Genomic DNA, 59,555 nt, shown 5'->3' on the forward strand with positions numbered 1-59,555 from the left:
CTGCTGTCACGCAGTCCCTGCTCAGGGAATAAACTTCTGGAACGTGAGACCACACAGGCTGGCAGATCCCTAGCTTATCCATAATGGTATTTGAGTGTCGCCACTTTAACTCTGCTCAGGGTCCTCATCTATGTCCTCCTTTGAGCTTCCATGTTCTTGCTTCCAATATCTGACCTTCTTCCACCTCATCTCCTGACAGCAGAGTATGACTCCATTTCCAAATGCTGTAAAATGCTATCTTCCTCACTCAGCCCTCTGTCATGTTAGTGCCACGGCTGACCCAGGTTTAGGTGAATGTCAGGTGTTGCAAAAAGCTTGACTATGAGATGGTAAAAATTATGATTTAATGTTCAGACATGTCTTTGTTTTATTCCGTTGTTTCAGGTTGTGAAACTCATCTAGTTAAAAGACATTTGAACCAGAAATTACATTAATAAAACCCCCGATGTCTGTTTTTTTAATCATTATACTTAAATAACTTAAAGAATTTTAAATCCCAAAACATTTTTATTTTGGGATTTCAGGAGAATATACTTACAGCCTATGAAATGTACATTTTTTTATAAAAAAAACAAAAAACAAAAAACAAAAAAAACAATAAACGGAATACATTTTGTTCAGGTGCCGTGAAAATAAGCTGGCTTTCAGTAAGCGGCCTCTCCTCCTGTTGAATGACTAATTTTTCCACCGCCCTTTATTACGAACCCAGTGATCTCCGCTAGGTTTCCTGGAAAAACAAAGAGGAAGCTCTTAAATTGGTTTCCTTTATTCTCTATCCATTTCTTGGAAGTTTCCGTATCCAACATATCCATGACGCCGCTCTGTGTGCGGAGCCCTGAAACGCTTAAAAGCAGCTCACTGCTGCTCTCCTCTCACTTCACTTCGCTGCAGTCGGAGCTCGTCTGGACTTTGGGAACAGTACTGTTATTTTGACTGCATTTTCCAGCTGCAAACATGGCTCAGATCAACATCTGCCTCAAACGCATCTTCACCGTCTTCAACATATTCTTCATGGTGAGTAAAACAGAAATAACCATATTTTTTTACATTTAAATGAAACCGAAGCTTAGAAGAGTAAAATAAAGCAACATAAACACAACATGTTTGTTCTTACTTTCAGAGTTTGTTGTTGCGCTCGTCCACATGTGTGGCTGTGCAGTCATTTCATGTCCTGGTTGTGTTTAAAGGATCCAGCAGCTCTAACCAGACTGTGTTTGTTCAGGTTGTTGGTGGAGTGGCCATCGTCCTCGCTCTGTGGTGCCAGTTCTTCACGAACATTCGAGGAGGACACAACGTGAGGACACATTCAAACATAAATGTAACACATGGGGACAAACAGACAAAGCCCTCTAACCTTTTCATTACACTTCTGTCCACAGCTGGAGGGTCGCACCACCAAACTCTTCATTCTCTTCATTGTGGGCTGCATCACGGTGATGATTACCGTGTTGGGAGCCTACGGAGCCCACAAGGAGAGCAAAGTGGCCTTGATCATGGTGAGTACATTTACCACTCATTAAATTTAAGAAAAGAAATGATTCAATATGAATGAATGAATGAAGCCGTTTAGTTCAGAATGCTGTAAAAGTTATGATTCCATCACTCAGATTTCTACTAAACGCCACAGGTTAAAGATATTAGATAAAAAGTATCCCTGCATGTCTCTGCAGTCCCTGGTGTACACGGTCATTGGATGTTGGCTGATGTTAATAACTGGAATCCAAGCCGCCATCATACGTCCTCAGGTAAAGGCCAGGATGTGCTGCTGTGGAGTCGAATCATTTAACATGAAGACAGACTTATAAACATGCTTTTTTTTTACATTATTATAATCATCAACACATATAAACACTTTTTTTTTTTCATTACCTGAACCCTTAAGATGCTTTTTAAAAGTTTTACTATGTAAATCTAATCAATGTAAACATAATGTCTATATTTGCAGCTCAGAGGCATCGGAGTGGAGACATTCAGCGAGTTTGTGCCTCTGGACAAATCCTCGACATACGTGAGGAACATGACCGAGGACATTCAGAAACAGGTAAGATATTGCATTAAATGTTTAACCAAAAGCTGCAGTCATGGAAAAAAGAAAGTATCCACTGTTTAAAAAAAATGCAATGTGGTCCTTAGCGGGTTTTATAATCACTTAAAAATAACCTCAGATGAGATGTCAAACAAGACATATTACACCATATGGTGCCATTATTTATATAAGAACTAAGTCAAAGTGTATAAAAGTAAACTAAGTCCTTATTGTTTCAAATGCACTTGATTAGTTAATCATTAATAAGTGTGAGCACCTCTATAAAAGCAGAAGCTTTGGCAGTTTGTTGGTCAGGTGTGAGTTAACATAATACCACAGTCACTGAGTGGACCATGAACTCCTCTGTGTTCTTCTGTCTCATCCTCCTGGAGATGAGTAACCCTCCTCTTTCTGTCTTCTCCTGCTGCTGTTTGTAGTTTCACTGCTGTGGTCTGTTCAGCTACAACGACTGGGAGAACATCCCCGACTCCTGTGTGTGCAGCCAGGAGGAGGAGAAGGAGGGCAAGTGTCAGACTGTCAAAAACAACGTGAGTATCGACGCACCCGCTCGCTTCACTTCTGTTCAGTGTGTCACAGTTTGTAACGTCTTTATTTCTGTAACTTTTCCAGACTTTCATGCTGCAGAGAAAGTCCGTCTACACTAAGGTGAGTGACCCAGCACCACTTTGAAAAAGCTTAAATCATTCATCAGTTTATATCAGAACCTGACAGTTTTTATTTTTCCTTCTATTTTCAGACCTGCTTTCCCACCATCATGGACTACATCCAGTTTGATTACAACATCATACTTGTGGTCAGCTTCACTGTGGCTATTCTAGCTGTGAGTATTATTCAAGGATTCAATAGTGTAAATGTCCACTCTATATTGTACAATCTGCATTCTCTGTCAGGGCAGGTAACAGCCTCTGCTGCCAATCAAATGCAGGGCTGATCATCAGAAAGTGTGAGCACCTCTAAAAGCAGTTTACTGTTTTGGGACAATCAGGTGTGTTTAAACACAAGGAAATGATTTTACTAGGAGTGGACTGAAGTTCAAAAATCCCACAAACTACAGTCAAATTCTACAGATGCCTGTTAACAACTTAAATAATAAAGTTCATGACTTTACAATTTGAGAAAGACGATACTTTGGGACTAAAATGGAAATTTCTGGTCATAATGGAAAGCGTCACATTGGAAAAAACCTTATATTAACCATCAGCATGTTGGTGAAGGGGGTGGTGATTCAGGCACCCAACATTCAAAAAGTCCATATATAGAATAATATTGTGGGTAAATATGTGCCAACAAAGTCTGAATTCTCAATGTTCAAAGTTAGAAAGGTCTGGTATCTATTGCAGAACAAAAATTAAATTACTCAAATCTTCAGTCAAAAAAACAAAACATCTTCTAGGTAAACATGTAGCAGCTCATTAGTTACTAATATTGGTTCACTTTAAAAACAGAAACTCGAAGACAACCGGATGTTTAACTCAACTTCCTGTGTTCTCCTACAGCTACTCGGCATGATTCTGTCCTCCATTATGATCCACCAGCTGTATTACCCCAACAGACCCACCATCATGATCTCCATGATGCCACCAAAATACAAGGAGCTGCACAACGCCCCAGCGTGTTAGTCAAAATACAATGCACTGCCTGTTGTTAGCCCTCAGTCATAAAAGGCTGATCGGGTATTGTCCTAACCCTGCTGGGCGGGCAGACGGTGTGGACACTCAAGTTTGTGAATGCCATAACTCGAGAACGATAGTGGCGCAGGAACTTCTAAGTGATACCACAGGTGTATCTACTAAAAGTCCCTAAAATGATTAAAAAAAGCAACGCCACAAGTGACAGTGATGACATCACTATAATTTGATTTGGTTACATGCAATGTTGGAACTTGCAAACCTGGAATCAAATTAGTACTGCTGATCCAGGAACAATGTCAACATCACAATTTCAGATCGTTCATTATTGTAACTGATTCTGTTGTCATGGTAACATTGGATAAAAGAACAGCCACATTCCCTTGTTACGTCACGTGACGCTTGCTAGTAGCTCAGAGAATTTTAAGCTTGTAGTTTGAAAACTGAGCGCTGTGCTGATGCAGCTGCTTGTAAAAATGTTTATAAAGGAAACTATTTTTGTATTTTTTTGTATGTTTGGAGTCTTCTTTGTGCCATATTTAATCCTTCTGCTGCAAACTGTAAATGTAAATGTCTTACAGGATTAAAAGATGACAAAAGAAAATCTGTGTTGGTCTAAAATCTTGTTCTGTTTCACTGATGTTTGTTTAAAAAAGGAAGTTGTTGTAGTCTTAGTAATTGGTTTGTAAAGAAAGGTCACGGCAGCACTCAGTGAGAGGCATCCTCAGTCTGTCGTGTTTTAATTGAAAAATTGGAGTGTAACAATCTAAACCATTAACCATGTAAAAATGCTAAGCTAACTTGTCTTGTGTGGGGCTCTTCCGGGAATTTTTGTGTTTACGGGGCACAAAGTGCTGGCCGGGGCCCCCTGGTTGTGTGTATAGATAGTGCAGCCCACCTGCACTGAAAACAGAAATTCAGTGTGAAATTTCAAGTATGTACAGTAATTTATCTATATAAAATACAAAGAAATATTTACTCACTTTATATCAAAGCTAAATTAAAACTGGTAAAAGAACGTGATATTACTCTGACCTAAATTTACTACTCTTCTATTGACGTTTGTGTCCCCATGACAGGCGGGTGACACACGCCTTAAAACTTTGCATGTGATGGCTAGGATTAGCAATTTATAGCCACCAGCCTGGGTATGGGTTTATGCCCCGCCCATGCATAAACACAAACCCCGCCTACTTTTTCCACAGTGGAGGATTTAATTCAATTTAATTTTAAACAGTTCTATTACATAATAGTTTTTGATGCATAGCATAAACTGTTTGTCTTGATAGGCTGAAATAAATTAGGCTACCTCCCATCCTGCGGATGTACTCTGAATGTCTTGATGTGATTTAGACTATCACGTCTCTTCTCTGTCTTCTCTGCGTGTTTATATTTTACACTACACATAAATTATTTAAACGGCTCAACTCTGAAGAATATTTTCTACCTGTTCCCTCAGTCACGGCGTCTTCATACTTATCGGGATCAGCAATGTCAGATGAAGGTACCTTCTGCTCTGATGCTACAGTTATTCCAGTTATCCATATTACACAGAGCATACAGGATCCTTAAAATTATGTTTATTATCCTCTTAAAATGGTAGATATCTGTGATTCATCGGGCATCTACTGGGCTCTACAAAATAAACTATGCTAATGTTACGTATGGCCCAAAACGGCCTCCGTACAAGAAGGTGTTAAGCTCTAATAATGACCAGTAAGAAACCACCACACTCACACTGCACGGGGTACACAAGATTTATTTTTTTTCCCTCCGAGTCAAACTACTGGGTCAAGGCCCAACTCCGGGCTGGAATCCAAGGCCCAAAGCCACCGCAGTCAGGGTTGCCAGCCTGTTTACAGACAGGGAAAAGGTGGTCACTCGGAAGAACAAGCAGCCAAAAACATATCTTCCTCAGAAAGGCTTTCCACCCACATTTTCAGGCCTGGCGTTGTTCAAGGATGGGTCTCCACACCAGATCCTGGGGCTTCCACTCTCAAGCTGAAACTTCTCTAAATCTTGGCCAGTTTCCTTTCCATGGACACAGAGAGCCTCCAATCCAGTGTTTTTATCCCAGCAGATCCACACGAATCCTAATTAAAACAAGTCCTCCCTCCAGCATCACCAGATTATTTTAAAAGCAAAACCAAGCGAGGTTAAAATGTGCACTCTTCATCCTGGAGTCTCCAAGGCTTCCCTGCTGCAACAGTGTCCTACTAACAAAACAACAACCTCCCCCCTTCCTACTTCCTCTCCCCTTTATAGAGAAGGGCTCCAATCCTTCCCAATCAGCTGCTCCCTGTACTCAACTCCAAATAGCTGGCAGCTGGACTAGAGTAGAATCTCCACTCCCACATGGGTGTGGCCCACACCTCACACAAGACACTAAAAACACTAAAGCATGCCATTAATATTAAAAAAAAAAATCAAAAGTAATGCCAATCCAAAAGTTTAGTGGAGGATTCTCTCCATTCGTTTCCACCACGCTATACTCTGCAACACTAATATCCTCAGTTAGATGAATTGGTTTTACATCAAACATTGTGCTAGTCTGAGAGCAGCGATGTGAAACATAAGACCGAGGGCCAAAATTGGGTCAGGTTACCAACTATGCCGTGTGTGCACAGGAGTGTTGGTTTGCAAATCTGCTCAGATGAAATGATCTTTGATTAGACAATTGTCAAGGATGGTTGAAGGACGACCCAAATGCATAATTTTCTGAATGGAAAAAGTGTGTTTATTTACAATGAAAAGAAACTATGAAGCAGTGCCAACAATCCACAGTGCGTGGATTCCCAGTCCCCGTGCTGTGATTCTTCTCCTTGATACGTGGTGATGTTTTGTCCTCCTTGGTGCATGTGTACAACAGTGTGCTGCTCCCTCCACACGTTTCCGCAATCCACCTGGAAACAAGAGATGCCACAGTGAGTACAGCCCCATCCACCGACCGACAAAAACGCTTCTATTCCAACAGGAAACAACTGAAAACACAGCCATCTGAGCTGAAGCAGTAACTGTGTTAGTGTAATGATCCCACACCAACTACCACTTCACTTCTCTTAAGTAGGACTCCTTGATTAGGCAGATCAGCAACAGGTGAGTGATTATCCTCAGGTGTGTCTGACTCAAAGGCAGGTGACTCTCCAGGCCTGGTGTGGCAGCAAAACTCACACACCACATCACACACACACACACACACACACACACACACACACACACACACACACACACACACACACACACACACACACACACACACACACTCAAACACGTGCACAGGGAAACGCGGGACCAATAGCAGATCACACCAACAAACAGCCATAAGTGATCCAGAAAGACCAGTAAACTAATAATTTTCCTTAAACCCAAAAATGACACATGAGCTCTGGGTCCTAGGACCCCTGACAATAATCTACAGATAATTAATTTTTTTGTATTTGTGCGTGCTCAAAGACGGGACATTACAGGAATACTTGAATTTTTTCCATGTTTAACGAGGCAATAATGACACATTTTTTCGGGTATTTTTTCCCAAATTACAGATTTTCTGTAAAACAGTGACGTGGGACTCATTGGAGGGTAGTGTTTGCATTGCTTTGCTCTGTCTGACAGCTCGTTCACACTCGGAGGATTAAAAGTGCTCTGTGGACGCTCAAAGTCTTTGTGGGTTGAATTATTCCACAATGAAAACTGATTAGGAATCAATAAAAGAATCAAGTGTGATGTGGACACAAAAACTACAAAGACACAAAAAACTACAAAACCTACTTCATAAAACAAAAAGTATTATTTAGTAAGAAGTAACTATAAAAGTAATAAGGGGGAAGTTAAAGTCGATGTAATCTGTATTTGAGTGCAGTACTCATACTGCATTACATTTGAAATCACTGCAGAAATGTGATGATATAACATAAAAAGTATGTAACCTGCATTGCTGTGTATAAGTATAATACTCCTATAATATATCTCATTATTTAAAGAACTCTGAGTACATTGTGTGCAGATGCAGTAAAAATTAATTTGAGCTGTAGAGGAATAAACTGACTTTCAGTAAGTTGTCTCTCCTCCTGTTGACGACAGATTCTCATGAAACTGAAAGGAATCGTGTCTCCACATCTGGATTGTTTTAAACGGGGCATAACACCGCCCTCTCCTCCACTCTTCCCAGCCTGAGAACAGCTTCCCTCCCTGCTCACAGCAACAACTGTTTCCGCTGGATTTACTGGAAGGAGGGAGACCCTGTGTTGAACCTCCCCTTCCTAATCAAGCATTCCACAGAAGTTTCCACCTCTAACATACTGGACGTCCCGCCCAGCGGAGCCCTGAAATCCTTAAAAGCAGCTCACTCTGCTCTCACTTCGCTGCAGTCGGAGCTCGTCTAGACTTTGGGAACAGTACTGTTATTTTAACTGCATTTTCCAGCTGCAAACATGGCTCAGATCAACATCTGCCTCAAACGCATCTTCACCGTCTTCAACATATTCTTCATGGTGAGTAAAGAGATTATTCAGCAAATGATGATCGCAGACTTTAATCCAGAATCTCAGTAAAGACTTCAACCAGTCAGCAGGCAGACTCAGCAGTCAAAAACAACCACATTTGCCTCCTTTTTTACATTTAAATGAAACCAAAGCTTAGAATAGTAAAATAAAGCAACATAAATTCAACATGTTTGTTCTTACTTTCAGAGTTTGTTGTTGTGCAGTCATGTCATGTCCTGGTTGTGTTTAAAGGATGCAGCAGCTCTAACCAGACTGTTTGTGTTTGTTCAGATTGTTGGTGGAGTGGTCATCCTCCTCGCTCTGTGGTGCCAGTTCTTCATGAGCATTCGAGGAGGACACAACGTGAGGACACATTCAAACATAAATGTAACACATGGGGACAAACAGACAAAGCCCACTAACCTTTTCATGACACTTCTGTCTACAGCTTGAGGGTCGCACCACCCAACTCTTTATTCTCCACATTGTTGGTGTCATCACCATGATGATCGCTGTGCTGGGAGCCTACGGAGCCCACAAGGAGAGCAAAGTGGCCCTGATCATGGTGAGCACAAAGATCTGCACAACCTCAGAATGAAAGTTTAGTCATTTAGCTGCCAGCAATCTCAGTGACTTAATAAAGAAAAAAACAATCTGCTGAAAAGAAATCGTTCATCAACCTAAATGAAGCCATTTAGCTCCGAATGCTCTAAAATGAGCTGCTGTGAAAAATACTTAGAGGACTCTATCAGTGTTAGCACTGTCCAACTGACCAGCACTGTCTTGTTTTTCTTCCTTAGAAAACCATAATAATGATGATGTAACAGTGTTGCTTCAGTTATGTGTTTCTGAAATGTCACTTTGAAGCCTCAACATGTTTGTGAAACTGGTCAGGGTAAAGTAATTTCTCTAATCCCCCAGGTTAAAGATATCAGATTAAAAGTCTTTGTTTACCTCTCTGCAGTTCCTAGTGTTCATGTTCACTGGATGTCTGCTGATGCTGATGACTGGAATCCCTGCTGCCAGCTCTTATCCTCAGGTAAGGACAGGACGCTTTGGAGTCAAGTACATAAAAGTATTTGATTTGATTTAACTAGAAATGTTTTTAAAATATGTACTTTAAAGTCAACTCAGTTAATACAGACACTTTTTCATTACCTTGAAATGCCAAATGTTTTTTTTTTAAATGATGATCTATCTAGATTAAAATTTTTATCCTGTAAATTTATGATATAAAATATTTCATGTTTGCAGGTCAAAGGCAGAATGGAGGAGACATTCCGCAAGTTTGTTCCTCTGGACAAATCTCGAAAGGATGTGAGGAACATGGCTGAGGACATTCAGAAACAGGTAAGATTATCTAACCTCCTCAGGGTGGTCTCTGTATTTATTTCAAATGTCTTATTTTTTTCTATTTTCATTTTTTAGATGTTATTTTTTCAAATAGTGAATTTAGGGCCCTTGAGTGTTGGCTACATTCCTCAGCTACAGTGATGGGAAAATGAAAGTACACCTTTAAAGTCGAACGTTTTGCGTATCAGGACATAATACCCGTAATCTGCCCCTAAGCAGGTCTTAATATTAGGTAATAAATAACCTCAGATGAACTATGAAACATGACATATTACATTGTGCCATCATTTATTTAACAAATCTATGTTAGAGTGTCTGACAATAAACTTAACTCTTACTGCTTGCATGGGGAATAAAGAGTTAATGACAGTACAATTATAAAAAGATTGAACAAGTGCCTTTAGTTAGGAGGAGTTGCCAGGAAGATCTGGTCAACTTACAGTCCATGAGTCGACATTGAACCCCTCTGTATACCAAAGTATTCTAGAGTCTAATGTGAGGCTGTCTGTCCATGTATGTACGCGTATGATCAGAACAATGATCCCAAGCACAGCAGCTTGTCTACAACAGAATGGCTGAAAAAGCAAAGAGCCATGGTGCTGAAATGGTGTTGTGGGACCTCCAGAGAGCTGTGTCCACAACCACCAATGAACTTGTTAATGAAGTTAACCAGAACAGTTGACCAAAATTCCTCCACAGCGATGTGAGAGACATATAGGAAAAGACTGCAACAAGTAATGTTTGCCAGTTATTGCTGCATGATACTAAACGGTGGGTGTTCTTAGTTTTTCACACAGCACTCCAGCATTTAAATGTAATTTTTATAAATGAAGACCCTGTGTTAGATTGCATTTTAAGCCCTGATATGTAAAACCTTGGAACTGATAGAAGACGTGTTTTCTTTTTCCCATCACTGCACTTCTGTGTGTCACTTACAGTTAATGTTTAGGAGCAAGCAAGCTTTCAGAATAAGAGTGAGTAAACTGTCCACAAGTAATCTGATTACATTATCATTCTCTCTAATTTGTTGTTGTTAAGTAATTTGATCACTTTTTCAAAAATTTTCAAAAGGGGGAAAAAGAAACCCTCACACACGTTTTAATGTCTATTTCCAGCTGATGATCCTCCTGGAGATGAGTAACCCTCCTCTTTCTTTCTTCTCCTGCTGCTGTTTGTAGTTTCACTGCTGTGGTCTGTTCAGCTACAAAGACTGGGAGAACATCCCCGACTCCTGTGTGTGCAGCCAGGAGGAGGAGAAGGAGGGCAAGTGTCAGACTCTCAGAAAAAATGTAAGCATCAGCGCACCCGCTCACTTCACTTCTGTTCAGTGTGTCACAGTTTGTAACGTCTTTATTTTTGCAGCTTTACCAGATTTTAACACGGCAGAAGAAGTCCGTCTACAGTAAGGTGAGCGACTCAGCACCACTTTGAAAAAGCTTAAATCATTTGTTTGTCCATGACAGAAACTAACAGTTTTCATTTTTCCTTCTATTTTCAGACCTGCTTTCCCACCATCATGGACCACATCCAGTTTACTAACAAAATCAACATTGGGGTCAGCTTCACTCTGGCTATTCTAGCTGTGAGTATTATCACTTATTCAAGGATTCAGTAGCACAAATGTCTAATCTACAACTTAAAATCTGGATTCTCTCCTTTTAGTCACTGTTAGTCACTATTTATTATTCACATCTAAAATTAGGGTTATAACTTTTTGTTGACCGTGAGGTCCTTAAATCCTGTGCCACAGTGGTGAGAAATTCAGCTTTTTTACCCTCAGGCAGAGATGTTTTTGTGGTCAGATATTGGGAGTCAAATGTGTTGTAAAGCTATTTAATGCAGCATGGTGAAAAACTAAGAAGACCCTTACTTGCTTGAATAGGGCAGATAGCAGCCAGGACCTGCTAATCGAATGCATCTGATTAAATGATCATCAGGAAGTGTGGGTACCTCTACAGAAGCAGAAATTTGTCAGGTATACTCGTGTGTACACCAAAGTATTCCAGAGTCCAATACAAGGCATCTGTCCACCACCTAAATCTGGCCCAAAGCAATGTGAGGGAAGGATAAAGCCATACTATGGATATATATTGTTTTCAGCAAAGTTTGATTCCCCCACCTTTGACATGCTGAAAAATGACAGCATCTGTTTCTGAACAAAAAGGAAACTAGTACAAAATTTAATTCCAAAAAGTAAAAAAAGAATTTAATAACATTAAAATTTGTTAACTTGCAGAACACCTGATGCCTAACTCATCTTCCTGTGTTCCCCAACAGCTCCTTGGTGGGATTCTTTCCTCCATCATGGTCTACCAGCTGTATCGCTCCAACAGCCACACCATGATGATCCTCATGAGACCACCAAAATACAACGAGATGTGCAAGCCTCCACCATACTAGTCATGATGATGGAGTTTTTTTCTTTTGCTAGCTTGTGCACAGATTTCTGGAGCCCTGTTGAGTCTGTTTTCTTGAATTTGAAAATGACATATTTGGTTGAGGTTCATGTCCATTGTGCCTTATGTCTTCATGATGAAGTTGTCTAAATTGAGATCATCAGTTTCAAGCGACTTGAAAAACAATACTTAATAATCTTAAATTGAAATGGAAATGTCAAAAAATTTGACCGGACTCTTTTACGTTCAACCTCTATCAGAAATCCTTATTTTCATCACATTAACAATGAGAAAATGTCTAAAAAGGAAAAATAACTAAATCTAGAGATTTCCTAAGCTGAACAGAGGTGATGTCTTACAACACCAGCTATTAGCCACCTACTATTCAGTCTTGAGACCCTTCCCAGGCAAATTATTGCTCACTGATACCTTTGACTCATGTGACCTGTTATGTTTCTAGAATGCAGTGTTACTGTTACTAATTCTGTTTGCTATGGTAACATTTGATGAAATTAAAAGCCACATTCCTTTGCTACCTCATGTGAAGTTTCTTAATAATACAAAGACAGTGAAGTTATATTTTGAAAACTGAGAACTGTGTTGATGCTGCTACTTGTAAAAATGTTTATAAAGGGAAATATTTTTGTATATTTTTTTTGTATTTTTAGTGTCATCTTTGTGTCATGTTTGATTCTTCTGATGTAAACTGTAAATCTAAAGGTTTTACAGGATTAAATGGTGACAAAAGAAAGTCTGTGTCTGTGTGAAATCTTATTCTGTTGCACAAAAAAAGGAACTTATTCTCATTGCATTTTTATTGACTGTTACTACTACTACTACTACAAATAATACATTTTATTTGAAAGCGCCTTTCAGAACACTCAAGGACACTGTATATGGTAGAATAATAAAAGCAACATAAAAGCAAGCAGTTTACACAATCATAAAAGCACAAGACACAAAACAAATTTAAAATAGCAGAGTGGAGAGGTTATGTGGGATAAGCTATTTTGAACAAGTGAGTTTTGAGTTGGGACTTAAAGAGAGAGAAGGAAGAGGTATTTCTTGAGTGAGTCGAGGAGCAGAGCAGCTGAAAGCCCTGCTCCTCATGGTGGCAAGACGGGGGGAGGGGACAGAGAGAGAAAGGGAAGAAGAAGATCTAAGACACCGAGATGGGATGGTGATCCGAACCAGATCAGAGAAATATGGAGGGGAGAGATGATGAATAGCCTTAAATGTGTACAAGAGTATTTTGAAATTGATACGATATTTGACCAGGAGCCAATGAAGCTGCTGCAGGACAGGAGTGATGCGGTGGATAGAAGGGGTCCTGGTGATGATACGGGCAGCAGAGTTCTGGACGCGTTGGAGCTTGTGGATGGATTTTTGAATAAGACCAAAAAGAAGTGAATTACAATAATCAATCCGGGAAGTAACAAGGCTGTGGACAAGAACGGCAGCGGCATGTGGGGTGAGAAAAGGACGGAGACGATTAATGTTGTGCAATTGAAAATATGCAGACCGAGTAACATTATTAATGTGTGAATTGAAAGATAGAGTACTGTCAAGGATGACACCCAAGCTTTTCACAGAGGAAGAAACGAAGACCGGCGAGTCATTGATAGTAACAGAGAAACTGGTGGTTCTGGATAATGCTGATTATTTAGACAAAGGTTATAGTAGAACTTGGTGAGCTGAGAAGCCTGCAGTCTGAGAGTGAACTGCTCTGTTAGCATAATATGTTATGTGAGGTGATTCTTCAACATCACGCTGAGACACAATGCTTTAAATTTTAGCAATATTGTGCAAATTAATGTGTTTAATAAGTGCGCTGAGCAACATATGCTGGTAAACAACAGATCTACAATTTCTCACAGTGTTATTGGGCCCATCTAATTGCCATCTATAGTAAATATCTGGTTAGACATTCTGTTTCCAAGCTTTTTATGACTGAGTACAATAAACCTCAATTTTTGTCTGAATTTAAAAGTCAGCAGTTAAAAGTGATCCAGGTTTTTTGTGACAAGCTTTTAGTTTAATCTGCAGAATTCTATAATCTGGCTTCATAGATAAATACAGCATGGTGTCATCTGCATAGCAATCAAAATTTATGCAGTTTTTTTCTAATTATATTGCATAAGGGATGCACGTATGCTATAAAATGTGTTGATCCTAGCACCGAACCCTGTGGAACTCCAAAGCTGAGTTGATGAGTCTACTGTCAGAGGCCATAAGAACATTAATAATAACCTTCACTAATGCTGTTTCTGTGGCGCGAGGAACTCTGTAAATAAAAGTAAACTTAGAAATTGGTCTATAATTAGCTAAGACAACTAGGTCAATTAATGATTTAATTACGGCCACTTTAAAGCTTGTGATGCGTAGCCTGTTCCTAAAGAGAGATTAATCAGATTTTAAATTGAATTCTTGTGGCAAAATTTTTTTGAACAGTCTTGTAGGAATGTGGTCTAAGAGGCACATTGATGGTTTAAAGGAAGAAATCAGTGAAGGTAACTTAGAAAGATCTATAGAAGTGAAAAAGGGATGATTCTGATGGTTCTGATAAGGAATACTTGACTCAGAACAGATCTTTTACTCCTCAGCCTCCCTAAAAAGAAACCTGGGGTTCTTCCTTTTTTCCTCAAATAGTGACAAATAATAAGATGTAGAGTAGCAAATTATTTTTCCAGACCAAAGACCTAAATGAGTACAATGCCATAATCCTCTGAGGATACAACCCACTAGCAACGCTAGTTAGGTGCAGTGAGCCGTGACTCCTGCAGCTGCAGCTCTCCTCTGTTAAATCTTCCACTTGATAAAATGGCTAGGTCATATGGGGGACTAAAAGAGCCACGTGCATTCTAAATGTCAGAAATAAATCTTTATTTTTTGAATACATTTACTTATTTTTCTTTTTTGTATTTTAAAAAAGATTTTGAAAAACAGTTTTTTAATTTTGAATTTGAAATGTGAATCCACACATTGAGAAATCATTTCACTCGTAATTTATTATTCATTTAATTGATAATGAAAACTGTATTTATAAATCGATATTTCAAAATGAATTATTAATCCATGAATACATACTTTGAATTGAAAATGAATTTAACAAAAAAAGAAAAAGTATTCAACTGTCAATAAAAACCTCATTTAAAAAAAAGAAAACAAAAACAAAAAACCCCCTCCTTCTTTCTTCTCCTGCTGCTGTTTGTAGTTTCACTGTTGTGGTCTGTTCAGCTACAAAGACTGGGAGAACATCCCCGACTTCTGTGTGTGCAGCCAGGAGGAGGAGAAGGAGGGCAAGTGTCAGACTGTTGGAAACAACGTAGCAACCATTCTCTCATCTACAGAAATATTCTGCCTCGCATGATATATGGGTATGCATTGGGTCCTCATCATTTTCAGCAGAAGCCTGACCCGGTGGAGACAGTCATAAGACTTACTGCCTGTTTTCTTTTCATTTTTGACATCTTCAGCAGTGTCGCTCATGTGAATATTGGCTGAGTTGGCAAAAAACTGGTTCCTGGACATGATAGTGGCAGAAAAGGGAACTTGGAAAACTGTTTTTGTCCTCCAAAAGTCTAAACACTTTGGGGAAGCGCATCACAGCCATGTACAGTAGCAGTCCAAGATATTTCTGCATCTTGTTAGGAATAAAAGAAATATTTTTAATGTGTATCTGCTCATTATATTGTTTTATGTACTTTAATAATGAAGGCTTGTAGAGCAAGGCCACCTTTGACTCACAAATAAGTGCTCAGCCAGACTGAAAAACAGGAAGTTTTAGTGCACAGGCCTATTAATAGATAAAGACACAGAAAAGAGGAACTTTCCATATAAGCAGTGTTCGAGCCTGTATGACGTGTAAAGTACCAAAATAACACCTGTATGAGACACAGCTTATGATTCTGATGTTAGAGCTCTTGCAACTGGCGTTTGAGCTGTGCAGGGGTCTCTCTCTTCCGGAAGATGATTGAATAAAAAGAAATATAACTGTTTTAACACACTATGAGTCGGTTTTCTCTGTTCTGTCATGGGGAAAAAGGATCGGGGTTCAATAATCTCTACTGGCGTCTTCTTACATTAACCTATTTGTGGCTCAAAATGTGGAAATTTATCAAGAGGAAGAACAACTTATTTGGTCTGCAGGGGGTTTTAAATCATGTTCTTCTTCTTTCTCCTCCCCTCCTTTATGTCCACATTGTACAATATGACATCTACAGCATCCCATACAAGTCAAACCCTGTAGTTTCTCCCCCTGAGTAACCTTTTGCATACTTCATTTAGAGCTAAGTCAGCGGTTATAATCATTTCATCACAAGGGTTACATTTTCTTCTTCTCTACGTTTTACTTCAACATGATTTCTCATTAAGTCGGTCACACATGAATTTCATGACGCTTTACATTATTCCAAGTCTTTTTAACTCAGTTGCACAAAAATATGTTTTCAATCACAATATACTCAATATAGCCCTGTGAGTCTACACAGATGATCAGATTAAACTTACTTTATTATAATTAGTCATAGTCAATAATTACTTAATTATTATAGTATTAGTCATTATACAGGCAATAAAAAGTGAACCACAGGGGCCTTTTATATTCAACAACAGCTGTGCTTTGTCACAGTCTGCAGAGCATGCTGTGTGGAGTGTTTGAGCGTGATGCAGAGGCGGAAATGATTTCTGCTGCAAAATTCAGATGGTGTAGTCAGAATGTGACATAAACAACATGAAAAGATCCATCCTGCCTTGTATCAGTGGTTCACTGCTGCTGGCAATCGTGTGCAGGATATATTCTTGGCACACTTTGGGCTCCTCAGCACTAACTGAGTATCGTTTTAAACGGAATACTGTTTACCTAAGTTACGCAGTATTGCGTACTCTCCTCTCACATTTTCTTTCCTGGATTTCTCAGCAGCTTTTCAGCTTTCACATCTTCCCAGATCTCTTCATTCTAAAAAGGAGAAACGGCACTTTAGGGTCAACTCTAAAATGCTGTACGGACTACTGTACAAGAAGGGTTACAAAATGGTAAGACACAACTTTAGAAATACAATGAGAAGACTGAAATGATGTGAAAATGACTGCAAGACTCCAGAAGAGGAATGTACAACCGTAAGTATCTCTCTCACAGGTAAGTAGAAACACAAGCTCAAGGCTTGGCTTGTACTTGGGTCGCACTAACTTAATAAGACAACGATCCAGGGAGTACTCAAGAGTAGGGATGGGTATTGATAAGATTTTCACGATTCTGATTCTTTATCGATTCTCTTATCGATTCCTATTTTTAAAAAAGGAGAACACACAGGTCGATTAGCTTAGAACTTTGTTTTATATCTTCTCTTTGAACAAGATAGAAATTTAGGAGTAACATGGCCTTACAAACCCAACAGTGAGATCTTAAGAGATCCACAGCCTACGGCTCTTCAATGGGGTGTCACAGGGTCCCCAGGATAAAAATTGTAAATGTAAAATAATTAAATAAATATTCTTCTGTAGCAATAACAAAGTATAACATAAATTATTCTGTAGCAATTACACAAGAATATCCAGTAATGTCCCTGCCTACAATTAAACACATTCACTTACCGAAAATTGGGGGCATCTGCTGTGGCAAATGGGTGCAAGCCTTTGACCACAAACTTAGTCACTGCTCGGTGACATTCGTCTATCCTGGCCTGAAAGGAGACGCTAACGGTAGACTGCAGCGAGAACTGCCAGCCAGACTCTGTCTGTCTCTCTCATCATGGTCACCTAAATGCAGCGCATAGTAACGGCAGGTTTTGTAATAAGGCAGATCGCGCTAACATAATATGCGCTGTTAGTTGATTATTTACCTGCCGCATTAACGGGAGAGGACGTGCAAACGTTACCGCTGCTGCTGGGTTGAGATTCACGAGTCCGGAGCGGAATTAAAAACACGACATTCATTTAAGGTTATCGCGTGTTTTGTGAGCAAATGCTTTTGCATATTCGTAGTGTTTCCTCCTTTAAATGAAATATCTGCTTTGCAAGTATTGCAAGTTGCCCCGTTAAAAATTTGATGATGTGAGAGAAACTACTCAGGTCTCAAAAGTTAAACAAAATGCAAATAGTCAACAGGATTATTTTAAGTTTAAATTAGAGTAACATCTGAAAACATCAGGAACATCAGTGAGACTATTAATTTTGTTTTTGTGGTGCAACTCATCATATTTGTTTAATCCAGCATAAAAAAGTAAAAAAAGTAAGCGTGAGACTTTATGTATTTGTCCCAAATTAAAACTAAATGATTCCACTTTGCAGTAATACCACTTCCAGTTGATCATGGAATATAATAATAATAATAATAATAATATATTTGTAACTGTTATTTTATTAGATTAACACAAGAAGACTAAACAGTTTCATGAATTCTTCCTGTCCTGCAAATAACGTTTCTCCTTTAAACCCCACAAAGCATTCATTGTTGTTCCTCTGAGCTGCGTCACAGTAACTTAATCTCGTACCTCCCACATGTTTACTTCCAAGGAAAGTTGTCCCTCCTTCCCTCACTTTCTCTTTCCTGGCATTTCTCTGCTGCTCTTTAGCTTCCTACATATCTTTGTCCCGAAAAGGAAAAACAGCACTTTAGGCTGAACTGCAGTTGTTTTTAAACGTGCTGACTGCTGAACAGGAAAGGGTCGCAAAAGGGTAACATGCAACTTTACAACTTTAGAAATAAAATGAGAAGACAGAAAGGATTTAAAAATAACTGCAAGACGGCACAAAGTACAAAATCCAACACAAATCAAACCAACCACTCCAACATGTTGTAGGCATCAATTCCAAATTTTACATTCAGTGATCATTTTTTCATCTCACCAGTTTCTGTTTTTTTTCACAGCTGCAGATTCCAAAACAGTGACGTGGGACTCATTGGAGGGTAGTGTTTGCATTGCTTTGCTCTGTCTGACAGCTCGTTCACACTCGGAGGATTAAAAGTGCTCTGTGGACGCTCAAAGTCTTTGTGGGTTGAATTATTCCACAATGAAAACTGATTAGGAATCAATAAAAGAATCAAGTGTGATGTGGACAAAAAAACTACAAAACCTACTTCATAAAACAAAAAGTATTATTTAGTAAGAAGTAACTATAAAAGTAATAAGGGGGGAAGTTAAAGTCGATGTAATCTGTATTTGAGTGCAGTACTCATACTGCATTACATTTGAAATCACTGCAGAAATGTGATGATATAACATAAAAAGTATGTAACCTGCATTGCTGTGTATAAGTATAATACTCCTATAATATATCTCATTATTTAAAGAACTCTGAGTACATTGTGTGCAGATGCAGTAAAAATTAATTTGAGATGTAGAGGAATAAACTGACTTTCAGTAAGTTGTCTCTCCTCCTGCTGACGACAGATTCTCATGAAACTGAAAGGAATCGTGTCTCCACATCTGGATTGTTTTAAACGGGGCATAACACCGCCCTCTCCTCCACTCTTCCCAGCCTGAGAACAGCTTCCCTCCCTGCTCACAGCAACAACTATTTCCGCTGGATTTACTGGAAGGAGGGAGACCCTGTGTTGAACCTCCCCTTCCTAATCATTCCACAGAAGTTTCCACCTCTAACATACCGGACGTCCCGCCCAGCGGAGCCCTGAAATCCTTAAAAGCAGCTCACTGCTGCTCTCCTCTCACTTCACTTCGCTGCAGTCGGAGCTCGTCTGGACTTTGGGAACAGTACTGTTATTTTAACTGCATTTTCCAGCTGCAAACATGGCTCAGATCAACATCTGCCTCAAACGCATCTTCACCGTCTTCAACATATTCTTCATGGTGAGTAAAGAGATTATTCAGCAAATGATGATCGCAGACTTTAATCCAGAATCTCAGTAAAGACTTCAACCAGTCAGCAGGCAGACTCAGCAGTCAAAAACAACCACATTTGCCTCCTTTTTTACATTTAAATGAAACCGAAGCTTAGAAGAGTAAAATAAAGCAACATAAACACAACATGTTTGTTCTTACTTTCAGAGTTTGTTGTTGTGCTCGTCCACATGTGTGGCTGTGCAGTCATTCGATGTCCTGGTTGTGTTTAAAGGATCCAGCAGCTCTAACCAGACTGTTTCTGTTTGTTCAGGTTGTTGGTGCAGTGGTCATCCTCCTCGCTCTGTGGTGCCAGTTCTTCATGGACAATCGAGGAGGACACAACGTGAGGACACATTCAAACATAAATGTAACACATGGGAACAAACAGACAAAGCCCTCTAACCTTTTCATGACACTTCTGTCCACAGCTGGAGGGTCGCACCACCCAACTCTTCTTCTTCTACATGGTAGGCTGCATCATCTTGATGATCGCTGTGCTGGGAGCCTACGGAGCCCACAAGGAGAGCAAAGTGGCCCTGATCATGGTGAGTTCAGACTGTCATTGGTTTTGAGTTTTGGGGATGTTTTGGGTTTTTCTCATTTTTATTATCTTTGCATTACAGTAGGGTGCTCTGATTTTACAGGTCCTTACGTTCACTGTAGGTTAAGATGAGTTGTGTGTTTGAAGTCCAAAGTCGTCTTTTATGTTCTATATTCCTAGTGCCTCAGTGTTCGCTACTTCCTGTTTTATTTTGATGGTCTCCCATCTTGTGTGCTGTGTTTAGTTTTGCTTCCTCTTGTCTTGTTAGTCTCGTTCCGTTATGGGCTGTTTGTATTTCTTAATGAAGACCATCTGTGATGAATGTAACAGTCTTGCTTTGATGATGCAAATGTTCAAAAACTGAATGAATTTTCCTCTGCAGTTCCTGGTGTTTATGGTCATTGGATCCCTGCTGATGCTCATAATTGGAATCCCTGCTGCCATCATTCATCCTCAGGTAAAGGCAGGATGCTGGACGAAGTCACGTTAAGAGATTTATTTGATTTAAAAACTTTTAAAATATGCATTTTTAAAATAATCAACACATATAAATACAGTTACTTTGTCATTACGTTACCTTACCCATATTACCTTTCAAAACCATTAAAATGCTTTAATTTTTAAAATACAAATGTAACACATGCTATAAAAATATTTGTTTTTTGCAGCTCAAAGGCATCATGGAGAAGACTTTCAGTGGGTTTGTGCCTCTGGACAAATCTTCAGAGGATGTGAGGAACATGGCTGAGGGCATTCAGGAGAAGGTGAGATATTCTAACTCACTCGCTGCGATCTCTTAATCTATTTAAAATGAGTTTTTCTTTTTCTTTGGTTGTCGATACATACAAGTTACATTCATGGAAAAAAGATGCATTCAATCAGGGCATAAAACATTTAGCACTTGCAAACTGGTGATGATGTAAAATAACACCAGATGAGCTTTAAAACATGACATAGTACACTGTGCCATTATTTATATACAGATGATAGTTGGCAGCAAGTGAGCTTTCAGAATAAGAGCAAGCGAACTGTCCACAAGTAATTTGATCACTTTTTTCAAAAAAAAATTTTCAAAAGGGGGAAAAAGAAACCCTCACACACATTTTAATGTCTATTTCCAGCTGATGATCCTCCTGAAGATGAGTAACCCTCCTCTTTCTTTCTTCTCCTGCTGCTGTTTGTAGTTTCACTGCTGTGGTCTGTTCAGCTACAAAGACTGGGAGAACATCCCCGACTCCTGTGTGTGCAGCCAGGAGGAGAAGGAGGGCAAGTGCCAGACTGTCGAAAACAACGTGAGTATCGACACACCCGCTCGCTTCACTTCTGTTCAGTGTGTCACAGTTTGTAACGTCTTTATTTCTGTAACTTTTCCAGACTTTCATGCTGCAGAGAAAGTCCGTCTACACTAAGGTGAGTGACCCAGCACCACTTTGAAAAAGCTTAAATCATTCATCAGTTTATATCAGAACCTGACAGTTTTTTTTTTCTATTTTCAGACCTGCTTTCCCACCATCATGGACTACATCCAGTTTCATTACAACATCATACTTGTGATCAGCTTCACTCTGGCTGTTCTAGCTGTGAGTATTATCAATTATTCAAGGATTTGGTAGCATAAATGTCACATCTGCATTCTCTGCATTTAGTCCCTGCTATTATTTATATGACAATGAGAAAGTCATAGTATACATGTAATATATTTTTTCCACAAAGTTTGAATTCTCCATCTTCTCCATCAAATGTTCAAGAATTACATCATCTGTAGCTGAACAAAAAAGTAAACTAGAACTAAAATCTAAACTGTGTGAAAAATCATCTTGTAGGTAAATACGTAGCAGTTTGAGTCTAAGTTCATTATAATATTAGTTCACTATAAAAACAGAATCAGAATCAACATTTCTTAACCTGCAGATGTTTAACTCAACTTCCTGTGTTCCCCGACAGCTGCTTGGCATGATTCTGTCCTCCATCATGATCCACCAGCTGTATTACCCCAACAGACCCACCATCGTGGTCTCCATGATGCCACCAAAATATGAGGAACTGCACAACACCCTGGCATACTAGCCAAAGTACGATGCATTTTTTTTCTTTCATAGAGTCCTGTTTTTCGTTTTCTTGAATTTCAAATATTTGGTTGAGGTTGGTGTCTAAAGTGCCTCATGTCTCTATGATGAGGTTGACTCAAGCGAGATCAGCAGTTTCAAGCAGCATGAAAAATGTCACTGCTTTTATGATGCAAAGAAAGTGTTCGTTTTATGTAAACTTTACTGTGTTTGAGTTAAAAAAAAGTTTTTAAATTTAATCTCTAAAATAAAACATCTTTCACAGAATTTCCTGCGTTACATCTCTGAACAGAGGTCGTAGCTTCCACCAGCTATCAGCCATCTTGAGATCCCTGAGACCACTCACACCTGGACACGTGTAACCTGCTGTGTTTGTGGAAGACAGTGTTAATATTACTGATTCGATTTGTCATGCTAATGTTAAATGTACTTAAAAGAAAAGTCACATTCCTTTGCTACCTCATGTGAAGTTTGTTAGTAATACATTGAATTCACTGAAGTTATATTTTGAAAAACTGAGAACTGCTGATGCAGTTACTTGTAAAAATGTTTATAAAGGGAAATATTTTTGTACATCGTTGTATTTTTGGTGTTTTCTTTGTGTCATATTTGATTCTTCTGATGTAAACTTTAAATCTAAATGTTTTACAGGATTAAAAGGTGACAAAAAAAAATCTGTGTTGGTGTGAAATATTTTTCTGGTACCCCCCAAAAAGAACTTTTTCTCATTGTATTTTAACGGACTGTTAGTAGACAAAGGTTATAGTAGCATTTGGTGAGCTAGCCTGCAGTCTGAGAGCGAGCTGCTCTGTTGGCATAATATGTTGTGTGAGGTCTTTAAAATATAATCCTTCTCAAATTTGTATATGAACTCTGAATTTAATTGAACCACTGGAGAGACGCGAATATGAGCGAAATAATAAAAGAAATCTATGAACTGACTCTTCAACATCACACTGAGACATGATGTTTCAAATTTTAGTAATATTGCACAAATAAATGTGCTTAATAGTAGGGGTGGGTTTTAATAATACATTTTCAGATTCAAATCGATTTTAGCTTGAATAATGTGATATTGATTCATTAAATCCTGAATTGATTGTTAAATAAATGTATTTTGCCAGAAACGCTAGAACCTCAAGTCAAAGCTCATAAAACTATTTCAACAACCACCAAACAGCTAAAACAGCAAATGAAAGCAGGTAAACAGAAAACACAAAGCGGGGACCAACGCATCAGAATCAGTGAGATTTCGGCTTTCTCACCCGACGGCACGTACACGGACACGTCGTCGGGGCTGAAAGCCGACAGCTCACAGATTCTTCATTCTAAAAAGTAGAAACGGCACTTTAGGGTCAACTCTAAAATGCTGTATGGCAGGGGTGCCCAATCCCAGTCCTCGAGAGCTACTGTCCTGCAGCTTTTAGATGCATCCCTACTCCAACACAGCTGAATCATATAGTTGGATTACCAATTCGGCATGCCATCAAGTCTGGCAAAGGCCTGATAACGAGCCATTCATTTGATTCAGGTGTGCTGGAACAAGGACGCATCTAAAAGCTGCAGGGCAGTAGCTCTCGAGGACTGGGATTGGGCACCCCTGCTGTACGGACTACTGTACAAGAAGGTATGGAAGCCCGTTTCCGCCACTAAAAAAAAAAAACAAGTATCCATGACTCGAAATTTCGACTTATTAACTCAAAATTTGGAGAAACATAACTCGAAATTTCGAGTTACTTTTCTCATAATTTCGAGTTAGCTTTGCCAATTAGTAATCTACGTGAATGAGGTCACTTTCTTGTTACTCGGAAGCATATGGCGCAGAGTAACATGCTCTCAAAACTGGATCGCAACATACTGGCGCTTTCACGAGTACGTTTGCTGATAGTAACGCCATGTGATTCAGCTAATAACACAAGGATTTCATTATTTTTGAAGCCACCCTGAAAATACTGAGCAATCTGTGCATTCATGACTGGATGTAATACCGGTAGCTTAGCTGTAGCATTTGTACCTGAGGGCTACAGCTTCCGGGTAACAAGGAAATGACGTCATTCACGTAGATTACTGATTGGCAGTGCTAACTCTAAAATTTTGAGTTATTTACTCGAAATTTTGAGAAAAGTAAGTCGAAATTTCGAGTTAATCAGTCAAAATTTTGAGAAAATAACTTGAAATTTCGAGAAAATAACTAGAAATTTCAAGTTACGGATCCTTTTGTTTTTTCTAAGTGGCGGAAACGGGCTTCCATAAGAAGGGTTACAAAATGGTAAGACACAACTTTGAAATAAAACGAGAAGGCTGAAATGATGTGAAAATGACTGCTAGACTCCAGAAGAGGAACGTACAACTGTAAGTATCTCTCTCACAGGTAGTGATGTGACGTTCTGTATCGAGGCTTCAAAGCTTGTGTCGAGTAATGGAGGGGGCGTTTCCGCGATGCGCGTAACGAGGCTTGCTTCATTTATGGGAGGAGCTGAAAATGATGACGTCTGAAGCCTCGCTGCCCGCTGTACCACGTGACTGGTTCAGGAAGTGGTTCGAACTTTGCCGCGAGCTATGACAGCGATATAAACCCCTCAGACTTCATTCAAAATGTGGGTGTTTGATGGAGAGTTGCGGTTAGTGAGAGTTTGGAGAGAGTTTGGAGGTTTAGGAGAGTGAGGAGAGAAAGTCAGGAGAGAATGGAGCCAGCTAAGAAAAGGAGGATGTCCTCCCCTGTGTGGGAACATTTTGATCTTATTCCTCCCAACAAGGTATGTAAATTTCTACAGAAGATGTATTTTCATAATACTGATGGTGCAATACAATTTATGTTAAGCTGTCTTTACTTTTCTACAAGGTGAAGTGTTTGCTATGTGCCAGGGAGCTGGGATATAACAACAACACCTCATCCATGCTTAAGCACTACAGAGCTTTGCATGAGAATAAGGGGAACACCGATTGTGGAGCAAGACCAGGTGAGACATCACATGCCATAATAATATAGCATGCCGTAATGTTACTAAATGATATAACAATATTATACAACTGTAATAAATTACGTGTGTGATATTTATATTTGTGCTTTGTTTTTATTGTCTTTCCTCAGGAAAACAATCTCAAATAGATGAAGACCTGGTTAGCATGGTGATTGAGGACTCCCAGCCATTTAGCATTGTGGAGGACAAAGGATTTAAAAGATTTGTTAAATCATTAAATCGTAGCTATGTTCTCCCCACTAAAAAGGTCATAAAAGCAGTGAAAATTTTGTTTTTACAGAATAAAATGTGAACAGGCAGGACTGAGGCTCACTACACACTGCTTCACAGCCACGTTGTACTTTTAAACAAAATGTTTTTTCTTTCCTTTAGGCCCTGAAAGTCATGGTGGAGGCCAGGTACCAGGAGATGAAGGAGAAAGCTAAGGCCAGCATTGAGAAGGCAGCAGCTGTGAGTCTGACATCAGATATGTGGACCTCCATCAACACAGAGGCCTATCTTGCAGTCACCTGCCATTTTGTTGATGAGTCCAGCACATTAAACACCGTTGTTTTAGGAGTGCAATATTTTCCTAATGCACACACTGCAGAAAATATTGCACAAGTGAAAGGCTCACTCATGACAGAATGGGCAATTACTGACAAAGTCACATGCCTAGTAACAGATGGGGCTGCCAATATGGGGGCTTGTGCAAGGGAGCTACCACTCAAACATGCCATATGCATAGCTCACACCCTGAACTTAGTGGTGAAGAAGGCCCTTGACCAGACCCCTGAGGTCTCTGACATCCGAGCCAAGTCCAAGAAGATCGTGGGATATTTCAGGAGCAGTACCACTGCAAAGGTAAGTTCTTAAGTGGCTTAATTACAGTTTCTTTAATGCTACTTAAGTGTATAGTTCTGCTCCCTTGACAATCTAATGTATGCTTTTATAATTGTATTTTGTAAGGAGAGGCTTTCAGTGGTGCAGGAACAACTAAGGAAGGCTCAACTCAAACTAATACAGGAGGTGGAAACCCGCTGGAACAGCACTTATAATATGCTGCAAAGACTGTTCGAGCAAAGGGAGCCAGTGGGTGCTGCTTTGGCAAGTCTCACAACAGACATCCCACCTGTTTCATCTGAGGACTTTGGTATAATTTCAGAGTGTGTGGTTGTCCTAGCACCATTTAACGATGCAACCACTGAGCTCTCTCAGGAAAAAAGGGTGTCTGGGTCAAAGGTCATACCTTTGCTCGCTATGCTGGATCATTGCCTCAATGAACAAATGGAAAAATCACCATCCATTGGGTCTTCTCTGGCTCAGAAGCTGAGGATGCTATTGAGAGAGAAGCTGGATAAAATACAAAACATGAGCATTATGTTCCTTGCGACGCTGCTGGACCCAAGGTTCAGAAAACTCAGGTTTCTCAGCCCTGCAAGAGCTAGCGAAGCAGAAAAAAGACTGAAAGCAGAATGTGCTTCCGTAATGAGGGCCTCCACCACCTCCTCTTCCTCCGCACCACCACCACAGCCATCAACGTCACAAACTGTTGAGGCTGTTTTCCACGGTACTATTGTTATTGCATTTGAGGTGCATTTATATAAACTGATTATTGGGTCTTCCTCTGTATCTATTATTGTATGATCTACTGTACAATATAAAGCGCCTTGAGGCGACTGTTGTTGTGATTTGGCACTATATAAATAACATTGAATTGAAAATTGAATTGTTAGTATCACATAAAACTCTTCTTATTGTTTAGGTAACAACCTGTGGCGTCGCCCGGATGAAAGTGTCAGGCAGACACAGACACAAAATGTGACAGCAGACGCGAATATTGAGGTCCAACGTTACATGATGGAGCCAAATATTGGAAGGCTGGAGGACCCCCTTAAATACTGGGAGAGACAAAAATATGTCTATCCTCACTTATATAAGTTAGCACTGACATACCAGTGTACCCCTGCCTCATCTGTGCCCTATGAGGGAGTGTTTTCAAAAGCAGGGGAAATATTGTCCAAAAAAAGAAATTGCCTACGACCTGCCACAGTGGAGAAACTGTTGTTTTTAAATAAAAACCAATGATGTGGCCCCTAAACACTAATCACTGTCCATACCTCAACGTTACAAAAGCACAACCACTGTCCATACCCCAACCACACCTCACCTCACAGTAAATGATCATTTCCATTTTAAGCATTTCCAAATAATCATTTTCCGTACTGCCAGTATAAATATACACAGTATACTGCCATCACTACAATATACATGTTTTACACACTCCTTTTGTTGTTGACATTTACAGGCTGTGTGCAAAATGCCACACTCTTCAAATTCATGCCAACTAATATTTTTACGTCCAGTAGATGTCCTACTAGAGCAAATGAAGCTTCAAGACGCTTTGCGCTGCGGTGAAGCAATTGGATGAAAAGCTTCAGTGGTTCATGAAGCTTCATCTGCCCATCACTACTCACTGGTAAGTAGAAACACAAGCTCAAGGCTTGGCTTGTACTTGGGTCGCACTAACTTAGTAAGACAACGATCCAGCGAGTACTCAAGGCCTGCCGCTCCCTTACGGAGAGGCCACAACAAGGGCATCAGGAACAGGTGCGTGATTAATCCAGGTGTGTGAAGGCAGAAGATGGGAAACCTCACACAGTCCTGCTTCTGCACCAAAACCAGAACAGACAGACACACATGACAGAGGGGAGAGAGAGAAAGAGAACGGCGAGTTGACCGGTGAGGACAAGGTTTCTTAAAATCGGTGGATGGACAGAAAAGTAATCAATATATAACTCTTTAGGCAAACTGCAAATACTTATTTTAAAAATTTGATGATGTGAGAGAAACTACTCAGGTCTCAAAAGTGAAATAAATATGCTGATAGTCAGCAGGATTATTTTAAGTTTAAAATAGTGTAACATGTGAAAACATCAGGATTATTTATAAGTGAGACTGTTAATTTTGTTTTTGTGGTGCAACTCATCATATTTGTTCAATCCAGCATAAAAAAGTATGTAAGCGTGAGACTTTATGTATTTGTCCCAAATTAAAACTAAATGATCCCACTTTGCAGTAATACCACTTCCAGCTGATCATGGAATATTATGATTATAATATATTTTTTATTATTATTTTATTAGATTAACACAAGAAGACTAAACAGTTTCATGAATTCTTCCTGTCCTGCAAATAACGTTTCTCCTTTAAACCCCACAAAGCATTCATTGTTGTTCCTCTGAGTTGCGTCACAGTAACTTAATCTCGTACCTCCCACATGTTTACTTCCAAGTAAAGTCCCTCCTTCCGTCACTTTCTCTTTCCTGGGATTTCTCTGCTGCTCTTTAGCTTCCTACATATCTTTGTCCTGAAAAGGAAAAACAGCACTTTAGGCTGAACTGCAGTTGTTTTTAAACGTGCTGACTGCTGAACAGGAAAGGGTCGCAAAAGGGTAACATGAAACTTTACAACTTTAGAAATAAAATGAGAAGACAGAAAGGATTTAAAAATAACTGCAAGACGGCACAAAGTACAAAATCCAACACAAATCAAACCAACCACTCCAACATGTTGTAGGCATCAATTCCAAATTTTACATTCAGTGATCATTTTTTTATTTCACCAGTTTCTGTTTTTTTCACAGCTGCAGATTCCAAAACAGTGACGTGGGACTCATTGGAGGGTAGTGTTTGCATTGCTTTGCTCTGTCTGACAGCTCGTTCACACTCGGAGGATTAAAAGTGCTCTGTGGACGCTCAAAGTCTTTGTGGGTTGAATTATTCCACAATGAAAACTGATTAGGAATCAATAAAAGAATCAAGTGTGATATGCACAAAAAACTACAAAACCTACTTCATAAAACAAAAAGTATTATTTAATAAGATGTAACTATAAAAGTACTAAGGGGGGAAGTTAAAGTCGATGTAATCTGTATTTGAGTGCAGTACTCATACTGCATTACATTTGAAACCACAGCAGAAATGATGTAACATAAAAAGTTATATACAAATCGTTTAGCATAAGTGCAGCACTCTTATAAAAGAAAACTCTGAGTACATTGTGTGCAGATGCAGTAAAAACTACTTTGAGCTGTAGAGGAATAAACTGACTTTCGGCAAGTTATCTCTCCTCCTGCTAACGACAGATTCTCATGAAATTAAAATGAGTCATGTCTCCACATCTGGATTTCATCACCATTTTTCCCCCTCCCCCTCCTCCACTCCTCCCAGCCTGAGAACAGCTTCCGTCCCTGCTCACAGCAACAACTATTTCTGCTAGAATTTACTGGAAGGAGGGAGACCCTGTGTTGAACCTCCCCTTCTTAAAAAAGCATTCCACAGAAGTTTCCACCTCTAACATACCGGACGTCCCGCCCAGCGGAGCCCTGAAATCCTTAAAAGCAGCTCACTGCTGCTCTCCTCTCACTTCACTTCGCTGCAGTCGGAGCTCGTCTGGACTTTGGGAACAGTACTGTTATTTTAACTGCATTTTCCAGCTGCAAACATGGCTCAGATCAACATCTGCCTCAAACGCATCTTCACTGTCTTCAACATATTCTTCATCGTGAGTAAAGAGATTATTCAGCAAATGATAATCACAGACTTTAACCCAGAATCTCAGTAAAGACTTCAACCAGTCAGCAGGCAGACTCAGCAGTCAAAAACAACCACATTTGCCTCCTTTTTTACATTTAAATGAATCCGAAGCTTAGAAGAGTAAAATAAAGCAACATAAACACAGCATGTTTGTTCTTACTTTCAGAGTTTGTTGTTGCGCTCGTCCACATGTGTGGCTGTGCAGTCATTCGATGTCCTGGTTGTGTTTAAAGGATCCAGCAGCTCTAACCAGACTGTTTCTGTTTGTTCAGGTTGTTGGTGCAGTGGCCATCGTCCTCGCTCTGTGGTGCCAGTTCTTCATGGACAATCGAGGAGGACACAACGTGAGGACACATTCAAACATAAATGTAACACATGGGAACAAACAGACAAAGCCCTCTAACCTTTTCATGACACTTCTGTCTACAGCTGGAGGGTCGCGCCACCCAACTCTTCTTCCTCTACATGGTGGGCTGCATCACCATGATGATCGCTGTGCTGGGAGCCTACGGAGCCCACAAGGAGAGCAAAGTGGCCCTGATCATGGTGAGTGAATTTGATGGGTTTTGAGTTTTTGGGATGTTTTAGGGTTTTCTAATTTTTATTATCTTTGCATTACAGTAGGGTGCTCTGATTTTACAGGTCCTTACGTTCACTGTAGGTTAAGATGAGTTGTGTGTTTGAAGTCCAAAGTCATCTTTTATGTTCTATATTCCTAGTGCCTCAGTGTTTGCTACTTCCTGTTTTATTTTGATGGTCTCCCATCTTGTGTGCTGTGTTTAGTTTTGCTTCCTCTTGTCTTGTTAGTCTCTTTCCGGTATAGGCTGTTTGTATTTCTTAATGAAGACCATCTGTGATGAATGTAACAGTCTTGCTTTGATGATGCAAGTGTTTAATGCATTCATTTTCAGTAGGCTTGATTACTGTAACAGCATCTTTACAGGTCTACTTAAAAAATCAGTCAGACAACTACAGCTCATTCAGAACTCTGCTGCTCGAGTCCTCACTAAGACCAAAAAAGTGGACCACATCAGTCCAGCTCTGAGGTCTTTACACTGGCTGCCTGTCTGTCAGAGGATAGACTTTAAAGTTCTGATGCTAGTCTATAAAGCCCTGAATGGTTTAGGACCAAAATACATCAGTGACCTCCTGACCCAGTATGAACCTTCCAGATCTCTCAGGTCATCTGGATCCGGTCTTTTATCAGTTCCCAGAGTCAGAACCAGACACGGAGAAGCTGCATTCAGCTTTTATGCTCCATATATCTGGAACAAACTCCCAGAAAGCCTCAGATCAGCTGAAACACTCAGTTTATTTAAATCCAGGTTGAAGACTCACCTGTTCTCTGCTGCTTTTGAATAAAGCACCAAATCCACACTTTTAAGCTTAAATTCCAAAACTTACATTTTAACTACTGATTTTATCTACTGTTTTGTTTGTTTGTTTGTTTGTTTGCTTGTCTTAATCAATTTTAAATCATGCTTTTTATCTATTTTGTTTTTAATGTCTCTGTAAAGCACTTTGAATCACCTTGTTGTTGAATTGTGCTATATAAATAAATTTGCCTTGCCTTGCCTTGCCTTAATAACTGAATGAATTTTCCTCTGCAGTTCCTGGTGTTTATGGTCTTTGGATCCCTGCTGATGCTCATAATTGGAATCCCTGCTGCCATCATTTATCCTCAGGTAAAGGCAGGATGCTGGACGAAGTCACGTTAAGAGATTTATTTGATTTAACTGGAAAAACTTTTTAATTTTTATTGACCCCAGTTCTTTTATTCTTCTAACTGGACAGAGAAGACGCGACTCAGTGTGGTCAAAGTATCTATAATCATTTTATTCAATCATTATCTTCCAGAAGAGAGATGTGCACGGTGCTAAGCATCTGCAGATCTGAAGCATTACAGGCCGGATGTGTATAATATAGTCTGCTCCCTCCTCATGTTATTTGGTACTCTGTTCGACTTATACGTCATACACAGTTTCGATCAAAACAACTTCTTTACCTCTGCCCTTACTCAGTGTGTATGTGTGTGTGTGTTGCTGATGGGGTGATAACGTGCGCTACACTCTGCCTAGTTCCGCTTTTCCTGTGTGTACATCTGCATCCTGTTCTTAGAATACTGCCTCTGCACCTCTGAACAAAAACTTCCTGTTCTGCACAGTTTCAGTCTGGCTAAGCAATTTACGACCTTTGACACAGTTTGTGATTCAAAGCTGGCCTTCTTGTATACAGGCCTGTTATTAAAATACATAAAGAAAATACACAGCAAATAAGCACTAGAAAATATATTTTTCCTTAACATTATGCATTTTTAAAATAATCAACACATAAATACAGTTACTTTTCCATTACTTTACCTTACCCATATTACCTTTCATAACAGTTAAAATGCTTTAATTTTAAATAAATATAAATGTGTTGAGTCTGTGTTTCCAGAGGCCCCGCTAGTTTAGAGACTTATTCCTCATGAAGAACGAAATCAAGACAGAACATCTTCAACCGGTCTTTTACTTGCTAACGAGGGAAGCTTTGGTCAGAACCAGGCAGTGGAGCTTAATGCTCCTCACCTGTCTCTAGCCCAAATCCTTCAAAGAGCAGCTCTCCTCGCAGCTATTTATTCCCATGACAGTTACAGTTTACACAATACAACACAAGCACCTCCCACCGTAGAACCCCCTTGGTTGCAAAAGACAAGGCACTGTGTGTGTGTGTGTAAGCACCTGTATGCATGTGCAAGAACGTGTGTGTGTGTGTTTGTGTGACCTCCTGCTCACCAAAAGGATCATAAAAGCAGGAAGCTTACAACACAAGAAACAGATCTCCCAGATAGGCTGTATCTACAATAAAACCTCCTCCAGCACCAGAGTGGCTGGAGAGGTGGTGAGGATCAAAGGAATGTCTTTGATCCTGCTGCTTGAACTAAGACTTTACAAATTTAAGAAACACAATGACAACATTTAACAATTTGACTTAACAAAATGTAATGCATGCTATGAAAATATTTGTTTTTTGAAGCTCAAAGGCATTGCGGAGGAGACCTTCAGTGGGTTTGTGCCTCTGGACAAATCTGAGGATGTGAGCAACATGGCTGAGGCCATTCAGGAGAAGGTGAGATATTCTAACTTGCTCGCTGTGGTCTCTTAATCTATTTAAAATTTGATTTTCTTATTTTTTTGTTGCTACAGACAAGTTACATTCATGGAAAAAAAGATGCACTCCATCAGGGCATAAAACATTTAGCACTTGCAAACTGGTGATGATGTAAAATAACATCAGATGGGCTTTGAAACATGACATAATACACTGTGCCATTATTTATATACAGATAATAGTTGGCAGCAAGTGAGCTTTCAGAATAAGAGCAAGCGAACTGTCCACAAGTAATTTGATCACTTTTTCAAAAATTTTCAAAAGGGGGAAAAAGAAACCCTCACACACGTTTTAATGTCTATTTCCAGCTGATGATCGTCCTGAGGATGAGTAACCCTCCTCTTTCTTTCTTCTCCTGCTGCTGTTTGTAGTTTCACTGCTGTGGTCTGTTCAGCTACAAAGACTGGGAGAACATCCCCGACTCCTGTGTGTGCAGCCAGGAGGAGGAGAAGGAGGGCAAGTGCCAGACTGTCGAAAACAACGTGAGTATCGACACACCCGCTCGCTTCACTTCTGTTCAGTGTGTCACAGTTTGTAACGTCTTTATTTCTGTAACTTTTCCAGACTTTCATGCTGCAGAGAAAGTCCGTCTACACTAAGGTGAGTGACCCAGCACCACTTTGAAAAAGCTTAAATCATTCATCAGTTTATATCAGAACCTGACAGTTTTTATTTTTCCTTTTATTTTTAGACCTGCTTTCCCACCATCATGGACTACATCCAGTTTATTAGCAAAATCAGTCTTGCAGTAAGCTTCACTCTGGCTGTTCTAGCTGTGAGTATTATCAATTATTCAAGGATTCGGTAGCATAAATGTCACATCTGCATTCTCTGCATTTAGTCCCTGCTATTATTTATGTGACAATGAGAAAGTCATAGTATACATGTAATATATTTTTTCCACAAAGTTTGAATTCTCCATCTTCTCCATCAAATGTTCAAGAATTACATCATCTGTAGCTGAACAAAAAGTAAACTAGAACTAAAATCTAAACCGTGTGAAAAATCATCTTGTAGGTAAATACGTAGCAGTTTGAGTCTAAGTTCATTATAATATTAGTTCACTATAAAAACGGAATCAGAATCAACATTTCTTAACCTGCAGATGTTTAACTCAACTTCCTGTGTTCCCCGACAGCTGCTTGGCATGATTCTGTCCTCCATCATGATCCACCAGCTGTATTACCCCAACAGAGCCAGCATCATGGTCTCCGTGATGCCACCAAAATACAAGGAGCTGCACAACTACCCGGCATACTAGCCAAAGTACGATGCATTTTTTTTCTTTCATAGAGTCCTGTTTTTTGTTTTCTTTAATTTCAAAGTGAAATATTTTTCAAGCAGCATGAAAAATTTCACTGCTTTTCTGATGCATAGAAATTGTTCTTTTCATGTGACTTTTTCTGTTTGTGTTGAAAAAAAAAAGTTTTTAAATTCAAAATGGGATACATATCACATATGCCTACAGCTGCATTCGATCCATTTTTCTTCCTCTCTCGTTGTCCCTCCTTGTTCATCATTGAGTTGGCTGTAGAGCAGGTCATCTGCTAATTGGATGGTTGTTGGTTCAATCTCTGTGTGCTCTAGTCTGGAGTTCTTACCAAGGTGTTGATTAGAAGAGAGCAGAATAAACCGGAGAGGTCTTCTGCCCCATCTCATCAGGAGGAGATAAAACGGGAGCCGAGGCCGCTACTTAGGCGCCGTGTGAGAGAAAGAATGTGCATGTCTCAAGATTCTTCAAACCTTGACAACAGGCATAAAATTCTCCAAAATTTAGAGACAGAGTGGAATTCTAGATAAACATAATTTAGCGAACCACAGAAGGATGGCGTTGGACATCCTCAGGGTGGAGGATCAGCAGTCCAATGTGATAGTGTCCTTGGGCAAGTTACTGAACCCCAACTTGGTCTCTGATGCATCTATTGGCATGTGAACGTTAAAAAGCAGAATACAAGCAGAATACACTGTGTATAGTGCTTTCAGTACTCGAGTAGCAAAGCCACTGAAGGAGTATGGGACCTGGCATATGTGCTTGGACCGTGATAGATTGTCTTTCTCTGTGGCACATGAGAGAGTCATGCATCGTCTGTCACTGGGAAGGATAGAAGACCAGATCAATGTTTCCTCACATTACTGCAAATATCCCTCTGTCTCAGCTGACTCCTCTTTCTTGCTTGATTTGCTTGATTCTTTGTGTTCATCATAGTTGAAATGGATGATGTGTAGTCCTCTGACACACCTTCTATTTGAGTTTCACATTCTGAAAATTCAAGAAACTTCAAGAAACCCAGTCACTTTCTTTCCAAGCTCCTCAGACTACCATGTCCTGGATGCCTGAGAACCTACTTGAACATAGTTCAGATTCTTCATCACTTTTCTTCACTTCATAACCTTGTTCCACTTCTGCAGGTGGGTGATGTGCTTTTTCAGAGAAAGGCATGTGCTCTAAATATTGACAATATTTTCTTTATCTTCTAACCCTGGATCTTCCTGAACATTGATTCTCCCTCCTCATTATACTAGAGGACAGTATATGCTTTGTTCTACTGGTCATTGCTTTGCACAACATGGTAAAAAAAAGTATGCTCATCAAAGTATGCAAATCTCTAGTGCAATGAAGGCTTGTGAGCATACTTTCTGTGTATGTATTATTGTAGGGTCTACCTTACAATACGAAGCACCTTGATGTGACTGTTGTTGTGATTTGGCGCTGTATAAATAAAATTTCATTGAATATAGAGCACCTGCCTCCTCATTGTGCTGCCTGTTGTTGTTGTTGTTGTTGTTGTGGTTGTTATGACCAGTGCTTGACCCCACACATAAGTGATCCAAGATCAAAGATGTTTGAAAGCAGTATGGTGTGAAAATACGGCCCTTTGCAACACTTTGTACTTTGGGGTCATTTTTGTCCACGAGGACCACAGGTGTTATAAAATCCAATAAAAACCCCATAAATAAATCAAATTACTTAAAACTTATTCCAATCATGCATAGCATAGTAATGAATAACTTCTGTTATTTTCAGACCATTTGATGAATAAAAAACACATTTTTGATAGCAAAAGATTTCTTTAGGGGACAAAAATGACCCAAGAACAACACAAGGGTTAAATACATGGGCGTAGATTTGGCATGGACGGAAGGGACATGTCCCCACCAATATCCAGCGATTATTGAATTGTCCCCACCAATAATTTGATCTCTTCGAGTAAAGAAAAACAAAACTGATAGAAAGAAAAAAACGATCTGTCAACATCTCATTCACCTAGCGGTGCAGAAAGAGTTAAATTACGTTCTCTACTGGGAGCTCTGTTTCGATTTAGCAGTGGCAACCCTGCGCTTCCAGGACCTGCAAGGAGGAGAGAAGGATGGCAGCAAAAAGGAAGAACCTGGATATAAAAAAGTATTTTTCAAGAAGCCTGTAAGTCACTTAAAGTCAAGTTCACTCATAAAATGTGTCCGTCATAATAACGTTACAGGCTATGCTAGGCTTTGGCCCACATCAGTCTAAAATTGTATGTAACCATGAATAACGTGTTTTGGAAACTAACTGCACAGCAGGCAGCACTATTAGTTCTCTCAGTCTCAGAGTAGCATTTCTAATTTTGATTGAAACTGTCAGACAAAACGGCAGCCTCGAGCAAGCCAGGATATTAGATTACAGAGGCTGTTAAAATTATATGTCTAACGGTAAAATGTTTGTGACACAAAAATTTCATCCTAATGGCACTAACATATTCATAGGGTTGATTTTTGAGACAAAATATCATGAGGTAGTCATGATTTTGCAAATATTCCACCTTGTAGTGCAGTTTGCAAAACTAGTTTTAAAAATGCACTCACCCTACAAACATTACTGATGAGTCAAGATCTGCACATATTGACAGAAACACTGAAGCAGCTCCCCATTTTATTCTTATTGTCATGTATGTGCTATTTGTCAGGTGACAGAAGAACCAACACAAAGCTCAGAGAGCAATGGTGATACAAGATCACAGGTGGAATTGGATGATGACTTGGTGGTTCATTACTGTATTTGAAGCACATGTGTGACTGCATGTATTTGGAATGTCTCACTGTTATTTGTCAGGTGACAGAGGCAGCTCTGCCATGTTGTAGCTCGGACAGAGGTGAAGAGGCGAGGTCACAGGTGACTGATGATGATTTGGTGCTATAGATTAACGAGAGGAGAAGGCATGTGTTTGGCTCCTTCACATAGTGGACATTGAGTTGTTGTGTGGGGCACCAGTAGTCCATGTCTGTTGCTGTAACAGTAGTTCATGTTTAGAATAAAAAAATCCCAGCTCACTGATTTGATCGGGGCAATAGTGCCTAAAATGTTGCATAATTTTACTGAGAGATCTTTTACTTTGTGGTAATCTTAGATGAGTAGTTTTATGGACAAAAACCAGCAGGTCATTCAGTGTTCCCTTAGTGCTAATGTATAAGAGATGTTGTTGTACTATAACTGAAGTAGTGCTGTTAAGTCCTTAAAGTCATATTCTTTAATTGTCATGACTGTATTTGAAGCTATTTTTATTTTTGTATAATACCTGATTTGTATGAAATATGGCTGAAGTAAACTAAAGTCTAAAATACTTAGTCATTTTTTAATAGTAATTTAACATTACATAATTCACATATAACACTATGAATTGTAATTTTAAATGGTTTCAAAGCATGTAGAATAGCATATGTAGGCAAGTATATTTCTCCTTTTTTTTAATCAAGAAGCAAAGACAAAAAGGGGAAAAAAAAGAAACAGGGCAGGGTCCGGTGGTTGAATCATCCGTCCCCACCAATGCCACAACCAAATCTACGCCCTTGCTTAAATACCATTACTGTAAAAACAGTCTTTCACAGAATTTCCTGCATTCCATCTCTGAACAGAACAAGCAGCTTCCACCAGCTATCAGCCATCTTGAGATCCCTGTTAATGTTACTGATTTGATTTGTCATGATAATGTTAAATGTACTTAAAAGAAAAGCCACATTCTTTTGCGACCTCATGTGAAGTTTGTTAGTAGTACAGAATCTTCCAAGCTTGCAGTCTGAAACCTGAGTGCTGTGATGACACAGCTGCTTGTAAAAAGCAGCTGTGTCATCACAGCTGTATATCTTTGCATTTTTGACGTCTCTACGTGTCCTGTTTTGTTCTGATTAAAACTGTAAATCTAAACAGATTACAGGATTAAAAGGGGAAATTTTTTTCTGTTTCACTGCTGTAAAAGGAACTTATTCCAACACAAATCAAACGAAAAACAACTGCAGCAGGTTGTATGTGTTACCGCCACCAGACCTAGGGGAATCTGGACCGGTGTTCCAGATTAACTGGCGCTTAGATCAACTGGCGTTGGTCGAACAGATGTGTGGCAGACTTGCGTTTCAGGAGCTGCTACCAACAAACCAGCAAAAAAACGCCAAATGTGTCATCTGTGACACTTGTGAGGTTATCTCAAACACACTCCGTCAGTCTTGATGCTGTTGAACAACAAAATGTTTAAGAATGACGCGAGTTTACCTGGTGATATATTCTCATGAGCGATGCGATCGCGAAAACAGCAAACAATTAACACCACGCCGATGTTGTTCACAGGACAGTAAGAGTAAACGATCGGGAGAATCTTGTCGTTATCGTTCCCCTCGTACGTTTTATTACTCCGATTTCAGCGTTTTTGCTGCACAACTAAAGCGTGCAGTTTACTTTGTGTGCACTCAAATGGAGTCGAGTCAACAAGCGCCACCTGTGGCCAAGTGCCATAGCCTACAGCCAGATTAACTTGTGACACGCATCTGCACCACGTTTGAATTCGTTTCATGCACAATACATTTGTAACTTTCAACTTTCTATTTTGTCTGTTTGTGTGTCTTGCAAATAAACCTTTGAACTGAATAAAATGATATCATGTATTTATTTTTGGCCTACATCAGTAAGAAATGCCAAATTATATACACAAAGTTACAGAAATCACCACTCCCGTTGTTCCTGATGATTTCAATAACATCACATAATAACATGTAACATCACATCCTGTAAGCATAGTCTGCCTGTGTCTTTGCTCTGGAAATGAATATTTTCAGCCAATATAGGAAATACATCAACATGGCTGGAGAGAGTTGGTAGTTATATACAGGCTGTATAAGTGTGATTAATATAATAAGCATTTGTAAGGAGATGGCAGTTACTGCGAATTTACAGCAGTTACACAGTGATTAGTAATAAACAGAGCCAGTGAGAGTGAGTGGATTTAAGAAAATGAGTGACTCATGTGTGTCAGTTGGTGTGTCATCTGTTTTTGAGTGTGGGGGAGAGTTAGAATTTCTTGGTTTTAAAGCTAAGTTATTAATATTTATAATGTAATTTTCAAAACTTGCATATGATCTTCAATTTGTAGCAGATCCACTATCACATAGCAGCTGGAGCAGTCTCAAATGAGGTCAGTCCACTACTGCCACCTGTGGCCAAATACCATAGCCTACTACTAGATACTTGTGACACATCTGCACCTGTTTCTATGACCACATTGAGTAGAGACCGAGTGGCTGCATTTACCCCTGCTGCATTCAAATCTACCCACAAACATGTTGAAAGATGCAATGCCAGCAATGTGGATTGTCAAGACTAAAACCAATCATTAAGCAAAGACAACAGGGATCATTTTTTGTCTATTTATTATACAGCCAGATTAACTTGTGACACACGTCTGCAGCTGGCTCTCTCACCACGTTTGAATTTATTTCATGCACAATACATTTGTAACTTTCAGTGTTTTCCGGTCTTCCAAAAGAAAAAAACCTTCAACTACATGACATGCAGTTGTGTATTTTTTTCACCTTATCATACACTTTAAGTGTTACAAGTCACCACTCTTTGTTTATATCATTTCACAGCAAATAAATATCTATTTCACAAATATATGACACATTAATATTTGACCAATGTTCTCACAACACATTCTGTCAGCATAGTCAGCATTTATATGTATATCCTCATTGTGGCATATTTTCAAAGACCTTTCCTAGCTATGCCATGACTGTGCTGAGAGAAGCTCAGGTGCAGAAACCGACGAGTGTGTAAGATCACCAAATCAATACCAGAGCCTGAAGCACTCTGAATGGGTTACTTCAATATCACTGGGTGACATGTCAGTGTGATGCACTAACAGCAAAATTATAGTTCAGGTAACCTGCATGCCTTTGCACTTTAAAGACACTGAAGCAACTAAAGGACACATGAAAACATCGAGTGATCTATAGATAAGACTTTTGCACAGATATCTGCAGTATCTGCACACTTAAACATATTTAGTCGCTTCACTCAACAGCCTGACTTGAGATGACAATCTAATTTTTCTTACAGATTGAATGCACCTTCTGCAGAAGGTGGTACCACAAAGTGTGTGTGGACTTCCCCTGTACAGAAGGCGACTACAAATGTTGTGCATGCTAAATAAATAGACAAAAAATGATCCCTGTTGTCTTTGCTTAATGATTGGTTTTAGTCTTGACAATCCACATTGCTGGCATTGCATCTTTCAACATGTTTGTGGGTAGATTTGAATGCACCAGGTGTAAGTGCAGCCACTCGGTCTCTACTCAATGTGGTCATAGAAACAGGTGCAGATGTGTCACAAGTTAATCTAGTAGTAGGCTATGGTATTTGGCCACAGGTGGCAGTAGTGGACTGACCTCATTTGAGACTGCTCCAGCTGCTATGTGATAGTGGATCTGCTACAAATTGAAGATCATGGTTGTAGGTAGGCTATGGCACTTGGCCACAGGTGGCGCTAGTTGACTCGACTCCATGTTAGTGCATGCAAAGTAAACTGCACGCTTTAGTTGTGCAGCGAAAATGCTGAAATCGGAGTAATAAAACGTACGAGGGGAACGACAAGATTCTCCTGATCGTTTACTCTTGCTGTCCTGTGAACAGCATCGGCGTGGTGTTAATTGTTTGCTGTTTTCGCGATTGCCTCACGCATGAGAATATCACCAGGTAAACTCGCAACATTTTTAAATATTTTGTTGTTCAAGAGCAACAAGACTGATGGACTGTGTTTGAGGGAACCTCACAAGTGTCACAGATGACACATTTGGTGTTTATTTGCTGGTTTGTCGGTAGCAGCTCCTGAAAAGCAAGTCTACCACACATCTGTTCAACCAACGCCAGTTAATCTGGAACAAGCGGCACACAGGCTACAGAGCACTGCGTAGCCAAGTATGAACAAACTGTGGATTAATAGAGAGGACACCGAAGTTAGCATCTTGCTCAGGCCGGAGCTCATTTATTTCTGAGCTGCGCATGCACGGAGCCTATAGCTAGAGCAGGGGTCTGCAACCTTTTACACCCAAAGAGCCATTTGGACCCCGTTTCCATGCAAAAGAAAACACTGGGAGCCGCAAATACTTTTTGACATCTAAAATGAAGATAACACTGTATATATTGTTTTTTATCTTTATGCTTTCTGTGAACAACTAAGGTGTGCTGCTTATGAAACCCATGAAGTGCTACAGAGAAAATGAAATTATATTTATGTAATCAACACATTTTGAACTCTTAAAGAAATATAACAAAAGGAAAGACACCAACCTGAACTAAAATGATCCATGTAGCAAACAAAAACTGTTGTCAGCCACCACCCTTATATCACCTTTGGGCTGTTGGAGCCTTGACCTGACTCTTAAAAAATAATTGGAAAAAAGCACTATGCTGCTGAAAAATGAAAAATAGATATTTGCAAAATTCTGCCTAAATATGTATTTTACCTGGTTAATGTGTGCAGTGTAGTGATGCGCGAATCATGAACGAATCGTTCAATACTCGAGAATCACTTTACTGACTCGTGAATCATGATTCACAAGCCCAACTGACTCACTGACTCATCCCTGTTGCTGTTAGCAGCAACATATCTAGCTTATAATTAAAATTGTGGAGAAAAACACAACATCCAGTATCTTAACAAAAACATTTCTGCTCTGAACTGGAAGAAAAAACCCTGAGTAGAAGCTCACATCAAGACAATAGCTCCTCGGTTTACAGTAGCAACGCTCTGCTAACATGCTAACAGCACATTTGAGCTACTCACCCCCTCCTTTCCTGTGCTGAATCGTAGGGGAAGCAAATCACTCAGGACTCGCTCACCCCCTCCCTCCTGTGCTGAATCATAGAGACAGCGAATCACTCAGGACTCACTAACCCCCTCCCTCCTGTGCTGAATCGTAGAGTGAACGAATCACTCACTGACTCACTCACCCCCTCCCTCCTGTGCTGAACCATAGAGCCAGCGAATCACTCAGGACTCACTAACCCCCTCCCTCCTGTGCTGAATCCTAAGCGTAAGGGAATCACTCAGGACTCACTAACCACCTTCCTCCTGTGCTGAATCATAGAGCGAACGAATCACTCACTCACTCACTCACCCCCTCCCTCCTGGCTCACAGCTTCTTCTTCTTCTTGGTTGGCAACCAATGTTAAGGCGCATTACCGCCCCCTGGCTCACAGCTCAGTGGACATTTAGATGAGAAAATATATATTTGACACATTTAACGAAAATACTAATAAAATAAAAATAAACAAAATAAATGTTCCCTTTAGAAATTTTTTTGCTCTTTTTTGCTCTATAAAATAGTTGTTTTTTTTTAGAATCACTCATCTTAGCAGTAGGCAGTAGGATATACATGAAAAGAGAAAAGAAATTAAGTTTGAGTGAAAATGTACATTTTTTGCACTCTCTGGTCAACTGACTCAGTGAATCAAATGACTCAAAAACCCGATTCACTTTGGTGAGTGACTCATTAAAACTCGATTCAGTAAAAAGAATCAAATTTACCATCACTAGTGCGGCGGGGCGTGGTTTGCAGCGCCGCTGCAGGGGAGGCGGACGCACCTGAGCGACACCCGCAATCACGCCTCGCTGCCTTTACGTCTGCGCTATCTGTGCTGTTGTGTTGTTGGTGGTGTATGTCGGGCTGTGAGCTGAAAAGCTACAGCCGGCTGTATGTATGCAGCAGCAACCGTGTGAAAAGTGCTCAATAAAGAGATGCTCAAAAGCATGCTCATGGAAACATCATCGGGTCTGCCGTGATTTGTTTACAATGGGACTTCTGCTCCTGAACCTCTGCGGACAGAGTCCGCAAATCGGGCTATCAGAAGTCAGTTTACGCAGGACTGTAAGCTGTCATCTGTCAGGCGTGAACGGTGTTTGTCTTTAACATAGTTCACAGTGGAGAATAGCTGCTGACATAATGTGGATCCGAAGATCCATAATTGGCCTACCTGGGGTTGAAAGTCTCGATAAATGCACGGCGTTTCGGCGGGTATACCGGCTTCCATGAGTGTGACTCTTATTTTGAGCGATGAAAAATAATAGAATATAATTTTATTTTTATATTTCAATATCACAATAATCTTCCAAGTTAGAACTACGAGTTAAAAAGAACTAACATAAATAAAATACACTTCAGCTAAATACTTCTAATTTATTTGCCCAAACCACACGGAGCCGCAGTATAAGGACTAAAGAGCCGCATGCGGCTCTGGAGCCGCAGGTTGCCGACCCCTGAGCTAGAGTCTCTCTGGTAGTTCGACAGCAGTGCAAGAGCACCATCTACTGGCATAATGAGATATAACTTTGGTCTGGAAATGCATAACAATGTCAACATAAGTCACAACAATAAACAAAAAACTAGAAAGCGAAAATTTCTGAAGAAATTTTAAGTGTGCCTATGCCGCTGCTAATCAGTGTAGTTTGCCATTCATACGGCTGCTTAGGGCAAAACTCAGAAGAGCAGCCATTCTCCACCATGAACTATGGTAAAAACAAACACCGCTCACGCTTCACAGATGACAGCTTACAGTTTTGTGTAAAGATGAAGTTACTTCGTACAGCGTCGATTTGCAGATGCTGTGCACACAAGTTCATGAGCAGAAGTCCCATTGTACCACGGCAGACCCGACAATGTTTGCATGAACACGCTGTGAAGCATTACGTTATGGACCACTTTTCACACATGGTTGGTTTACCCACACAGCCGGCTGTAGCTTTTCAACTCACAGCCCGACACACACCCAAAAAAGAGCCGAGAGAGCACAGACTACGCCCGAGAGGCGTGATTGCCGATGCCGCTCAGGTGGGTCCACCTCCCCTGCAGCGGCACTGCAGACCACGCCCCGCCACACACATCAAACACGTAAAATAAATATTTATGCACTTTTGCATTCACTTTTTGTTTTTTGTTATTTTTACACAGTGTTCTGAATGATGAACAATGGTCAATCTTGTATAATAATCTTGTGTATTATTATACAAACTTTGGTTAATAAGATTCAGATAACTATTTAATAAAAGCTAAATATTTCATATGAGAGTAAGAAAGAAAAGTATATCTTTGTGTCCACCTTTCCCTGTTAATGCCCTACCTGGCCCCCTGGCAAAAGCTTTGCTAGATCCGCCCCTGCACAGTTACCAGCTGTCAGCTACACAAAAAAGGAGCTTGGTGTTTATTTGTCTCTCAGAAACAGTTCATAACTTCCCTTCAACTCATTCATGTCACCTAAAAGGTAAACCTGTTTCTCCATCACCAGTTCAGCTCTGATGATTCAGTAAGGACATCTCCTGGTTTGGACCAGCCCTTTATTCAGCTGTGGCTCCAGCAAACATCAGCTGATACTAGAAATTAAAATCAAATGAATTCTAACAACAGCTGATCAAGCTTAAACGTGCTGCTGTTGTTTAGCGCGATAAACAAACAAGAGAGAAAAGCCGATCATTGATCAGTTTCATGATTGAAGTTTCAACAGGCGAGAGAATGACAGGGGAGGCTGTCATAAAGTTCAACATCAGTAACTTAGCGCGCACAAAGCTGTATAGAAACTCCGTCGTGCTAGCTAGCACGCAGTACGAGTTATTGTAACTGATTGTAAAAAGTCAGCACAACGAAAATAAACTAAACCTAATCTCGGTTTATATCTGACCCAAATAGAGTGCAGTTCATAACTTCTTACCTGAAATTCAGTTAACCTGACGCTCTGACCGGCAGCCGCCTTGGGTCTGCTTCTACTCTGTTTGAGCTCCGCGTTAGCCACCACCGGTCGATCGGCGGCCGCCTCGCCGCCTCGTATGTCTCTTTCCCCGCATGTCCTTTCTGTCATACACTGGTGGCTAGCTGCCCTTTGTTGGAGCTCCGCGTTAGCCACCACCAAACAACTCAGTTATTTTTCCCACATCGACCAGCATCTGGAGAACCACCTTTCACTGTTTATACCGTTACTAAAATGAATAAATGAATCATCGGCCCATATAAACGAAAAATAAGTCCAGCTTCGACCACGACTTTGCAAAAGACCGGGGGGTGAAACGAGAGTAAGCCGCCCTCACTGTCATCCAGGCCGGCTGTCGCTTGTCAGCAAAGCCGCGCTAGCTAGCTAGCCGGCTAGCTGTCAGGCAGCACCGACATTGTCAGAGCACTGTTGCTAATATGGGATGTCTTGATAAAATGAGCAGATATTTGAAGTTTACACACCTACATTCTTGCCTGGAAAAATCTTAAAGGTTTATTTTGTGACCTAGAAACAGTAATAAGATCAATATAAATACGAAGTGGTGGCCGCCATTGTTTGACTCGTGCTATGTATTGTGGGATGTGGAGTTTTCCAGCAAGCATACACCCTTTCAACTACTCCCGGGATTCCACTAGAGAGAGCCAACACACCACAAATGAAGTTTGAAATTCGTTTCAATGGGACCAAAAGATGGAGCCAACACACCAAAAATAAATCTTTCCCATTCATGTCAATGGGCAAAAACTTGTATTAAAATATTAATATTTAAAAAACTATAGAAGTAATAAACACCAAAAGTCATGGCACACCATTCAAACTTAATAATAAAAAGAATAATAAATCCGACGAATAGTAACAAGTGTGCCTCTTGGCATAGGCACACTTAATAATAAGAATAATAAATCCGACGAATACTAACAAGTGTGCCTCTTGGCATAGGCACACTTAAAAATAAGAATAATAAATCCGACGAATAGTAATAAGTGTGCCTCTTGGCATAGGCACACTTAATTAATAATAAATCCGACGAATAGTAATAAGTGTGCCTCTTGGCATAGGCACACTTAATAATAAATCCGATGAATAGTAATAAGTGTGCCTCTTGGCATAGGCACACTTAATAAGAATAATAATAAATTCGACGAATAGTAATAAGTGTGCCACTTGGCATAGGCACACTTAATTAATAATAAATCCGACGAATAGTAATAAGTGTGCCTCTTGGCATAGGCACACTTAATAATAAATCCGACGAATAGTAATAAGTGTGCCTCTTGGCATAGGCACACTTAATTAATAATAAATTCGACGAATAGTAATAAGTGTGCCTCTTGGCATAGGCACACTTAATAATAAATCCGACGAATAGTAATAAGTGTGCCTCTTGGCATAGGGACACTTAATATTAAATCCGACGAATAGTAATAAGTGTGCCTCTTGGCATAGGCACACTTAATAATAAGAATAATAAATCCGACGAATGGTAATAAGTGTGCCTCTTGGCATAGGCACACTTAATAATAAATTCGACGAATAGTAATAGGTGTGCCTCTGGGCATAGGCACACTTAATAATAAATCTGATGAATAGTAATAAGTGTGCCTCTTGGCATAGGCACACTTAATAAGAATAATAAATCCGATGAATAGTAATAAGTGTGCCTCTTGGCATAGGCACACTTAATCATAAATCCGACGAATACTAATAAGTGTGCATCTTGGTATAGGCACATTTAATAAATCCGACGAATAGTAATAAGTGTGCCTCTTGGCAAAGGCACACTTAATAATAAATCCGACGAATAGTAATAAGTGTGCCTCTTGGCATAGGCACACTTAATAATAAGAATAATAAATCCGACGAATAGTAACAAGTGTGCCTCTTGGCATAGGCACACTTAATAATAAGTATAATAAATCCGACGAATAGTAATAAGTGTGCCTCTTGGCAAGGCACACTTAATAATAAATCCGACGAATAGTAATAAGTGTGCCTCTTGGCATAGGCACACTTAATAATAAGAATAATAAATCCGACGAATAGTAACAAGTGTGCCTCTTGGCATTGACACACTTAATAATAAATCCGACGAATAGTAATAAGTGTGCCTCTTGGCATAGGCACACTTAATTAATAATAAATCCGACGAATAGTAATAAGTGTGCCTCTTGGCATAGGCACACTTAATAAATCCGACGAATAGTAATAAGTGTGCCTCTTGGCATAGGCACAGTTATTAATAAATCCGACGAATAGTAATAAGTGTGCCTCTTGGCATAGGCACACTTAATAAGAATAATAAATCCGACGAATAGTAATAAGTGTGCCTCTTGGCATAGGCACACGTAATAAATCCGACGAATAGTAATAAGTGTGCCTCTTGGCATAGGCACACTTAATAAGAATAATAAATCTGACGAATAGTAATAAGTGTGCCTCTTGGCATAGGCACACTTAATAAATCCGACGAATAGTAATAAGTGTGCCTCTTGGCATTGACACACTTAATAATAAATCCGACGAATAGTAATAGGCGTGCCTCTTGGCATAGGCACACTTAATAATAAATCCGACGAATAGTAATAAGTGTGCCTCTTGGCATAGGCACACTTAATTAATAATAAATCCGACGAATAGTAATAAGTGTGCCTCTTGGCATAGGCACACTTAATAAATCCGACGAATAGTAATAAGTGTGCCTCTTGGCATAGGCACAGTTATTAATAAATCCGACGAATAGTAATAAGTGTGCCTCTTGGCATAGGCACACTTAATAAGAATAATAAATCCGAAGAATAGTAATAAGTGTGCCTCTTGGCATAGGCACACTTAATAAGAATAATAAATCCGACGAATAGTAATAAGTGTGCCTCTTGGCATAGGCACGCTTAATAATAAGAATAATAAATCCGACGAATAGTAATAAGTGTTCCTCTTGGCATAGGCACACTTAATAAGAAAGAAGAAGAAGACACAGCACAAGTAGAAAAGCAAAACGGTTCAATCACAATTTTAGAACTGCACAAGTGAGTAAATGGCTTGTGTGTGTGCCTTTGTCTACATACTTGATGAAGAGGGTAAGAAGCCACAGTAATGCAGACTGAGCCCTCACGCCAAAGTGCAAGAACAGAAGCTAATCTTTGCATCACTCACCTGTGATGTGGTCAGGTGATTAAATGTAGAGGGGAGTGGCTGCTCTTTTCAGCTGAGAAGGAAACTGAAAGTGAGATCAGTTGACAGAGCAGGAGAAACAAAGCAAGGTGAGTGTAACTGCGAATGTATTTTCAGTCAGAATAATCAGAAACGTTTTTTTGAGTTTCTGACTGTTCTCAAGTCGGAGCAAAACTTAAACGAGTCAGCAAAAATGTTTGGTTGATAGTCTGCCCAACAGAAAATGTTGAGTTACTGTGTGTGTTCGTGCGTCGGTGTGTGTAATTCTTGTGCTACCAGTATTGGGTGTGACAAACATGTTTATTATGAAACTTGTTCTGTGCTCACTGCTGCTTTCTTTCTCAGACGAACGATGAGTGAACTGAAGGAACCTGGACCCTCAGACATAAAGTAGGACACAGCTTCTTCTGTAAACTAAGGGGAAGATGATTCATTTGGCAGGAGATACTATTATTTGGATTAAAAAGCACAACATAAACTTACTGACAAAGGGGTGAAGGAGTGCTTCTGTTTCATTCTATCTATACACAAGCAAGCACATAAGTATGGCGGGAGAAGTGGGCAGTATAACCTGACATAAAAAATGCGTTAACATCAGATTTTATATGATATAAAGGCTGCTCAGTGGAAACTCTTTCTGCTGCTGCTTCAAAGATTTGGGTCTGTCCAGAGTGTAATGCTATTCTCTCAGCACTACACTCTCACTGTTTCTCAGTCCTTACACAGTCATGATCAGAGTTTAGGATTAGGATAGAAGAGGAAAAAATTAAGAATTTACTGAAGACATCACAAGTTTTGGCTTCATAAACTCAACCCTAAAGGGAGAAGAAGCTCAGTACCGAACAACAGGAACATGCACAAGACAGATTTTTTCTGTTTGTGTTTGCAGAGATCAGCAACACAGACACAGTGCAGAGCTTCCAAGATGCAGCTGTGTGTCTTTGAAGAGTAACCAGTCCAAAGTTGAAAACCTAATCTTCAGTGAAGAACCTGGACCCTCAAACACAAAGTAAGGCAGTGTTTATTCTGTAAACGAAGCTAAAGACAATTCATGATAAGAGAACAACTGTTGCTTTACAGTAACTGTTAGACCCCCTTCACTCAGTTCTAAATATGCAAAGCTTCTGTGAGGATGTTGAAAATCAGTGTATTTCCCCACCAGAAAAAAAATTATCTGGTGTGAAAAGCTCACTGATAAACATATGAAGGAATTCTTCTATTTGAATGTATCTGTTTGCATGCACAGCTAAATATAAGTAAGCAGGATAACCTGACATAAAGATCAGAATTTGGATGATAAAGATCTCACATCTTTAGTCACTTTAAATGGCCTGTATTTGTATAGCGCTTTACTTAGTCCCGAAGGACCCGAAAGCGCTTTACACTACATTCAGTCATTCACCCATTCAGACACACACTGGTGATGGCAAGCTACATTGTAGCCACAGCTGCCCTGGGGTGCACTGACAGAGGCGAGGCTGCCAGACACTGGCGCCACCGGGCCCTCTGACCACCACCAGTAGGCAACGGGTGAAGTGTCTTGCCCAAGGACACAACGACCGAGGCTGTCGGAGCTGGGGCTCGAACCGGCAACCTTCTGATTACAAGACAAACTGCCAGCTCTTGAGCCACGATCGCCCCACATGATGGTCAAAACAAAACAAAACAAAACAAACAACTGCAGAAAAATAGAAATGAAGCAATACATGATTATACACCTTTGTTTTCAGTAGAGTTTGTATCCTCAAAATTGTATATAGTATATATACTATAGTAAAATACAGTAAACTTCAAGTCTTCATAAATTAGAATATTTACATTTGACTTATTCCTAGAAAATGCAAACCAAGCTCTTGCTATAGGCTATAGGCTATAGGTATTATATAGAGACTGCAGAGCCCATAGTAATGGGCCATATACTCCATACTCCTGAAGGATCCTCCAGTGGACAAACCAAGAAGTTGATACCTTCAAAAAAGTGCACAAAATACATGTAGACTGGTTGAGCAAACTTGTTTCAAACCAAGACTTGAGTTTCGAGGTTTAATGTGCTTCTTTAGTTACTTCTTTGTTGACATGGAGGTATGCTTTGAGTCACTGTCGTGATGGAAGTCCCAACCATGACCCATCCTCAGTGTTCTGGTTGAAGGAAGGAGGTCCTTGTCTAAGATTTTGCACTACATGGCCCCACCCATTGGCCATTGTTGAAGTTGTCTTGTACACTTAGCAGAAACACAGCCACAAACCATATTGTTTCTGCCTCTGCTGGTATGGTGTTCTTTGGGTCCTACTCAACATTTCTCTTCCACCAAACATGATAGGTCATGTTGACACCAAAGACCTTGATTTTGGTTTCACCTGAAACAGGACTTTTACTTGAGGCTTCTTGGAATCATTGAGATGCTCACTGGCAAACTCAAGATGGGCCATTAAATCCATCCATTCACTTCCACTTATCCCATTCAGGGCCATGGGGGAGCTGGAGCCTATCCCAGCTGTCGTGGGTGAGAGGTGGGGTATTCCCTGGGCAGGTTTCCAGTCTAATCGCAAAGCTAACACAAAAAGACAGACTCCTATGAGCAATTTACATTCACCACTTAACCTAAGTCCACTAACTGCACATCTTTGGACTGTGGACAGTTTTGTCCAACAACTGGTAGGATTTTTCTGATATCTGCCTCTTCCTCTATCTGATGGGGGTGCATGCGTGCCGGGGCCTGTCCTTCCATGATGGTTCTTCTACTTTCTCCTCTTCTTTCACTGATTTCTGATTAATTCACTAAGCACATGATCAGTTGTGGCCATCCTCCTGATGTATTTATGGATCTTTGTTGTTTCATCCTGGATAGTGGTTCTGTGTACTAACAAGTTCTCAGCTTCCTTCCTCCCGCTAAGTGTACAGTCTCAGGGTGCTGGACTCGGGATGTAACTCATCACACATGGTCAGTAGCTTCCTCGTCTTGATGTCAGTGGCTTCTATCTCCTCCTTTGGCCAGCGTATTATCCCAGCAGCATGTCTGATGGCTGGCAGGGTGTAGATGTTGATTTTTTTTAGCCTGTCTTGCCCGGCAGGTTTTGCAATCAAAATTATGATCTCACTGTAATGTTGTGCCAAATATTTGCTTTTCCAACACACACTGTAGAAACTCTTTATAGGCTCCTTTTGTTTGTCTTTTTTTTTCACCTATCTATTTATTGATTTCTATTTTTATTATTATACTATTACTTACAGTACATGCGGAATATAGCAATGTTAGTGCTGCCCAGTGTTGGGCAAGTTACTTTGAAAAAGTAATTAATTATAGTTACTAGTTACTTCTTCAAAAAGTAACTGAGTTAGTAACTGAGTTACAAGATTCTAAAAGTAATTAATTACTTGAAAAGTAACTATTGCATTACTTTTAAAAAAACGTTTAACCGTCTGGGGTCCAGGGTATAATTGACCATTTTTAACCACTTTTGATTTTCCCTCCACATTTCACCTTTAAAAACGATTTACTTTGCCTTGTTTGGTATCATTCTTTTCAGCACAACCTCACGTGTCTGAATTTACAGTTATGTTTTCATTTTGACATACTGTATTAACAGAATTGATCTAAAATTAGACAAAAAATATAAAATCCGAGTAGAAAAAGTTATATTTTTTACTGTAACAACTACAAACATGTTTCTTGAAGTATATTTCATAACTTTAAATGCAAATATAAATTGTCAATTTTAAAATCATATGCACAAGTTTTGCAAAGAACAAAGTTATTTGCAGCCATTTACCTTTTACCCCTTTTTAAAATAACAATTTCAAACTATTTACATAACCATCAGGTGTTCTGCATTAAATAAGATGCCACTCAAAAAAATAATAATTTCTGTCCACTATAAAGGAGAACATCACAGCCTGATACCTGCAGGTCTGACATCAGCAGGTGTATCACTCCTGTTCTCTACCTGGAGACAGCAGTCGCCTCATTGTTCTGACACACAACACAAAACTATCCACAACACTACACACTAACTACACAAGACAACACATTAACTACACACTCCAAACACACTAAACATCACAAATCTCTCACGTCTCAAAACTCTCTCTCTCTCTTTTCCTGCTGTCTTTCTCTCTCTCTCGCTGTCACTCCTAAAACTTCCCCCTCTTCCTAAACAACCAAATGTCATGTTGCCATATCATTTTTGATTGGTCGACATGGTACATTTTTCCACCAAAACGAACAGGCTGTTTTTGTTTTGTTTTTAAGTGTTGGTCATAAGCAGAGAGTGCTTGCTAGCGCTGTCCTTAGACAGTAAACGGGACGAAACTATTGAGGAAAAAACACGCGTATATATTGTTTATCATGACTCTGGTTTTACGTGGCCTATCAACACAATTTAAAAACTGCTATATATCACCTTGTTGTTTTGTCTTTAAGTGGTCATGTGATTGCCGCCTATGGGAGCGCGCGCAGCTGCTTAAAGCTGTAGCGCCCGGATTACTTACGTGCGGTAAGCTGAACACAGCTTCAGCCGTCTGTTGAAAAATAGTAACGTGACCGCACCGAATTTTCTTGTTAGTAACGGTAACGGCGTTGTAACGATAGGAATAGTAATTAGTTAGATTACTTGTTACTGAAAAAAACAACGCCGTTAGTAACGCCGTTACTTGTAACGCCGTTATTCCCATCACTGGTGCTGCCATGCAGAAATAAAGATAGAAATGAAAAAGAAAATGGGAGAAAATAGAAGAAATAAATAACAATAAGAAAGAAGAAGAAGACACAGCTTGTGTGTGTGCCTTTGTCTACATACTTGATGAAGAGGGTAAGAAGCCACAGTAATGCAGACTGAGCCCTCACGCCAAAGTGCAAGAACAGAAGCTAATCTTTGCATCACTCACCTGTGATGTAGTCAGGTGATTAAATGTAGAGGGGAGTGGCTGCTCTTTTCAGCTGAGAAGGAAACTAAAAGTGAGATCAGTTGACAGAGCAGGAGAAACAAAGCAAGGTGAGTGTAACTGCGAATGTATTTTCAGTCAGAATAATCAGAAACGTTTTTTTGAGTTTCTGACTGTTCTCAAGTCGGAGCAAAACTTAAACGAGTCAGCAAAATTGTTTGGTTGATAGTCTGCCCAACAGAAAATGTTGAGTTACTGTGTGTGTTCGTGCGTCGGTGTGTGTAATTCTTGTGCTACCAGTATTGGGTGTGACAAACATGTTTATTATGAAACTTGTTCTGTGCTCACTGCTGCTTTCTTTCTCAGACGAACGATGAGTGAACTGAAGGAACCTGGACCCTCAGACATAAAGTAGGACACAGCTTCTTCTGTAAACTAAGGGGAAGATGATTCATTTGGCAGGAGATACTATTATTTGGATTAAAAAGCACAACATAAACTTACTGACAAAGGAGTGAAGGAGTGCTTCTGTTTCATTCTATCTATACACAAGCAAGCACATAAGTATGGCGGGAGAAGTGGGCAGTATAACCTGACATAAAAAATGCGTTAACATCAGATTTTATATGATATAAAGGCTGCTCAGTGAAAACTCTTTCTGCTGCTGCTTCAAAGATTTGGGTCTGTCCAGAAAGACTACACAGAGGATGGTAATAATCAGAGTGTAATGCTATTCTCTCAGCACTACACTCTCACTGTTTCTCAGTCCTTACACAGTCATGATCAGAGTTTAGGATTAGGATAGAAGAGGAAAAAATTAAGAATTTACTGAAGACATCACAAGTTTTGGCTTCATAAACTCAACCCTAAAGGGAGAAGAAGCTCAGTACCAAACAACAGGAACATGCACAAGACAGATTTTTTTGTTTGTGTTTCCAGAGATCAGCAACACAGACACAGTGCAGAGCTTCCAAGATGCAGCTGTGTGTCTTTGAAGAGTAACCAGTCCAAAGTTGAAAACCTAATCTTCAGTGAAGAACCTGGACCCTCAAACACAAAGTAAGGCAGTGTTTATTCTGTAAGCGAAGCTAAAGACAATTCATGATAAGAGAACAACTGTTGCTTTACAGTAACTGTTAGACCCCCTTCACTCAGCTCTAAATATGCAAAGTTTCTGTGAGGATGTTGAAAATCAGTGTATTTCCCCACCAGAAAAAAAATTATCTGGTGTGAAAAGCTTACTAATAAACACATGAAGGAATTCTTCTATTTGAATGTATCTGTTTACATGCACAGCTAAATATAAGTAAGCAGGATAACCTGACATAAAGATCAGAATTTGGATGATAAAGATCTCACATCTTTAGTCACTTTAAATGGCCTGTATTTGTATAGCGCTTTTCTTAGTCCCGAAGGACCCGAAAGCGCTTTACACTACATTCAGTCATTCACCCATTCAGACACACACTGGTGATGGCAAGCTACATTGTAGCCACAGCTGCCCTGGGGTGCACTGACAGAGGCGAGGCTGCCGGACACTGGCGCCACCGGGCCCTCTGACCACCACCAGTAGGCAACGGGTGAAGTGTCTTGCCCAAGGACACAACGACCGAGGCTGTCGGAGCTGGGGCTAAAACCGGCAACCTTCCGATTACAAGACAAACTGCCAGCTCTTCAGCCACGATCGCCCCACATGATGGTCAAACAAAACAAAACAAAACAAAACAAAACAAAACAAACAACTGCAGAAAAATAGAAATGAAGCAATACATAATTATATACCTTTGTTTTTAGTAGACTTTATATCCTCAAAATTGCATATAGTATATATAGTATAGTAAAATACAGTAAACTTCAAGTCTACATAAATTAGAATATTTACATTTGACTTATTCCTAGAAAATGCAAACCAAGCTCTTGCTATAGGCTATAGGCTATAGGTATTATATAGAGACTGCAGAGCCCATAGTAATGGGCCATATACTCCATACTCCTGAAGGATCCTCCAGTGGACAAACCAAGAAGTTGATACCTTCAAAAAAGTGCACAAAATACATGTAGACTGGTTGAGCAAACTTGTTTCAAACCAAGACTTGAGTTTCGAGGTTTAATGTGCTTCTTTAGTTACTTCACTGTCGTGATGGAAGTCCCAACCATGACCCATCCTCAGTGTTCTGGTTGAAGGAAGGAGGTCCTTGTCTAAGATTTTGCACTACATGGCCCCACCCATTGGCCATTGTTGAAGTTGTCTTGTACACTTAGCAGAAACACAGCCACAAACCATATTGTTTCTGCCTCTGCTGGTATGGTGTTCTTTGGGTCCTACTCAACATTTCTCTTCCACCAAACATGATAGGTCATGTTGACACCAAAGACCTTGATTTTGGTTTCACCTGAAACAGGACTTTTACTTGAGGCTTCTTGGAATCATTGAGATGCTCACTGGCAAACTTAAGATGGGCCATTAAATCCATCCATTCACTTCCACTTATTCCATTCAGGGCCATGGGGGAGCTGGAGCCTATCCCAGCTGTCGTGGGTGAGAGGTGGGGTATTCCTGGGCAGGTTTCCAGTCTAATCGCAAAGCTAACACAAAAGACAGACTCCTATGAGCAATTTACATTCACCACTTAACCTAAGTCCACTAACTGCACATCTTTGGACTGTGGACAGTTTTGTCCAACAACTGGTAGGATTTTTCTGATATCTGCCTCTTCCTCTATCTGATGGGGTGCATGCGTGCCGGGCCTGTCCTTCCATGATGGTTCTTCTACTTTCTCCTCTTCTTTCACTGATTTCTGATTAATTCACTAAGCACATGATCAGTTGTGGCCATCCTCCTGATGTATTTATGGATCTTTGTTGTTTCATCCTGGATAGTGGTTCTGTGTACTAACAAGTTCTCAGCTTCCTTCCTCCCGCTAAGTGTACAGTCTCAGGGTGCTGGACTCGGGATGTAACTCATCACACATGGTCAGTAGCTTCCTCGTCTTGATGTCAGTGGCTTCTATCTCCTCCTTTGGCCAGCGTATTATCCCAGCAGCATGTCTGATGGCTGGCAGGGTGTAGATGTTGATTTTTTTAGCCTGTCTTGCCCGGCAGGTTTTGCAATCAAAATTACGATCTCACTGTAATGTTGTGCCAAATATTTGCTTTTCCAACACACACTGTAGAAACTCTTTATAGGCTCCCTTTTGTTTGTGTTTTTTTTTCACCTATCTATTTATTGATTTCTATTTTTATTATTATACTATTACTTACAGTACATGCGGAATATAGCAATGTTAGTGCTGCCCAGTGTTGGGCAAGTTACTTTGAAAAAGTAATTAATTATAGTTACTAGTTACTTCTTCAAAAAGTAACTGAGTTAGTAACTGAGTTACAAGATTCTAAAAGTAATTAATTACTTGAAAAGTAACTATTGCATTACTTTTAAAAAAACGTTTAACCGTCTGGGGTCCAGGGTATAATTGACCATTTTTAACCACTTTTGATTTTCCCTCCACATTTCACCTTTAAAAACGATTTACTTTGCCTTGTTTGGTATCATTCTTTTCAGCACAACCTCACGTGTCTGAATTTACAGTTATGTTTTCATTTTGACATACTGTATTAACAGAATTGATCTAAAATTAGACAAAAATATAAAATCCGAGTAGAAAAAGTTATATTTTTACTGTAACAACTACAAACATGTTTCTTGAAGTATATTTCATAACTTTAAATGCAAATATAAATTGTCAATTTTAAAATCATATGCACAAGTTTTGCAAAGAACAAAGTTATTTGCAGCCATTTACCTTTACCCCTTTTAAAATAACAATTTCAAACTATTTACATAACCATCAGGTGTTCTGCATTAAATAAGATGCCACTCAAAAAAATAATAATTTCTGTCCACTATAAAGGAGAACATCACAGCCTGATACCTGCAGGTCTGACATCAGCAGGTGTATCACTCCTGTTCTCTACCTGGAGACAGCAGTCGCCTCATTGTTCTGACACACAACACAAAACTATCCACAACACTACACACTAACTACACAAGACAACACATTAACTACACACTCCAAACACACTAAACATCACAAATCTCTCACGTCTCAAAACTCTCTCTCTCTCTTTTCCTGCTGTCTTTCTCTCTCTCTCGCTGTCACTCCTAAAACTTCCCCCTCTTCCTAAACAACCAAATGTCATGTTGCCATATCATTTTTTGATTGGTCGACATGGTACATTTTTCCACCAAAACGAACAGGCTGTTTTTTGTTTTGTTTTTTTAAGTGTTGGTCATAAGCAGAGAGTGCTTGCTAGCGCTGTCCTTAGACAGTAAACGGGACGAAACTATTGAGGAAAAAACACGCGTATATATTGTTTATCATGACTCTGGTTTTACGTGGCCTATCAACACAATTTAAAAACTGCTATATATCACCTTGTTGTTTTGTCTTTAAGTGGTCATGTGATTGGCTTACCACGACTACTTTATTCTTCCTCAGTCAAAAAGCAGCACTCATGCGACTGTTTTGCCCCCTTAGCTCCAGATGTTGTGCCAAAAAGCGATTGCCGCCCATGGGAGCGCGCGCAGCTGCTTAAAGCTGTAGCGCCCAGATTACTTACATGCGGTAAGCTGAACACAGCTTCAGCCGTCTGTTGAAAAATAGTAACGCGACCGCACCGCATTTTCTTGTTAGTAACGGTAACGCCGTTGTAACGATAGGAATAGTAATTAGTTAGATTACTCGTTACTGAAAAAACCAACACCGTTAGTAACGCCGTTACTTGTAACGCCGTTATTCCCATCACTGGTGCTGCCATGCAGAAATAAAGATAGAAATGAAAAAGAAAATGGGAGAAAATAGAAGAAATAAATAACAATAAGAAAGAAGACACAGCCTGTGTGTGTGCCTTTGTCCGTTAACATCAGATTTTATATGATATAAAGGCTGCTCAGTGGAAACTCTTTCTGCTGCTGCTTCAAAGATTTGGGTCTGTCCAGAAAGACTACACAGAGGATGGTAATAATCAGAGTGTAATGCTATTCTCTCAGCACTACACTCTCACTGTTTCTCAGTCCTTACACAGTCATGATCAGAGTTTAGGATTAGGATAGAAGAGGAAAAAATTAAGAATTTACTGAAGACGTCACAGGTTTTGGCTTCATAAACTCAACCCTAAAGGGAGAAGAAGCTCAGTACCAAACAACAGGAACATGCACAAGACAGATTTTTTCTGTTTGTGTTTCCAGAGATCAGCAACACAGACACAGTGCAGAGCTTCCAAGATGCAGCTGTGTGTCTTTGAAGAGTAACCAGTCCAAAGTTGAAAACCTAATCTTCAGTGAAGAACCTGGACCCTCAAACACAAAGTAAGGCAGTGTTTATTCTGTAAACGAAACTAAAGACAATTCATGATAAGAGAACAACTGTTGCTTTACAGTAACTGTTAGACCCCCTTCACTCAGCTCTAAATATGCAAAGCTTCTGTGAGGATTAGAGATGGCACGATACCACTTTTTTATGTCCGATACCGATATCATAAATTTGGATATCTGCTGATACCGATATGAATCCGATATAGTGTGTTTTTTAATCAATAAAACTGTTTTTTAAAATATCTTGCTGCTTTTTGTATAAGTTCACACTCAAGTTAAAAAACAAACAAACACTAAAGCTATTCTGTTATACCTGTATGCAAAAAAATACACTGCACCCAAAATATTTCATAGTTCAGCAACACTGATCAATCTAATACGCTTAAACCTGCTCCATCCTCCCTATTCTGGTATTTTAAAGAGTAAGCAACCTAATAGGGTTCTAAAACTCCCAGCCCCCCAAAAAATATATATAAAAAAAAAAGATCAGCTGATCATTGATCAGTTTCATGATTAAAGTAGCAGCAGGAGAGGGAGGGGGAGAGGGAGGGGGAGAGAATGAGAGGCAGTTGCTCCATATATCGGTTGTTAAGCTTAACGCGGGAATGCTTTATAAACATTCAGAGATGAACTTACACACTTGCTTTACTTCTCTCTGGGATAACTTCCTCGGAGATGAAATGCCGGATTGCTAGTGAGGCTGCAAATACACACAGCTGCTCTATCACGTGAAGCACACTGCTCCTACGTGCTACGGTTATGAGCCGAGTTAAGCCATGTCGCAAGTTTTGTGAGGTGCTTTTTTGATATTTAATGGATCGAATTACATTTTTTATTTCCCTCTGATATCCGATCCAGTAATTTAGGTCAGTATCGGACCGATACCGATACGTAATATCGGATCGGTCCATCTCTAGTGAGGATGTTGAAAATCAGTGTATTTCCTCACCAGAAAAAAACTTATCTGGTGTGAAAAGCTCACTGATAAACACATGAAGGAATTCTT

At 39.8% G+C, this 59,555-nt stretch overlaps 4 protein-coding genes and 2 long non-coding RNA genes across 7 annotated transcripts; 4 read left to right on the top strand and 2 right to left on the bottom strand.

Moving 5' to 3' along the window:
- Window positions 1–870: 870 nt before the first annotated feature.
- Window positions 871–1,492, bottom strand: LOC120433930. Its single transcript, XR_005608844.1, has 3 exons — window positions 1,355–1,492; window positions 1,115–1,266; window positions 871–1,007 (listed from the first exon to the last, which is right to left on the bottom strand). It is a non-coding gene; the product is annotated as an uncharacterized LOC120433930 (long non-coding RNA).
- On the top strand, window positions 898–3,696 carry LOC116336473 (tetraspanin-8-like). Its single transcript, XM_039601045.1, has 9 exons — window positions 898–1,014; window positions 1,223–1,294; window positions 1,380–1,496; window positions 1,671–1,745; window positions 1,946–2,041; window positions 2,464–2,574; window positions 2,657–2,692; window positions 2,784–2,867; window positions 3,544–3,696. The coding sequence occupies exons 1-9, from the start codon at window positions 955–957 to the stop codon at window positions 3,664–3,666; spliced, it is 774 nt and encodes a 257-aa protein (XP_039456979.1). The 5' UTR covers window positions 898–954; the 3' UTR covers window positions 3,667–3,696.
- A 1,696-nt stretch (window positions 3,697–5,392) lies between these two features.
- Window positions 5,393–19,305, bottom strand: LOC120433929. Of its 2 annotated transcripts, XR_005608842.1 has the most exons (7): window positions 18,752–19,305; window positions 16,767–16,862; window positions 9,111–9,209; window positions 8,580–8,681; window positions 8,358–8,491; window positions 5,611–6,578; window positions 5,393–5,527 (listed from the first exon to the last, which is right to left on the bottom strand). It is a non-coding gene; the product is annotated as an uncharacterized LOC120433929 (long non-coding RNA). The 2 variants fall into 2 exon arrangements; XR_005608843.1 differs by lacking the exons at window positions 16,767–16,862; window positions 18,752–19,305 and adding an exon at window positions 10,605–10,739.
- On the top strand, window positions 8,009–12,671 carry LOC116336471 (tetraspanin-8-like). The gene is made up of 9 exons (XM_031760363.2): window positions 8,009–8,165; window positions 8,448–8,519; window positions 8,605–8,721; window positions 9,121–9,195; window positions 9,411–9,506; window positions 10,688–10,798; window positions 10,872–10,916; window positions 11,008–11,091; window positions 11,787–12,671. The coding sequence occupies exons 1-9, from the start codon at window positions 8,106–8,108 to the stop codon at window positions 11,907–11,909; spliced, it is 783 nt and encodes a 260-aa protein (XP_031616223.2). The 5' UTR covers window positions 8,009–8,105; the 3' UTR covers window positions 11,910–12,671.
- A 193-nt stretch (window positions 19,306–19,498) lies between the features above and the next one.
- On the top strand, window positions 19,499–23,027 carry LOC116336472 (tetraspanin-8-like). Its single transcript, XM_031760364.2, has 10 exons — window positions 19,499–19,713; window positions 20,018–20,089; window positions 20,175–20,291; window positions 20,670–20,744; window positions 20,956–21,051; window positions 21,472–21,579; window positions 21,662–21,697; window positions 21,784–21,867; window positions 22,232–22,359; window positions 22,619–23,027. Exons 1-9 carry the CDS (start codon window positions 19,654–19,656, stop codon window positions 22,352–22,354), a joined length of 771 nt encoding a protein of 256 aa, XP_031616224.2. The 5' UTR covers window positions 19,499–19,653; the 3' UTR covers window positions 22,355–22,359; window positions 22,619–23,027.
- Window positions 23,028–29,674: 6,647 nt separating this feature from the next.
- LOC120433997 (tetraspanin-8-like) lies at window positions 29,675–35,804 on the top strand. The gene is made up of 9 exons (XM_039601340.1): window positions 29,675–29,879; window positions 30,184–30,255; window positions 30,341–30,457; window positions 31,522–31,596; window positions 32,930–33,022; window positions 33,436–33,546; window positions 33,629–33,664; window positions 33,756–33,839; window positions 34,203–35,804. The coding sequence occupies exons 1-9, from the start codon at window positions 29,820–29,822 to the stop codon at window positions 34,323–34,325; spliced, it is 771 nt and encodes a 256-aa protein (XP_039457274.1). The 5' UTR covers window positions 29,675–29,819; the 3' UTR covers window positions 34,326–35,804.
- The last annotated feature ends 23,751 nt before the right edge of the window (window positions 35,805–59,555 follow it).

Source organism: Oreochromis aureus, linkage group 17 (genome assembly GCF_013358895.1).
Source record: "Oreochromis aureus strain Israel breed Guangdong linkage group 17, ZZ_aureus, whole genome shotgun sequence".
In the NCBI taxonomy this organism is placed as follows: Eukaryota; Metazoa; Chordata; class Actinopteri; order Cichliformes; family Cichlidae; genus Oreochromis; species Oreochromis aureus.

What these genes read in the sequence shown, in the direction of transcription:
- LOC116336472 (XM_031760364.2), top strand. Translation starts at nt 19,654, where the DNA reads ATGGCTCAGATCAACATCTGCCTCAAACGCATCTTCACCGTCTTCAAC. An exon ending in ACAATCGAGGAGGACACAAC is followed by an intron (nt 20,090 to 20,174) that starts GTGAGGACACAT and finishes TTCTGTCCACAG; the next exon opens with CTGGAGGGTCGCACCACCCA. An exon ending in GCCAGACTGTCGAAAACAAC is followed by an intron (nt 21,580 to 21,661) that starts GTGAGTATCGAC and finishes TAACTTTTCCAG; the next exon opens with ACTTTCATGCTGCAGAGAAA.
- LOC116336473 (XM_039601045.1), top strand. Translation starts at nt 955, where the DNA reads ATGGCTCAGATCAACATCTGCCTCAAACGCATCTTCACCGTCTTCAAC. An exon ending in CCGAGGACATTCAGAAACAG is followed by an intron (nt 2,042 to 2,463) that starts GTAAGATATTGC and finishes TGCTGTTTGTAG; the next exon opens with TTTCACTGCTGTGGTCTGTT. An exon ending in GTCAGACTGTCAAAAACAAC is followed by an intron (nt 2,575 to 2,656) that starts GTGAGTATCGAC and finishes TAACTTTTCCAG; the next exon opens with ACTTTCATGCTGCAGAGAAA.
- LOC120433997 (XM_039601340.1), top strand. Translation starts at nt 29,820, where the DNA reads ATGGCTCAGATCAACATCTGCCTCAAACGCATCTTCACTGTCTTCAAC. An exon ending in GCAAAGTGGCCCTGATCATG is followed by an intron (nt 30,458 to 31,521) that starts GTGAGTGAATTT and finishes TTTCCTCTGCAG; the next exon opens with TTCCTGGTGTTTATGGTCTT. An exon ending in TCACTCTGGCTGTTCTAGCT is followed by an intron (nt 33,840 to 34,202) that starts GTGAGTATTATC and finishes GTTCCCCGACAG; the next exon opens with CTGCTTGGCATGATTCTGTC.
- LOC116336471 (XM_031760363.2), top strand. Translation starts at nt 8,106, where the DNA reads ATGGCTCAGATCAACATCTGCCTCAAACGCATCTTCACCGTCTTCAAC. An exon ending in GCAAAGTGGCCCTGATCATG is followed by an intron (nt 8,722 to 9,120) that starts GTGAGCACAAAG and finishes ACCTCTCTGCAG; the next exon opens with TTCCTAGTGTTCATGTTCAC. An exon ending in TCACTCTGGCTATTCTAGCT is followed by an intron (nt 11,092 to 11,786) that starts GTGAGTATTATC and finishes GTTCCCCAACAG; the next exon opens with CTCCTTGGTGGGATTCTTTC.